Below are 57,207 nucleotides of genomic sequence, written 5' to 3' on the forward strand. Positions count from 1 at the left end.
CAATGCTTAGAAACACAAGCTGGAATGAAGGGAAAGCTTATGGCAATCTTTCATATGCTCTGTGTCATGTGGGGAAAAAGCAGTTTATAGAAAAGATGAGTTGAACTGTAAGCATTGCATCCTTACAATTCTTCCGTACAGTCATATAATTATGATTTCTTTTACTTTCTTCAGATTTTCATTGAAGTCCAGCTAAGAATGCAACCAACAATATAAAGTGAAAAAGCTGGGCATCTGAAGAAGCATCCTTCTACTTGGTGAAAATGTGTCTTATTTTTTGACAACGATTAAAAGACAATGGGGTCAAACACTCTTGGAAAGGCTGCAACATTAGATGAGCTTTTGAACACTTGTATTGAAATGTTTGGTATGCTCTTTCAATATTTTATTTTGTTGTTATTGAAATTAATCTTTTAATATAAGTCCTGCTGTTCTCTGGTTTAGCCAGTCTTTCTCTTGTCTAAGGACATTCCTGTTCTGTAAAATTTTCCATGTTTCAATTTGGCCCAGAATCATGCAAGCCAGAATTTTAATTATATGCTTACTGTATTAAATTTTCTTAACACAGATAATGCACAATTGTGGGCATGGCAGTTTTTAAAATGCTGGCCTTTACCAAGAGAAATGTTTAGATGAATTATTCAAGGAGTTATTTCTGGCATTGATCTTTGTCTTGAGTGGTTACACAGCTGTGGTTTTGACCAGTCATTTTTTTAAAGGTTTTCCAAATCATCATGCAATAATTGGCAAGTATATGACCTAATGCTCATGCAATCTTTTTACTCTTATTAAAATGAGATGTACCAGGTCTGAGGGAAAGAAGTGATAAAAAAAACCTTGATCCATAACACCATTAATCATGACATATATCACATTGCAGTCAAATGAGTTCATGGGCAGGCTTAAATGTTTTCAAATGGGGCTTTGATTCACAAGGCTACATTTAGATTCTCTTGAGATGCAGGACAGCTTTTGATTGGAACGAAGTACTAAATTTTTTTTTGCCATGTGGGGAGAAACAAGTGTCTAAAGGTGAGAGAGACTGAACAATTGATGGATGGACAGACCTTGCTACCAGCTGCAGTGAATCCCACACATCTGTTTCTGTAGACCACCATCAAACGTTTTGTTCTACAACTTCATTAAAGTATTAGCAGAGCCCTCACACTTGTTGTCTGTTGGAAATAGTGTCTCCTCTTGTATACACACTCTCTTACCAAGCACAGTCCGCGTGTGGCTCCTGTTTTGTACATCATATCATCTACTGTCTTCTGAAAAAGTGACAGACAGAATAATCTAACATTGCAGATGTTGGGGAAGACTGATTGTCAGCCAGCCTGCCAGGGAATGACTCTTTGCGTAGTTTCAGTGGCTACACTGCAAAGACACAAGGGTCTCTGTTAGGCAGCTGGAGATGCGACCTTGGCCACAAATAGGGGATGTTCTTTTAACATTGAATTCCTTGAAGCAGATCATTTATTATTAACTTAACTGCTAACTTAAAGCTATAAAGCTGCAACAAAATAAATACTGGAAGTAGTTGTACATAAATCATCTTCCCACCCTCTTGATGTGCAAAGTTTAGCACAGTGGTGCCCATGCCCTGGTATTTTAGCTATGGCCTGTTATCTGCACTGGTTTGGGTTTTTTCCTCAGTTTTAATAACTGTCACTGCATTCTACCAATAGTTACTCTTCAAGGGGCATTTTTGTGCTCCGGTGCTCTTTCCTACCTCGTTGGTAGATAACGAACCAACATTTCCACTTTTGATCTTTTCTATCTGACTCTGCTTGAAGAATAAAAGCTCCCCTCTGTTATGATGGGGTTAACTCAGTGTTTCTCCTTTGCAGATCACAAAGGAAACCAGTGCTCCAGCCATTTGCCAAGAACCTTCCTTTTAATGCACCGGTGGTATCTGCCTTCAACAGAGCTGGCTGGCAAGCTTCTGTCCACATATCCTTTCACAAAGTGCTGCAAAGTGGCATTACAGTGTCAAAACCAGGTTGTTTTCCTGACTGCTTGTAAAAATGTGCCAATTAATTAGTGACAAACAAGGTTTAGAGGTAAATTTTTCTTCAGCCTAAAAAGTGGAAGTTTGTGAGCTTCTTTATTCTCACATTAAGTCTTTGTGGGCTTTTTCGATATGTACAAGAATACTGACTTTACATCAACCTTGAATAAGCGCAAATATGAGTCAAAGATAACTTTTCAAGTGTATCACAGCAGGTTGGCCTTTGAGTACTACAAATTTTCAGTGATATCCAAACACCTATATGTCATTTTTATCTCTTAATTCAGTAATCGTAAGTATTATCACATTTGGTTAGCCAGAGCTGGCAAGAGACCTTTCAGCAGAATATTCAGAATTGGAGAATAGTGGCATTTTTGATGGGGGGAAAAAAGTGCAAACCAGGAAATAGTCTCTGTCCCCTATGGTGTTGTGAAAGTGAATGAAATATCGGAAGCATAATGTGGTTATCTCTAGAAGAAAAGTTTGATACTTTTTTAAATTCAGCTGGTCTAGTATCCATCTCCAGTGAATAAAAACATCATTGCTGAATCAAGGCACACAAAGCTTTCTTTAGCTGACCTACTTATAGAGATGCCGATGGGGAGAACTGCAATGAATTCAGATTGAAAATCTGCTACTTCATGAGGTAAATGCACTTCTGGTCCTCTAGCGTTTTGGTTTTATGGTTCTGTTAATGCTATCAATGTAATTTTGTTTGTTTGGGTTTTTTTACTTGGTCTCCATTCTACAGTGAAGAGTGAATTTCTGTGTGTTGAAAACAATTAAGTTGAGCCATCCAGCTTTTAAGACACTTAGCTGCATTGAGCTAAAAGGGTGACTGAAAACTTGGGTTACAATTTATCTGGGTCATGACTGTTATGATTTATCAGCCTCTCAGAGGGAGACTACTTGAGTACCAGACAGAGGAGAGACATTTTACTTCCAGGTGTAACTTAGTGTAGGAGAGGAAGATTGACTCCGGGCTGTAGACTTCAGTTCATGCAATCCCTACATAATTTAGGGTGACAGGAGTGTGTTAGTGATGCCAAAGTTGCTACAGGTCGGGAGTGTTCCAAATCTTGCACCAACTGCTCTGACCTTGTTTCCATGGGAAAGCTTTCATGTGTTGGGCTGTTCTTATGTAGGAACATTTCCCTGTAAAAGAGAAAGCATGAATTTTTGGGTAATTATGATGTAACCTGCTTCACTCAAACAAATGTTTTTTCCTCCTTCCTCTGGATGAAGTTATATCACTGAGAAGAAAGGTGAGGGGGGTTACTGAAGGCCGGACTGATAAAGCCTTTTCCACTCCCCCTTACATAGAGGAGGAGGCTTATATGGTTTACATGTAACCTTATGTGGCTTACATCTGCTTTACACTGTTATCGTGGTAGAACTGCCGCTCAAATTCACATTTGCATTTTCATTGAGAAGTCTTTTCTGAGCAGACAAAGTTGTCTCACTTGGACAGGGACCAAGTGCAAGTGTTATTTGGGTGTCCTGGCAGCCTGAGTCAGGACACCATGTGTGTGCCTTCTGTGAGTGTTGCCTGAGACATCACTTTAATTTTGCATTTCAATAGAATACTGCTTTGTTGTGCTGTTGTGGGTTAAGCAAAGAAAATTAAAAGATAAAGTGGCTTTTGCCACTTCAGTGTCACAAATAATTACAGAAGTAACGGGCTGAAGTAGTTCACTCTCTCTGTCTAAAGAACAGTGGATCTGAAAAAAGTCCTATTAAAAAGATATATGTAAAATATATGCAGGCACTGAATGTTATACCTGAGTCTCTGGGCATTTCTTAACTGCTGTCTGTGGATTTCAGATACTGGATTTTGGAATTTCCTGCAGAGTTTAACTTGGATCTTGGGCTGATTCGTTTGACTGAAGAGTTTCAAGAAGTAGCCAGCCAGCTCGGATACGAGGATCACATCCATCTTATTGATATCTCCAGCATGTAAGAATGTCATGAGCTGCAACATCTTTGTGTCCGCAACAGCAGAATTCTAGTTCTGTACGAAGTATAAAAATATTAAGGGCTGTCTTGATCTTGACAGAGCAAAAAAAGCACTTGCAAATCATCTTTAAATTTGAAGCTACTAAAAATTTGAAGTTACAGTTACACAATAAAGAGAAGATTCCTATCTCTAAGTTTTTCATATAAACAGGAAATAAATTATTTTTCTGGCAAAGCAAGTGCCAATTAAGTGATTAGTATTACTTTTTTTTCCTATACGTTTTCGTACAGAATAACAAGCAATGTAGTGACTGGAATGCTGTGTAAATCTTAGATCTTCTTGGAGAAGCTTTCTTGTCCTCTCACCAGTAATATCTTAGTTTTTTGTAATATTTTCTATTATTTAACTGGAGAATTTTTAGCATTCACATTTGTAGTTGCATCGCATCAAAATTATTACAGCTACTATATCCTTGACAAGCTGAAATGAAAGTTACCTTTTAAACATCACCAGACATGCTTTTGCATCTCATTTGATATTGTAGATTTTCTTTTAAAATATGGCACATGCACGGTATTCAGCTGCTTCTGTTGGTCCATTACTCCAGGGACCTGTGAACTTACAGAGGAAGAATTAATCCTTGATGTTATTCAAGTGTGTTTTTATTCTGTATCAGAATTTGTTGTGAACTGGATTTCTTGTATTTCCAAAGCATCTTTAATTATGGCTTCCTGTATCATGGGGAAGAATATGTTGTCCTTTTGTTGTGATAGAAACCTGCTATTATTTATTACTTGTTGTAGTGCATCCAAAACTCCTCTCTTCTGTTCTGCTCTTGAACATGTCGTATTCTAAGTGTTTGTTATGCGCTGGATGTCACAGACCAGAAGGCTTCTGGTCCTTCTGTGGTCAATTTTACATGATACATTCCGGCTGTGACATATACTGACATAGACCCAAACAGAATTGACACTTATACCTATTCTGTTGCAGTCCTTCCTATGACTGGATGAGAAGAGTTACACAGAGGAAGAAGATTTCCAAGAAAGGAAAAGCCTGCCTGCTGTTTGACCATCTGGAGCCCATTGAGCTAGCTGAGCATCTCACTTTTTTGGAGCATAAATCATTTAGGAGAATTTCTGTAAGAAGCCCACAACTTTGTTGCTTGCATTAGGAGCCTGTCTTTAAAGAGTGTTCACATGGTTTCACATTTATGAATTTTTTTCTCAATATTTCAGTGTAGTAAATCTTTATACTCTCTCGTGTGATATACATAGCCATGCACTTCCTTGACCTTTTTCATGTCTGATGATTTTTGGCACTGAGGGAAATTCAGTTGCTTCTTTTCGCAGAGGATTGTACAAGGACTAGAGGCAAAAGTGGTTGAAAACTCAAGCTGAAGCTAAAACAAAGCAAATGAGTAAGACAAATGCCAAAAGAAATGCTGATTTCTGCTGGCAAATATCCACATGAAAGGGTCACATGCCATTACTGTATCAGGTGGCAAATGGAAGCAGTAAGTTATTAAGATGAAAAATGAGACCTTTTTTTCAAGTGTTTAGGAGCATGAGAGAAATCAAACTCCCAAACTAAGAAAAATATCTGAGTTTTTTTGTTTGTTTCAAGAGAGGAAGGAAAAAGAGATCAATGAGGAGCAGAGACCAGTCTAAATAGAATCACTTTTGATGTCACTTAATAATGTTCAAAGGTTAATTACTCTAAACTTCAAATCATGGGAAAACACCCTACTGTGATCTGTGCAATGCTAACCTCAAAGTAGGAGAGAAGGACAAGAAAAAAGGCATGGATTTCTAATTAGACTTAAGATGCATTTGAATTCCTTTGGGGGTTCCAGGAAGAAAACTCAAACCTGCAATGAATTTTCTTTTTTTTTTTCCTTGCTGTTTCTGACTGAATTTTCCTATCACAAATGATTCTCTGCAACCAGTGAGCGTTAACCAATCTTGTACTACTTGTTCTCTCAAAGATACGTAATTGTAGAATATGATTAGTCTGAATTCTGTCTTTGGTTTTACCTGTTTAAAGAAAAATGGGGAAGAAGGAAGGGCAGTGTTAACTATAACAAAAAAAATTAAAATTATCTGAACACTGAAATACTGTTTATCTGCAGGTAGGAGACAAGAATCTGTTGTGTTAGAGTATATGCCCTCATATGTTTTTCTAGCAGGCTGGTTTTGATCAGCTAAGATCCAGAAACCCATCTTGCCTGGCATTGCTAGCAGCTCTATACACAAGCTAAAGTTATGCCATTAGTTACTGAAAACCTTCCTTCAAGGGACAGCTTAAGAATGTTTTTCAAACATTTAGGGAAGTTTAATTTTTGGGATCCTACAGAGTACTATGGCTTGAGGGTGTCAAATGAAACTACACAGAATAAAATTTGTTGAGTAAATTACGGGAAAGATGGAAGTAGCAATCACACTTATCGTGCAGGCTTCTATATTTCCTGACACACAAACAAGCTGTAAGTTGACATTTAAGGGAAAGCCAAACCAAAACAACAGCAAAAAACTTTTAACGAAGAGCTGTTGTGCAGACCCTGAATCATGGTCACTTTCTAAACAAGAGGAGCTTTAAAAAGAAAAAAAAGCACTGGCGTTTCAATTTGATTCTTCAGTTGTCCACTGTTTTACTGAAAGTGCCTTTTCTCTGTTAGTTCACAGACTACCAAAGCTATGTGATCCATGGCTGCTTGGAGAACAATCCTACTTTGGAGAGATCTATTGCTTTATTTAATGGCATCTCTAAATGGGTCCAACTCATGGTTCTCAGCAAACCGACACCCCAGCAAAGAGCAGAAGTAATCACAAAGTTTATCAATGTTGCACAGGTAAGTCTCATGGATAACTTTTTTTCTTTCCATACTAAGCAGGAATATAGATGGAGATTGCAGTAAACAAATCAGGTGATGCTATTTGTGTTATTTCCTCAGTGAAGAGCCTGTTCAACATCACTGGCAGTTATTTGTTCAGATGTGGTGTGCCTGCATTTTTTAACTAGCAGACATAACTATATAATAATTTTTCTTTGTTGTATTCCAGTTGGCAACTGTCATTATTGTGTGTTTCTTCTGGAGCTAAGCTAATTAAAAAATGAAATGCTGAACCATTCTGTTATGTGCCCTGGTTTAGTGATTTCTGCTTTAGCCATGATGGTTTGTCTCCCTTAACTTGCTGTGTGTGTGACATTGAAGAGCTGCTAGTTGTATTTCATTAATTTTTAATTATACATGGTTAATCTCTCCTGCAGAAGCTCCTTCACCTCCAGAACTTCAACACACTGATGGCAGTTGTGGGAGGTCTAAGCCACAGCTCTATTTCTCGCCTGAAAGAGACTCATTCTCATCTGTCTTCAGAAGTCACAAAGGTATGGTGGACTCCAGAACATAGACATATTGAGCTGAACATCACCTCTTTGAGGTCTGATGGGTTCTGCAGTGCAGGTGTCTCACCAGCACAATACTTGGATCATGGCAGGGCATCCTGAAAGGCATTCCTCTCAGTGGAGCAGGATGAGCTCACAGAGATCCTCTGGCTGATTGCCTGTGCCAGAGAGGAAATTAACAGTGTCGACACCCTGACAAGAGTTGTGCTCAGATTAAGGAAATGCTATGAATGCTTTCACAGAGACTTGCTTCTCTGGCTATTTGTAGGACTGGAACGAAATGACAGAGCTGGTCTCTTCCAATGGAAACTACTGCAACTACCGCAAGGCTTTTGCTGACTGTGTTGGCTTCAAAATTCCTATTTTAGGAGTCCATTTGAAAGACTTGATTGCTGTCCATGTCATTTTTCCTGATTGGATAGATGAGAACAAAGTTAACATAGTGAAAATGCAGCAGCTTTCCATCACCTTGAGTGAGCTGGTTTCCCTGCAAACTGCTTCTCATCATTTAGAGCCTAATTTGGATTTAATTAACCTGCTAACCGTAAGTATTGAGCATGTTTCAGTTCACTGCTGTGGTTCAAATGTTGAGTGTCAGTAGGAATACTCATATCTATAAAGTTAAGTGTATACTATCTCAGTTTAGAAAAAGAAAAGGGAAAAAGTACAAAACAGAAACAAGTTCACGTGAGGTGTTAAGAAAGTCAAAGAGAGTTTTGCTACAGTGGTTTGTGACGGCTGGAAGCAGCAACTGGACTGTTATAAATCACCTATTTTAAGAATGACAGATGGAGGGCTGTATTTATGTTAGGAGAAGTAAAAACTCAGTTCTGACTACTTAGAATGGAGGCTTATGTCTCCTGTGGACCGATTGGGTGACATGCTGGCATGGACACATGAGAAATTCCAGCTTGAGCACCATTACACTCTTGCTCCCCTGTGCTTTCCATGTGACACAGTACCCTTCCTATCCAGTAAATAAAAATGTGATGGATTTATACTAGGACTGATCAGGTACAGAGCTTTACATTAAGGAAGCTGACAAATACGACCCTGAGCTTGGAGCTACCAAGCTGGTGTGGATATACCTACGGCTTCATTGTAATGAGGACTGGGGACGTTTGGGGGAATAGGAACACCTTCAATTGTGCCTTGTGTGGAACAACTTGGGAACAAGTCTTAATCCTGGTTAGTGGGACAGGAAAGAGAAGGCACCAGATGTTGACCACGCAACAATCCTTTAACTTATATTTTGAACTATGAAGGTAGATATTTATTATCTTGTTTTGTTTTTGTAGGGACTGAGAGTTGCTTTCTCATGATGCTCTTTCCCTTCCTGGTCATTTCTTACAAGCTTGGCTTTGAATAGGGGGAAGTGGAACCTCAGGCTTTAGGGAACTGAGCAATAAAAAAGTGAGTCCAAAAGGGTAGAAATTAGACAATGTGAAGTGAGAGATGGAAGCTGAACTGCTGCTACCCCTTTCATTAGCTGCTCTCTCTTCTTGGTGAGAACCTGTTTTCCAAAAGGAGGAGAATGCTAAAGATTTTTTGAAGACCTTTCAGGTCTTCATGTATTCATCATTGTATCAGCCTGATCTCACACAGTGTATCTGGTTTTCCTTTTTTAGAAAATATTTTCCTTGTTTTCTTTGTTTTCAGCAAAACGACAGGGATTTTATTTGTATTTTTGTATTTATTTCAGTGTGTTTCATTTACAAGGAGAAGTAATTGAGTACATGATGGGTACTTTCTCACCTATGATACTATGATGTATTCATTCATAATAAAACTCTGCTGATTTTGATGCAGTTGAACCAATCTGCTTGTAAAAAATGAAGTTGTATTCTGCAATGTTGATTCCAGACCTGATCAAGGGTTACAAATAACTTCTGCTTTTTTTTACCTGTTAGCATGATTCTATGGTAGTACCTTTATGTGATGATGGAGACAGCCCATCTAGGCTGTTTATCTAGGTAGACAGGTGTAGGTATCCTAAAACCTTTTCAGGGCAATTGTGTCTTCACACTAGTCACTGGAAGTGTAGTTGTGGATCAAGTACATTTGGTAGTGTGGGAGTATCAATTTAAAATGGTGACTTCTGAAAAGGGAAAAACCAACAAATTTCTACAAAATGTTCCTGGACCAGAATTTTGGTACATACTATAATATGAATATTCTCATTTTTCTTCCCATGTGTAGATTGTGTCCTCATCTGTGTATATGAATACAATACTTGTTTGTTTGCTTGTTTTACACTAGTCTCTTAAATAGTAATGACTTGCATTGTATATTAATTGTTTCTTTCTATCTTTTTGTTAATAAGAAAGTTTTAAATTATTGGTTGGGTTCAGAGAAATAGGAGAAGAAAAGGATTGAAACCCAAAACTGACAAGAGCTGATGACTAAAAATAGTTGACCTTGCTATGTGCAAATGGTCTTTTAGCAGATTTAGCCTCCCTTGCTGCCTATGTCATCTTCAGTTTTCAGAGCGTGAAAAATTAACCATTCCTTTTATTGCTAGGTCTTATCTCTCTGATGTCAACTGTAAAAATTTTCCCCATCTTTGCCTTATTTAGAGAAACTCCCTTTCAAATCTAGTAAATGTACCTGAATGTGTAGAATGCTTTTCAATTGTGTGTGAATTGGCTGACCCAACTGTTTCTCCACTTCTGCTGTTTTCCCATTGAGCACCTTCTATCTGGGCATGCTTTTAGTAGGTGTCTTGTCCTGATAAGCAATGTGTAAATCTCTTGCCTGGCCTCTCTCCCTTTCAGTGTTGCCTTTTACCCCACACTTAGCAAGTGCTAACAGCCTGGCCTGTGCTTGTTTGACAAGTAAATCACTGGGTACTGGTTTGCTAGTCCAACAACTTGCACAAAAAAGATAATATTAGCATTTCGTGGGCATGTGGGAATATGGCCTGGTTTTTCTCTTCCTCAGTGGTAGAGTCCTATTTGCTCTAAGGGAGCTGATACCTTTCAAGTGGCTTAGAAATGGTGATGTCTGGGGAGACTTTGACCGGAGCTATAAAGTGAGAGCTTGGGTTAAAATCTTGGGTGAGAGGTGGGTAGTAAACTTCAGGTCACCTGCTCGAGGGGCTTACAGGCATTTTTAAGATGCTATTGTGAGTATAGAACAAAAGACCCTTGATTTCAGTGGTAGCTGCTGAATGATCAACAGTTTGGCAAGTTCTTCTCTTGCCTTAAATGTCTGCACGCAAACTTGGAATTCTGCCTTCCCCCTCATCTCCACACCCCTCCACCCCACCTCATCTTGTTGTAAGCATAAAAAATCAGCTTCTAGCTCACAGAATTTTAGCTTTGAACAAGCAGCTGAAAGAAGCCAGCATTTTGCATGGAAGTTAGCCTGCCACAAATAAGGGAAAGGTCTGCTGTATGGACAGCAAGGACACATGCCAGGTTTACTGGCATAGGAGACTGCAAAAGCTGAGCGGGATGCAAGTCCTGCCTCGTGTTGTGTAAATGAGTCTGAGTTACATGGGCAAGCGAAGTAAATGTATTACAGTTCAGCTGCCAGTGAGCCAGAGTACGTTACATGAAGATGGACTCACTTCTTAGTGCATGATTGCTCTTAGTTTGTGATTATTCCTCTTTTCCTGACTTACTGGCCACACTTGCTCCACCCTCACTGACTTTGTACCCAGTGCTGTACCGCTCCCTGGAATCCAAAACTTGGAGCTAAGTAGTGAAAGAGGACCTAAACACAAGCTTGGCAGTGCAGCAGAGAGGAAAAACAGCTCTAAAGACAGTTTTGCCATTAGAAAACTTACATTTGGTAAGGATGCTTAAGGGATTTCCTTACCTGCTGTGCAGTATTTCCACACTGGTTTGTTTTTTTTACACAATGTGAATAAAAACCTGTAGGTAAATATTTCATCACTTTCTGTGGATTGGAAGTGGATCTCAGTTTCTCAACTAGACCACAGTGTATTTATATGAACCGTGTTAGAACTTATTTGGTGCCACCATTTTACCCTCGTTATTTTTATGTCTCAACATCTATTTATCTAACCTGTTCTGAGACTATATGCAAATGACTGGAAAGTCCCAGTCTAGAGAAGAGAATGAGAATTACCTAAACAATCAAACTGAAAGTCACCCCCCACCTTGTGTTCAGTAAGTTCCACTTAGAGAAAAAAAAGTAAGTCATGCATTTCTGATCACTCCCCTACCCTTCTCAATCCCCCTCCAAATTGCTCAGAAAAAAAATAGGACAGCAATGATAGTAAAATTAGAATAGAAAATGCCACTCACTATAAAGGTTATTCTAGGAAAACTCTTATTACACTTAATTTGTCAGAGCAAAACTGTAAATAAAATATAAAACGAATGCTTATATAGCTGCATGGTCATCATGCTTGTAATTTTTGTGCTAATGCATGAAACTTCTGAACTAGACAACACCTTCTTCCTTGTGTGCTTACACACTGTGCCTAATGAAGTTATAACCACTGCTTAAGACAAGGTCATATAATTCAGGGAGGGAGAGATACAATCTTGCTCAATAAATACTAGTACATGTCCACTCCCAAATCCACACCCTCTTCATCTGGCCTGCTGAGAAAACTGTGCTCTTTCATAGGAACCAGACAACACCTTTTGAACTACCAATTCTGCTCTCACTCCCTGTCTGACCTGATAATATCATGCGCTCCAACTGAGTGCTTTTTATTTTATGCCACCAAGGAACCTCAGAGTACAGTCACTGAATATCTCACCATATGAATAATATTTATTACAGCACCTACTGCTTCCATGTTGTCTTTAGGACAGGCCCTTACCTAACACTCTGACAGCATCATGCTGGCTGGTAAAGGAACCTGCAGGATGCACATCCTTTCACTGTGCCCTTACCCAAATTACAAAGTGCAAAAATCAGCAGTGTTTCAGCTAGACAAAATGAATAATGTCATCTCCAGTCTTCTCTAAAGCCATGTGTTTGCTTTGGGAGCCTGTTTTGGGAAAGGACACAACTTCTGTCTTATTTATTGCACAAAATTCTGCCTAAGAGAGGGTGGTTCCCAGAGGTGGTTCTGCAGTAGGTGTTACCGATCCTGCTTGTTACTTACTTGGCATTTCAAATTCCCTAAAAATAACCTTCTGTCACAGTAGTTTAGTCAGTAGTAATTCTATCTGGCTGCTCGGGAACATCCTTTTAACTCAATCTTAGCTTAACTGGGGATTTACAAGGTGGAGGATAACTTCAAATCATGTCAATTCTCCAAAGCAAATTAATGTAGAAACATGACCACAGGAAACATGCTGTGTTTGTTTCCTCTCATTGCAAAACATTAGCTATAGTGTTGATTACTTTTCTCCTTCATCACTCCAAAAGAGGAGGAATTTACTGCAGACACGGATCAGTGCGAGACCCCAGCTGCCAAAGTAAAAACAGATTCATCCTACTTTACACATATTTATGTACCTTCTCTTTTCCTCAATAAATACTCTAGGAAAAAGAATGAGAACATGAAAGAAAAATCTTTCACTTATCTAGAAACAAAGCTGAAAGGCAATTTGCCTTACTTGCTAAGAGGTGATCAGGAGCAAGCCAAGCTGGGCTAAACTGAGATAGCTCTTGATGGAGCACTTTGCTGCAACAGTGGTGGCAAAGCCAGCCTGCCTCTCCCAGGCCTCTGTCTGCCCAGGGCTTTCCAGAGAGGTGTTTGCTGCATGGGCTGATCTCTGTAGAAGAGCTGTGCTACTATGGCCATTCTTGAGGAACAAAATTTGACCAGAATAAAATCTGAAGTCCTTCCAGCCTAGCCCCACTATGACTTCTTTCCTGAAGCTTTTGTATTTACCAGATTGTTTTGCTGAGGTCTCTCACAAACATTGAGCTGCTAGAAGAAAGTGTGTTTGTGTAAGGGTGGTCTTTGGAGCCAATGTCCCTCTTTGCATGAGGTCAGCATGCAGCGCCGCTCACCCCTGGGCTCAGGATGAGGGTTGTGCCAGCCCCCAAGTGCAGTGTCTGACGTGAGCAGCAGCGTGCGCTCACCAGCCTGGCTTGTGTTTGCTCTGTGGAAGTCTGCTTTTCCAGAAGCTGCACACAGCTTTGGCATGTCTCCTGAACTCAGAGTAGCAAAATGTTGTATTTACCTTCAGTGGGGAGGTATATCTCTGCTTACAAGCCTGTCATATCCAATCCAGTCTAATAAATATTACTGTTTTCCGTTCTTTCTTATATGTAGCTGTCCTTGGACCTTTACCATACTGAGGATGATATCTACAAGCTCTCACTGGTGCTGGAACCAAGGAACTCCAAATCTGTATGTCATCTTTTACTGTGTTTTGACATATTGCTTATTTTGTCTTCATTCAGTTGATTAAATTTTTAAATGACAGTTAATGTGTTTCCTTATTCATACGTACATAAAGCTTTTTAGTGTTACATTTGTGTAGAAGACACAGTCACTATTTATAGGTTTTAGTGTGTATTGGGAGATATAAATAGTGGAACACACTTCACTGCTCCTTATTTTTCAACAAAACCTCTGCAAGTCCTGGAAAACAAAGTTCTGCTTTAGATATATATCCTTTGTAAGTTTATATCAATTATTTATTGCATGACCCTTAGTTGATTTTCTGGATGCTGGTGTCGTTATATAAAGCAACACAGAATTAAAAGATTTGTTTAAGGCAAGGTAAATAATTACTGTAGTATTTTAAAACTGTTTGCTTAGGTATAATTGGCTGTATCTTGGGCTCTCAAGCAATGTTTAAACAGATGAGAATAGATATTACTCTTTATTTGGTTATGTGCAACTAAAGATAATGCTGCGTTCATGCATTTTTCTTTATTTTTTGGAAGTCAGAGGATACAGATAAATCTCATAATTAATAGTTGAATTTCACTTAAAGCATTACTCTTTCCTCTGCTGCCAAAGGCCGGGGACTCCACTTTCCCCTGAGCATTTCTTCAGTGTATTAACATACTCATTACCTTTAATACCCAATCTGTGATGCTCTCAGGCTGAGCCCTCTCAAGTCTGACAGCAGCAGAAGATGAGGGTGGCTGGAAGTGTTTTGCAGGGTGTGAGAGCAGAGTCCAGGAGTCTGAGATTATGCATTCCAGTGCTTTTTAAGATTTTGAAACATTCTTAAAAGCAAGCAAGGAAGCAGAACCCTTTAATTTCCAAGTATAAGGCTTCTCTGGGGTTTAAAATAGTTAATCACTCTTGGAGACCAGTTTGAGGACCATGTGTGTGTGTTCCCAATGATGTATTATGAACATTGATAAGGAAACTAATGAATATTTTTACAGTCAACACTAGCTCAGCTTGCACATTTGAAATTTCATTACTGAGTCTCCAGTGCTTGTTGGATACAATTTGACCACAACAGTTGCTGTTTATTTCAGTCATTCTGGGTCCCTCATGCTCTCATTACTGCCAGCAAAGTTGAAATGCTACAGCCCTATGCTGTGGAAGGACTAATGGACCGCTACTGTAAATGAAGAAAATTATCACACTGCTGCTTTGATCCCCAGCCCGAGCTTTAAGCAGGACAAAAGCAATATAAACAGTGCTGTGAAGTTTAACAGCACCCAGCAATTGTGGGACACTTTTGCATAAGGATCGATGGATAGCCAGTGACATTGAGCTATTGCTGCACCCTGATGGGTAAAAAGCTGCAGCTGAATCGACAGAAGCTGGATTATTTGAAGCTTACTTCTCTTTGATGGAGTGCCAAAACACACAGGCTGTATTAGAGGGGAAAGAATCTGTAGAGTTTTCGTATGTGGAAAAATTTGTCAAAGGCAACATGACAGCATAGTTATATCATTCCAACTGCTCCTCGATTTGTTGTTATATGGGTACCACTCCCATGCAGGTGCACTACGGAGGAAGTGCCTCATGCTGCTGCAATCATTTTCTAGGCAAAAGTGGAGCTGATCTGTTAGCATATGAGTCTGCTGTCAACAGGGACTTGAGCAAGACTTTCCTTCTGCTAAAACTGGGAGGAGACTCTTCAGTCAGTATAGCAGCCTAAGAAAACACTGAGGAATGACCACCAGCTGTAGTATAGCACCTCCTTGTCACTGCTTTTCCCCATTCATTAGTGATCTTCTTGCTGGGAGTTTTTGCTAATACAGCTATTGTCTAGATCTGCCTGGTGCAGTTATGCCACTGATGATGCACTTAGGTAATTTTTTTTGCTTTTCAGTAGAATTCATTTCAATGCCAAAATACATAGATGTTCACAAACATCTGAAAATGCTTTCTCAGTCTACAATACCATGGTCCCTGTGCTGGTAAAATAACTGGGAGATACCATCTGAATCACAAACTGCATGACCAGAAACGGTGTTTTGGAATGTTTAATAAATTCAACTTGGTAGTCTCTGGACAACTTTTCCTCACAGGATGCATTTCAAATACATAAATAAAATCATGGTTTTTCCTTTGAGTCTATGAGTGAAATAGAAGGAACAAATATTTCCCTTTGGCTAGTAGTCAGTAACATGAATTTTCATTGCAACTTGCCAAAAAAGCCATTGAAATTGAATGAGGCTTCAAATGAAATAGCCCAGAAGAAAGAGGAAGGCTCCAGTGGATTCAGTCTCTTTCTGTCACTGTGTCCTCAGACCAGCAGGTGTTAAAAGCTCTCCGTGAGGTCTTGTTAGTCTAACACCACACTGAAACTTTTAATACAGATGCTTTGAGCCAGTGCTTTTGGGAGATAGAGCTGGACGTCCAGGTTCACCGTACTTCTAATTGGAATTTAATTTTGTTGATATAGGGATGTTTTCCTCCCAAACTTACTTGTGAACATTTGTACGGGTCAAAATCTATGGAGGCATTGATAAAAGCTGTTCTAACAGTTGAAAAAGGAAAAGCCAGTTTAATTAAGCAACCCACTAACAAATCCATTTTTTCTTTTCCAACCAAACACAAAATATGATCCTGTGCCCATTTCTTATCTCAATGTCAAAGTCCTCAACATCACTGTTTTATGCAATGATACGTGTAACATCTTTACATGTCTTAATTGTCTCCCTTTCAAGTCACACCAACTTAGAGTGGGACAGATGAGACCCAGATTCTTTGCTCATCAGCTAACACAGGGGCTTTCTGACACTGTGGACCCTTTCCCTTCTGATCCAAAACACACTGGATTTTTTCTGCTTGACACTGCTTCACCTGCTAGATGTCCAGCGGCAGATGCAGGGAAAGGCCAGTATGTCTTACAGCATTTTTCATGCTAACTGGTTATTTTTGAATCCTTACCTGAAAATGTATTCAGGTTTGTCCTATGTTTTCTACCTGAAGAATCTGAGCTGCATTCCAGAGCTACTCCCACTGTGTAGTGGTGTGGAGGGAGTCAGGCTGTAAGCTCCATGCATCCAGTGAGCTGTCAGCTGTTGTTTTGTCAAGACCAAGATGTTTTCAGGATAAAATAGTCTGGCTGGTGTTATCTGCAGAGCAAGTCAAAGATTAGCCCCTATCTACTCAAGCTGCCTAGAGGAATCAAGCTGTACATCCTGGCACATCTCAGCTGGAAACCAGTGGGGTTGCTGAGCACAATTCTTCCCCTGCTTCTGCATCCTGCTGTCTTGCTGGTGCTGCACAGAGCAGGAGTATGAACTTACTCAGGTTGTGGCAGTCCCTCACGTGGCTCCTGAGCACGGTCCCTCCAGCAGGGATCTGGGGCAGACTGTGTTGTGCTGGAGAGTTCCTCAGAGGTTTTACTGAGGAGCAAAGCAGGTTTCTGGGCTTACCCATTTCTGATGCCTGCTGTGTTCACAGACCCTCCTTCCTTCCCTCTCCCTTCAAGTCTCATAGCTGTTGAACCCTCTGGAGTTGTCAGTGAGGACAGACTGCTCGGGCTTGCTTCTGAGCTCCCTGGGTGGTGGCAGTGCAGCTGCAAGGTGCCACAGAGAGCCCAACTGATTCTGTTAGTGAAGGCAAGCAGCCCTTTAAAGCCCTGCCTGATGTTTTACTAAGCACGTCTTTACGGGTACTCCAGTAGTTTGCGGTTGTAGCTGTGACATTTCGAGCCACTTCTAATGGGAAATTCAACTTCTTAATTCAGATTTGAAAATCCTTGTGTTCTGATCCATCTCTCAGCAGCCCACCTCCCCGACCACCCCCAACAAGCCAGTAGTGCCACTGGAGTGGGCATCTGGAGTGGTACCTAAACCTGACCCTACCGTCATTAACAAGCACATACGGAAACTGGTGGACGTAAGTATTTGGAATATTACACTGGTCTAAGAGGATGATAGCTTTGATATTTTCATCGTTATAATGAATTTCAAGGTTATCATGAGATTGTTATGGTTGGGTTGAATTTCAGACATATGATAACAAATTTGAGCCGTTACTGATACCTTCAGAAATATTTATTTTATTCCTGCAATCAGCAATGGGATTAGTAAATAGGTTTTTGGGTACAAAGGAGGAGACTTTCAGGAGCATCCAAAACCTGCCTCCTGTTTAATAGGTTTGTCTAGCAAATATAAATTCAGCAGGCGAAGTTGAGGTTTTGCAGCTCTAGCCACAAAATTCATGTCTGGTAACAGAGAGCTGAAAAGAAAGCTACTCAGAAACAAGGTCTCACACATTAATAGGTCCAATGAACTTTTCTGGAAACAGCCTCTGGTTTTCAGCTTGCTGTTATTTTACTGTCCAGAGCATGTTATGTTATGGTAAAGACAGCACTGTCTTGGTGTCACTTTTAAAATGTGGACATGAGGTCATGCAGAATTGTAGCTGGGATCTTCTAGCTTCCGTTTGGAAGGTGAAGTGTTGTGCTAGGTAATGTAAAAAAACTAAACACCTCCAGATTCCTTTGGAGACAGAACATTTCCTTCTGCTTTCTACAAATTAATAAGTAAGTCTGGGAGGAGCTATTAAATTCTGGCCTTGTCTGTGCTACAGATTGTTAATTGGGTTATGTCATTAAGATAACCTAAACAAAGTCTTCAGTTCTCTCACTCAGACTTCAAGTATATCTTGTAGTTTACTTTTTGTACATGACCTTTTTTTAAAAAAAATTCACTCTTCTTCTAATGTGGGATGCCAGAAATGCACACAATGTTCCTGATTTGCTTTTGTCAGTGCCGTATGTGTTGATAAAAATAACTCCACATCCAAACCTCTCTTTGATAGCTTGTTTAAATAGGAAGTCTGTCACAATTCCTTAATCTTTCCAGAATGTGCTCAGTGGGAGTTTATGTTTGTTTCTATGGTTGAGGGAATTGCAGCCCCCATTCCACAATTTTGGCCTGCTTCAGGACGTATGCTTGAGGATTAAAACATGGTTTAGGGCTTTTATGAATACAGCTTACTAGGAGGCTCACACCACTCTGCACAGCTGTTTTCACTTTGCCAATATTTGTTATTTACTAGTTGCTTTGAGTTGTGCTTATAGGCACTGTATTTATTACAAAAAGTGTTGAATACTATTTGGTTTTGTGTTTTGGTTCCTTCTTTATGATATTTTTTGAGGTCTGCCAGTCATCGGTTACAGCCATTTGATAGAAATGGGTTTCATCAGGTTCTTGTTAAAACAAGAGCAATACCAACATCTTTCAGGGGTCTCGGTATACTAATTTAATGTCTTTATCAACAACATTTTAATCTAATGAAGGGGTCTGTACTACACCATGTGCATCTCAGATAGTTATGTTGACTTTGACACTCGTGTTTTCCCATCAGCATCATACGTAGCTTTAACACCCCTTGCACTTCTCTGCAAACAGCTGCACAAAATATAGTAACTCCTTAGCAGCTGAGGATGGCACCCACCACCTTTTAAATTTTAAATTTGATCCCATGTCTGTTTTTGCTTAGCAGTGGATTGGGGTGGGCTGATGGATGGGAATGGTTGTTAGACACAAAGAGCTCATGATCGGGGTGTCAAAATATTAGTAAACAAATGAGATTGAAGCAGTACTGTAGCAGAGTAGAGGTGACCAGCTAAATGAGAAATTAAGCCAAAACCATCTGAAACAGTCGTGGGAAAGCTGCTGTTGGTTTTATTTCTTCCCCTTTTTCATGTTTAAAAAGTGTACTTAATGAAGCAAAGAGAATATGTCATCACATGGGACAGAATTTTAGTGACATTTCCAACAAAGAAGAAAAGTAAAGCAAGAATAATTATGTGTGAAGAGGTGTGGAGGATCATCACTAGATAAGTGCTGATGTTTTCTTTAAAAATTAGCCATTTTTCCCATAGAGTCCAATAATATGCATATTGAAATACCAAGTAAAAATAAAAAGGAATAAACCAGATGCAACAGAGCATCTGAATAGCTGAATAGAAAATTAAGTTACATGTCATTATAATGTTGAAGAGGCCTCTATAGATTCAGGATAGTCTAGATAATAGTACAATAATCTCTTTTTTTTTCCCCAGTCTGTCTTTAGGAACTATGATCACGACCATGATGGTTATATTTCTCAGGAAGACTTCGAAAGTATAGCTGCCAACTTCCCCTTTTTGGACTCTTTCTGTGTGCTGGACAAAGACCAGTAAGCTTGGAGATTTTTTTGTGGTGGTTTTTTTCTTTTCCTATATTTAAAAATTCAGAAAATACAAATATTGAAGGAACAGTGTCTCCCAAGTTTCTTGTGTCTGACAAGATTACCAACAGCTGAATCTGTTATCATTTAAATTCTTATACTGTAGTCAGTATAAGAAGTCTACCCAGGTTGGAGTCCTGCTTTACCTGACACTTTGAAAATAATTTTTGTAATAGCTTAATGAGGAATTCCTGTTGGGACTGAGTCAAAACCCTGAAGTACTGTCAAATTACAGGGGAGGTGCTCTATCCAGACCAAGCATCAGACTGGTGGAACAAATAAGTTGTGTACAGCACTGGGGAAATGAGTGCATGTAGCAGAGAGGGGGTAACAAATATTCTAGAAGGTATATAAAACATATATTTCCTAGCCAGCTGGGCTTGATGATTCTTCTTGTCCAGAATCTCTTTGGCCGTGAAGGCTGGTGGTCAGCCAGAGGAATGTTTTGTGTGAGCAGTAAGTCAAGTTCCTTCATTTAATGGCCTGGCCTGTGTTCTGATACCACTAACCTTGTGAGATAACAAGGTTCATGCTGCAAGTTCAGTGTTATTGTTTAAAGGAAGATTAGAATCACAACTTCTGTAAGGGTTTTTTCCTTCCAGGACTTCTGCAGTTCTTTCAAAGGATGTGCTTTGTGTGCTGCATGCTTTCTGCAATGAGAAAACCCCAAATTTTTCAGTGCCATGAGCAGTGACAGATCTACTCTACTTTTTATTTCCCTTACAGAGATGGTCTTATAAGCAAAGAAGAAATGATGGCTTACTTTCTAAGAGCTAAGTCACAGTTTCAGTGTAAAATGGGACCAGGGTTTATCCATAACTTTCAGGAAATGACCTATCTTAAACCAACTTTCTGCGAGCACTGTGCAGGATTTGTAAGTATGATTTTAATACCAGCATACCTTAAAAACAACTTTTACCCTTTAATGGATATGGGGTGAAACTGGCTCCATACATTGCTAAAGTCTCTTGGCCAAATAATATCTCATGGCATTCAGAAGCACAAAACATTTACTCACATTGTGCAATCCAGTTTTGATTTAGTGGTTTCTGAAAATAGGCATTTGTGAGAATTTCTCTGGGGGGGGGGCAAAATTACATTAGCTAAAGGATATTAGAGACTATATGAATGGTTCTACTTGGTTTATCTTAAGTTCTTTAATTTGGCTTGATTTCCCATGAAAACAAGCTTGGAGGAAAATAGATGTCTGGAACAGAGGATGTAGATGAGGCAAAAGTTGTTCTTTCTCAGGAAGTTGCACATGGCAACATAGATATGTTCATAATTCTCTGAATGGCTATTACAGCCCTAATTTTTTCTCTATTAAATTAATAGATCTTCTAATTTGGTAAACAAACCAAAAGTGCTTCCAGCAGTTCTGTACAATAAGAATTTTTTGAATTTATTAGATGGGAGTTTTATAATTTGCTTTTTCTCTCAGCTGCAACTTACCAGATGTCACTTATTAGCGTGCTCTCTACATATCTGGGAAAGGATTGGTTTTGTGGACATTTGAGTTGCTTGTGAACCTCTAAGTTTTCCACTTCAACCCAAATATAGTAAAGAATAAAGAATTACTATGATATAAAAGTTGCTTTAATGGACACACTTGGCTGAAATCAAATGTCCACATTTGGACAGCTGAAGCAGTAAGGGCAGAGGCCCATGTCCTCTGCTTGCATGTGGCCCACATAACCAGCTGTAAACCCAGCCCCTGTCCCTGCTCACCAGAGCAGATACACCTCTGCACTCTGGGGTGACTTTATTCCAGGATCTTTTCCACTAAAATGGTTGAAAGTAGCAATAACAGCACTGCTAAGCACAAAAACGTGCCTCCATTCAGACGCACTCTGGTGTTCCTACCCTAGTCCATGCTCCATCTTCCACTCAGTTCTTTTGCGACGTGTCAGTTTTGTTCAGATGCTTGAAGTCCCTATGGCAACCACTGCCACTGACTAACGCCGTGGGGGAGAAGGAATTCCACCTATTTCCGCTAGAAGTGCAAAAGCTTTGGAGGTGACATGGTTAGTGCTGACGTAGGAGCGTGCTGGTGGGCTCCCGAGCTGACAGCTCCAGCAGACCCACGGGGCAGGGACAGCCACTGGCCAGAGCGTGTTGTTCCAGGCTGCCTTGGGAAGATGTCATTGCGTTTGTGACACTCAGCGCATGTTTGGAAGGCTTCCACAGCAAAGCAAGGCCCGAGGACTGCCCCGAAACGTCCTCTCCAGCAGATATTTTTCTCCTGCATCAATTTTCTAATTGGCCATTGTTAGGTTTTTCACGTCTCCCTGATTACATCCAGTGCAGGAATACAAATGAGTAAAAGGTTGTACAGGAAATGGAAATAAGGTCATTTTTCCTGTCAGCTCACTGAAGTCATTGGCATTGTTCTGTGGATGAGTTGGACTGATAGGACAGGAACCAACTACAGAATCTGCTGCATATTTGTTCTGCATTTCAGTGCTACTCATCCACGGGTGGAAACCTAATTTCAAACTGATGCACTGATTCACAGTCAAAATAATGTGCATTGACCATGCAGCAGGATGAATTGACATGACAGTACAATGCACACAGTTATTAAAATGATACAAACTTTGAAGGTCAAGCTTAGACTTAATGCCATTAGCAGCACAAAGTTGATATGCCCATGGCCAGTCACAGTTCCGTCCCACAGCTTGAGCTGCACCACGTGGCAGGGTAGGTGACAGGCCATCCTGTTAAGCTTTATAATCTGAATTTGCACAGATCCTCTTACCTTGGAGCTGGCTCAAGACAGCTTTGCAGCACAGCTGTGTCAGACACATTCAAAGCTTTAGGTCAGAATTCATGACATGACACTTCAGCTAAGCTTTCCCTGCGGTGTGTAACCACAACAGTGGTGCCAAATTTGAGTGGGAGGAAGGTACAGAGATAAGGTGAGGAGTGAGGAGAAAGGACTTCAGTGGGAATAGATTAGAGCTTAAAAGAAATAAGTAACAATCCATGTCTCTTACAGTGATCCTGTAAAAGAGATCTGGGAAAATAGGTCTTTGCTGCTCTTTTAAGAGGGACTGGGGTGCTCCACTGTTGCTTCCTGAGCACAGCAACTGCATTCACTGTGCACATATGCAGGATTAGCAAAAGAATAAGCAGCAGGCAGGCCTTCTATGGACCCAGGTTCCACTGTTGTCCTTTCTGTTCTTTTTTTCACCATTCTTCTACCTTGGCTAATCTATTTTTGCTCTCTCCAGACCCCTGTTTTTCCTTGCTATTTCTTTCGTGCAGTGAGTGGGATGTTTTTCTCACCCAGAATCTTTCCATTCTGTTTACTTTACTCTTTCCTTTGGATTCTGAATGTTCATCATCTCTTCTCTTTAAACTGTTCCTTAATGACCATATTCACCCCCCACTCTCTTGTGCATGGATACTTACAAATCTGGTGAGGAGCCACATGCAGTTTCAGCTGCCTGGATGTGTTCATCCTCCCTTCATGAGGTGAATGAGTTCAGGAAAAATAAACACCAGAGTCCCCAGTTTTTTTCCTTTTATGCTATGGAGTTAGAAAAATTGCCCCTTCCTCTCACTGCTTCTCAGAGTGGAAATGCTTGTTTTTATAAAGCCATGGCTGTAGATACAGTGCTTCTGCACATATAGAAAACAATTTGCTAGGGAGTTTCCCTGTTTCCAAGCAATCCTGCTCACGTGGCAGTGAAAGCTTCCCAAAAGTGGGACCACACACACTGGCCCTCTGAAGTTTAGCCTTTGGTAGTTTTAAGTGTATGTCAACAAGAACAGCTTCTGAGGAAAGGCTAAGGTGGAATCTAGTGGCTTTTCTTCCTGTTTCATTCTTCAACTATTTGGATTTTTTTGGGTTTTTTTAAGGTGGGAAAAGGCAGGTGCACAGATCAGATTGCTATGGCTAGGTGTGCTGGAAACCAGTACAGGAACGAAGAACCTAGTTTTTGTCTCGAGTGGTGTTTTCTTCTGCTGTGTTTGAACGTTATGGATCAGTGATGTATTTGGAAAATGGATGTACACAGGAAATCCTCCTGCAGATAACACTAAGGGAGCCCAGAAGCAGAATGTGCTCTGCTGCTTTCACAAAGCTTGATACGATGGCAATTTTTCACCCGTTCCTGGAAGCAAATGTTGTCTGTCTCTCTCCTTCTCTGGTAGACCCATTACTGCTAGTAAGTAGCAGAAGTAAGGGAGAAGGTACACAAGTCTTATCACAATTAGAGGGGGAGGTCTGCCTGACAGGAAGGGTGTTAAGAGCAGTTGTATCCTGTTTGTGCTTTTGTAGCCATTGGTACTTCCTCATTGTGACCTTGTTTTCCTTCCAGCTTTCTTTTCTGATTCCTTGACGTTCTTTTGTCTTTCTTTGCAGCTCTGGGGTATAATCAAACAAGGCTACAAATGCAAAGGTAAATAAATATTACAAGGATTTTTTTTTCAAGCTATGGGTGGTGGGTTTTAGTACAAGTCAGTCAACCATACCTTTAACTAAAATGGCATATGTTCAAACACATCTTGCATCTACATTTGGTATTGTCCATGAGCACTGACTACTGGTACACTCTGAAGTCTCCCTGCATTAGAGAAAATACCACCCAGGAGGAACACACAGATTCTGTGAGATAAAGGTCCAAAGCAGCCCCCGACTCCATGAGCTGTCACTTTCTACCAGTAAAGACCTTGTAAATTGGAAAACCAAGTGTTCTTATCCTAACACTGAGACACATCCTGAAATATATCCCCTGAGACTCAGGCCAGGAAAAAGTCTGCTGGCAACACTGTTTGTCATGTACATCCATGTGCCTGTAGTCAAGCCTATTTGCAATTTAATAGTGGCTGAGATAGAAATACAGAAATATTTAATTCCTAGACTGCCCAGCAGATCTCCTTGCAAGATCTTCTTCAGACATTCAACTTATAAAAAATCCTAGAGTTCTTACATCCCTCCCCTTTGCCTTCATAAAATACTTAATTTCTTATGCAGTGCTTGCACCATATTAACCAGGTCAGAGGAAAAGGGACATTGTAGTGGTCCTTATTGGCTTTAAAATCCTGGACCTATTTATTTCTCAAACAGCCCAACTCTGGCTGAAGTGCACTGTTGATTTTCACAGCTGTAGCTGCATCTCAGTTATTCACAGGGGAACATTCACATTTGTACTCTTTTTCCCCTAGTCTTACACTGACTTCAAGGAGAAGGACAAAGAATTCACAGTATTTTTGTTTAGGATACACCATATTCCTGTCTCTCCCCAGCCACAAACCTCTCTTCCTCAGAGAGGGATGGGGGAAATGTCCATGGCTAAATCAACATATGTAATTCAGATATTCTTGATTACTGTCATCTTAGAAGCTTTGAAAGGGCTGGTTGCAGTTTATAGTTTTACTGGTAGGATGAGGGAAGGAAGGTAGGGTTTTGTCACACCAACCTGTAAACTCAATTTGAGATCTGAAAGTTGAGCTCCTGTCCTGCATCGCTGCCTGTAGCAGTGGCCCAGTGGGGACTGAGCGCAAGTGTTTCTGTAAAATCAAAGTTACAGGCAATGAGGCATGAAAGCAAGAGAGCAGAGCTGCTCTCTCAGATCCTACAGTGATCAAGAAGTGTGAGGGTGCCTGCCTTTTGTTGCAGCAGCTACTGGCTGCTCTGTGTTCCAGCTTCACTGGATTGTGACACCCACTAGGGATGAATTCTGCCTTTGAGCACAGAGCTGTCATCCTCTGAACCTCTGACACAGCAGGGGGAGGGAGGGAGGGAGGGAAGGAGTTCCTCCTTTCAGGCCTGCTGCCTACCCCAACACTGTGGGAAATGAGCTAAAAGCTAGACTGCCTGGTCTGCAAGTGATAGGAGTTCTCCACTTCAAGAGAGATCTTCAGTGTATCTGAGGGAGAGTGCTACCTTTGAGGCAGAGAAAACCAGAGCTGGGTGTATACTGCTGTATTTGTCATATGATCAAGGTGGTGGCAGAAACCAGAACCTCACCCATCATGCCAGAGCTGCTGCCCTGAGCAGAGTGGTTCTTATAGCAGAGTTAAAAATGCAGCACCCTGGCAATGCTTGCCTAGAACAAAATGCTGGGCTATGGAACAGCAACAGAGAAGCAAGGGAGATGGGAATTTTCAAACAATGGAAAGGTACACAGAGGAGAGAGAGATTGTGTTTGGGGCACATCCTCCACTCTTCAGCCCTTTCTTACAGATAAGATCCATACTCCAGCCACACTTCAGATAAATGCACCTAGCAATGATGTATCCACAGTGATGCAGATCCTAGCAGAGGCTTGGAGTGCAAGTACTCAGCAAGTCTCATCTGGGTGGATGATACACTTCCACAGAGTTCATTCATGTGCTCATGTTGCTCACTGAGCTACTTAGACTAGTTTTAACCTACAGTAGTCTGCACTGACATCCAGCAGTCCTTCCAGAGGCTTAGGATATGGGTGCTCTGGTGTCTTCTAACCAAATGTGTTTACTATAATGGGCCCTGCTGGGTGAAATAAAAGCCAGCCAAATAAATAATGCCCCCTCTCAGGGCAGAAGTTTTATGCATGGCATACACAGGCTCATATCAGTAATTCCACATCTCTTCCTTGAGACCATTTTATTATTAAAATACATCTTACTTCTTCTCTTCTCCTGCCATTTTTCTATTAATGGCTGTCATGGAAATTATCCTTTTTTTTTTTTTTGTAATGCCCTTCACACCAAATGATCCATTTCTGTGACTCCCTTCACACCTTCTGTCAAACTGTTTGTTCCTTCAAAGTCCTTCCTTGGTATCTGCCTGCTAATAGCCCTGAGGGATTACCAGATAGTTGTGGCTTTCCTTTTGATGACTTGACAATTTCTCTCTTTACAGATTGTGGTGCCAACTGTCACAAGCAATGCAGAGACCTGCTTGTGCTGGCATGCAGGAAATTTTCCAGAGGAACCTCAGTAGGCAGCAACCACGGGTCTCTGCCTAGCAGTCCATCTCTGCCTCCAGGTGGGGGCAGTTTTCCTCCTATTTTAAACCATTTCTGGAATCCTCTCTAATGGCCAGTGTCCTTGCCGCCATTTTTAATTTTTCCTTTGTATCAACACACAGAGCAGCACCTCTACTTTTCACTGCTCTATGGCATGTGTTCAGTCCTCAGATTACAACATCCTTTTCTCCAGTGATGGCCTTTGTGTCCCGTCTAAGGCTCACTATCCTCCTTACTGGCACCCCTCTCCCAGCTGAAAAGAAATGAAATTGTACTTCTCCTTTTTTGTCACTTAGGGGGAAGAAGACATAGGGCGCAATTCTAGCACTGCCTTACTCCCTGAGCATGGTGAGAGAATAAAATCTGTGCACACAGCATCAGAAACAGTTTCTGAGCAGCATAAAGATACTGATACCACTGCTGCATACAAGGGGTTACCTCCCCACCCTCCCCCAGGCTTGTTACCTTCTTGTAAAGACCTTGAAATAGAATACTTAAATGAAACAATTCCACCTTCTCTTTCAGTCCAAGATGAAGTATTTGAATTTCCCAGTGTTGCTGCAGAACACCAGGACCTTGATGGCAGAGCTATCACCCTCGTCACTGGCTCTTCACGAAAAATTTCCGTGCGGCTGCAGCGGGTGACCACCAGCCAAGCAACGCAGACAGAACCACTCTGGCATGAGCCAGGCTGGAACGATTCAGGTTCCCATACTTTCCCCAAAATGAAGTCGAAATTCCACGGAAAAGCTGGGAAGAACAAAGGCTTTGCAAAGTGGGAGAATGAAAAGCCCAGCATGCAGGCTGATGTAGAGCTAGAAGCTGAGGCCCCACAAGTTATACAGGATCACAACAGGATAGAAACCCTCCCAGAAAGACAAGAATCTGAGGTGAGTTCCAAAAGAAGCCAAGACAGTTTAAAATCTGCTCCAGTCTGAAGTCTCATAAGGTTATTTTATTCATTTCAGGATGCTTTTTCATTCAAATTTGTCATTGCTTCTTGCACAAGAGTTACTTTCAGAAGAATGTTAAATCATCCACAGATCCCTGTTTTCTACACTGCAGTACACATTTACTGTGATGCTGTAACTGGCATTTTGGGTTTTGGTGTCAGTATGGGCTTTTTAGCAGTTGGGTACTTCTCATTTTGAAAATTATTAAAATAACCTGGTGGATATCTGGCCACTTTCTGTGCTGTTGTACCCTTGCACTGCACAGTTCAGGGCTCTGTGTTAGACTCACAACAATTAGCATTCTGACAAATACAGGAGTCCAGGCTGGGGCAGGATATTGGTCTGTTACTGTCACCCATAAAGTTTATACTTCCAAAGCCTCATGCTTTTATTGACCATCTCTGCCAGCATGTAAATGCCTATTTTCTTCTGCTTACAGGATAGCTGATTGCTCACCCTGAGGCACAGAAAACTGAAGATGACAACTACAGCAAGTGTTGATGGACTGTCACAGACCACATCTGGCCATAACAACTGTACCCATACCTCATCCTTTTAAACCCAACCAGTGCCCTGTTTCCTTAGCTGAAAGGTGTTGTAAGGCACTATTTATTTTCTCACGAGTAAGCCATTTGGATGAACATTGCACAGACACAGCAGAACGGATCTCTGTGCTCAGTGTTTTCTTTTGTATGACTTCTGTGGAAACTTCCTCTACATGCCAGTGAGGATATATTTGGCCTTCTCTAAAGGCACTGCATCATTTTGGTATGTCTGCCAGCAACAACAATGGTGAGGACAGAAGCCAAGCATCTAAGTTTGTTCAATAACACTCCTTTCCCAAGGCTTGTAATGATCATTTAAGGAAAGAAGTAGGTATGTGTGTTGATTAAATCTCAAACAAAAATCTCTCACGAAGTCCTCTATACTGAAATTCTTTGCACAGATGGGGTTTTGAATTTTGGCTGTGTTTACATTGCTACGGTGAACGTATTGGTGTTCAGCACAGTGATACCAGTTCCCAGACTGGTGATCCTTCAAACAGGCAGCAGCTGGCTGAGACTGAAGGAATTCCAAGACACTATGTGTTTGTCTGGTTACAGCACAATGGAGAAGGGTCATCTTTGCCAGGACTGATTATGGTAACAGTAGCATGCAATAAACACTTCAGTTTATGTGCGTGTGTGTGTGTGTGTGCTGTGTATATATGTGGATGTGATACTTTTCTCTGGTTAGCAAGCTGTACACGTTAAGACTAAATGTTCTGAAGAGCAATCTCCAGCTTAGCAGTTTGCTAATGTAGGACATAGCACCTGAATCTACAATGGTCCAGATTGAAGTTGCATTTTGCAGAAGCTTTAAGTTATTGAAAGAGCACAGCCCTCATCTGAAAAAAGAGAGAAAAACAAAACACCACAAAACTCAAAGCTGAAAGACTGGCACACCTGTTAGTCTTTTTACCCCGTCTCCCCACTAAAACAGGGGCATGTGTGTGTAGCACACACTCTGACTTAAAGCCACCCAGTTATAAGATGTCCTACAAAATTCAAGTTATTGCACCCTTCAACATGTTATAAGCCTTCAAGATGAGAGTAATTTCATGGACTTCCCTACACAAAACTGACAGCTGCACTCCTCTGTGGTAATTTGACTGTAAACTGCACTGGGACTACATGGTGCCTGCCCAGGTTTGCATCTTGCATCCTGCAGGTTTATTTTCCAACACAGCCGGTAGCAATAGTAAATCTGTGGAGATAAAAAACATTTTAAAAAAAATAACATTCTCTTTATCGTTGTAAGCTCAAGAGAAATAAGCACTGCATGAGCAGAGGTTTCCAAACTAGGATGAGGGCCAGAAGCACACTTCACTCTTACTGCTGTGGGCAGAGAACAAGCATTAGCAAAAACACGGTCTTTATTTCCTGTGGTGGGTCAGGTGACGGGTCACAGCCGGCTGGCCGCACAGCTACCGTTACAGCACACGGCTTGCACACAATGAAAATGATGTGGTGGGGAATTTGAATAGAGAAATTTGGTTATGATCCAGGCTGTTGATGGATCTGTTGAGATAAGCCTCAACGCTTTATAAATGAAATGTTCATGAGCAACTTCATTCTTAACATCACATAGTTTTGACCAGCATCTAGTCTGTAGACCTCAGCTGATTTCTTGCAGGCTTTTAAAAGTTATTTGTAGCTCTTGACTTACTCATCTCATCAATAAACCTCTTGCAAGTCAGGTAGCTTCAGTCAGTTTTACACATACCTCAGCAGCAGTTGCAGATCAAGTATAGTCTGCAGGCTCACACAGATGATCCTGCTAAGCAAAATATTGCAGCCTCCAAGGAGAATCATAAAACCATTAAGGTTGGAAAAGACCTCTGTTGTCATCAAGTCCAACCTTTGACCAATCACCTTGTCAACTAAACCATGGCACTAAATGCCACAAACCAGTTGGTTCTTGAACACCTCCAAGGATGGTGACTCCACCACCTCCCTGGGCAGTCCATTCCAATGCTTAACCCTCCTATCCATGAAGAAATTTCTCCTGAAATTCTTCCTGAAATTGAGATGGAATAGGTGAAATTTCACCTGCTGCAGCTGGAAACCCTTTGCTTCAGGCATTTAAGGAAGGGGAACACAGAGTGCGTTGTTGGCAGTAAGCATTCATGGCCATTGAAAAACAAGAAAGATGCTGGGTAGAAATGCAGCTGCTTTTTTTCTCACACACACACCCCTCACTGCCCAAAAAGGAATAGATTTATAATAATTTATTAAAAAAGCATTCACCAGCTGTTTACAGAATGTGGATCTCCTAGTTCCACAACAAGGATCTGAGCAGGGAGAGCTGACAGGGCTTGAACAAACATTTGAAGAAGTCCCATGGGGAGGCCTGAATATACAGAATGTTAAAAATCTTTTTCTCTTCTTATTTCAAGTGGACATCTTTTTCTGAACAGGGGAAAGACTTTTCTTCACAAAAACAATTTTAGTTCCCCAATCTAGGCAAAGGAACAAAGAGTTTCTTGTTCACCCTAACTTAACAAAATGCAGAAAGCATCAGCCATCAGAGCTCCTGCCTGAGCTATGTGTCTTTGCTGGTCTTGGTGAAATCCTGCCTGCTAGAAGCACAGCAATTCCAGGAGAGTGTCCAGGAGAAAGTGCGTCATAATGACAAGAACGCTGGATTAATGAAGTAGCTAAAGTCAGATACGATCCCAAATGATGTTGGATACTTCCACCCCATCCGTTCTCTCCTGTCTCGGGATCTTTTAAAAAACATGGGGGGAGACTGAGGGATTGTTTAAAACACAAACTCCCCAAAACACCACACAGTGAAAAGGGAAGATTATGTCAAACCTTATTTACAGCTTGCTCTGCAAATGCCAAAGAATACAAGCAATAAGAGTAGGTGAAAAATGCAAGTGCTTGGATAGACCCTCTAAGAGATTATTTAGCTGTTTGAGCCAAACCCACTAGGACTTTCTGTGCTTGTGTAAAACCTCTGCAAAGCCTCATGTTGCACATAAGGGAGCTTCAGCTTTGCTTCCAACTTTATGGAGTAGCCCTGAGTGCTTCTCAAGGAGTCAGGGGGACATCTGGCTCCCTCAGAGTGAAATGCAAAGTCAGGTTTGAACTACAGCTCTCTCCTCTGCTCTAAATGTCCCCAGAGTCTCATCCTCCTCTGCCCCCCACCCCCAGTCTTACCCAGCTTTTAGGCTTTAAAAGAATAAACCCAGCTTTACAAAGAAACATCTTCCTAGGCAGAAGCTATCTTCTCAGAGGCACCTTCCTCAGGCAGGTGAAGTCTTGGGCAGGGGCAGGGAGAATATGCTTGCTGACCAGAACTAGTCTGAAGCATGGATTTTCCCCAGCTGGGAAAGGTGAGCCATTTTCTTTTCAGTACAGCAGATGAGCTGAGATGCAGAGCAAGTTTAGGGGCAGCCATTGCCTAAAATTTTACTTTTCAAAAATGAAACAGCCTGTCACCTCTGTGGACTGTTGCTCAAGGACTCCTCTATGAAGTCAAAATGAAAGCATGCCCTATGCAGCCCCCCAAGGTCTTCCTCATGGGAAGTCTGGAAGCCTTTGGCTGAGATAGCCTGAGCTGCCACAGGAGGATCCTTGCAGCCTTGGACACCAGTTCTGGAAGCTTTAGGCATCTGTATGGGAAATAGCTGCATATGAAAGATCCTGGACACAGGCTAGAAAAAAATTAATAAAACAAAACAAAAAAAAAAACAAACCACAAGAAACAACCAACCCAAAAAACCCCAAATCAAAACAAACCCCACCAAAACCAGAGAACAAATAACAAGACAGACAAAAAATAAATGCAGGAAGAAGCACACTAAGAGACCTCTTTCTCTATGTGACACCAAAAATGGAAGAGGATCCCAATGGACACCAAAAGGGGGGAGGTGGGGAAGGAAGGACTGAATGCAAATTTTGTGGACACAGTAGGCAGGAGAAACAAGGGTTTGTTTGTTTCATGACCATTATAGCTCAAAAAAAATCTGATCAAGGTTTGCTTCATTCAGCATCCACCTGCTAACTGATGAACGTCCATACAGCACAAGAAATAGCTCCAAGTACTTCTCAAGAGAGCCTTGACAAAAGAGGCAGCTCACCCAGGGTCATTGCAGAAATGGATGCAACTTTGGAAAAATGTGTTATTAGCACTGATCTGAACTGGATTTTCAAAAAAAGCATTACAGCCAACAGGCTAAACTCGTTGGAAAATCTGTGTGCTGAACTTTTAAAGTGCTGTTTACAGCTGCTGAAAATCTGGTCCTAGGAGACAGAAAAGCCATCAGCAAAAGGCTACTGCTGGGGCAGTATGAAATTTAGCCAAAAAGTCTGTTTTTTCCATGAACAGAGCTAATGCCGGAAAGTTTGAAGAGTCCTTATCACCTTCATCTCTGCTTCATGTGTGAAAACGAGTTACGACCTTCCACCTGCCCACAGCATAGGCAGACTCCCTCTTTCTTTGGTCTTACAATAGTGTTTTCCTACTTTTTGTACTTGTTTTTCTCTCCTCTGTTGTGGGAAAGACCCACGTGGACAAGAGGGGAAATTACTGGACAATAAAGGGGAAACAATGACACTGACAGCAGTCAGAGCTGTAAAAAGCACAAAGTAAACACAATGGAAAAATATTTTTTCCCTTCTACCCTTGTTTGTTAAGCCATTAGAGGTGCAACTTATTTTCGGCCAAAGAGGGGAGAAGGCAATGTTTACAGCTGGTAATAGCACTTGCTTTTTCAGATTGTGTCCCTTTGAAAAGTCTTAATCTGAAACAAGCAAGCACATGAGTACTTTGAGAGCCTACACAGGGGAAACACCCTGGTGTACTGCTCTTCAATCTCAACACTGCTGTGCCTCTAACCTAAGGGTTTGCTAGGAGGCTGATAAAGCAAACCTGGAGTTCAGCATGAGCTGGCTTGTTTGGGACTGCTAAATCACACTCAACACCTTGAAAATGCACTGATACATCTGTACCATTCCTGTTATCCAGGGAAATCAGAAGTTCCAAGAGAGCAGCATCACAAGCCTGATAGTCAACAACAGCTGGACTCTCTACTGCAGTCTAAATATGGCAGAACTAAGACTAAATCATGTGCAATAAACAGGTATTTGAGGGCTTTTGTTTGCATGTGTTCATTAACCTAACAGGGAGCTGAATTAACTTCTAGTACCGTACGAATTGACACAAGCCTTTTGGACACCCAAAAGTCATCAGATCCTAGTGAGAATCCTTATTCACTGCATTCTTCCCACTTCAGCAGTTTAATTTTCATTTCCTAGGTGCATAACCTGTTACAGGGAATACTCCTACACCACAGGACTTTTCAAGCTCCAACCACTTCTCGTAACTACCTACTGTCATGTATCTTGCTTCCCTTCTCCCCAGTCCTATCTTAGATACTTAACTGGTAAGCCTCTAGGTTCTAAGTGAGCCTGAGGTTGGTTGAGGCACTCGCCATTTTCTTCAATTCAGATGCAAATAAGAGTTTCATGGAAACACACAGCCAAAGCCTTAAAGTAGGCTACCTACCTGCTCTGGCTGAGAAGCCTAATCCATAGCTTGAGGAGCCCCTCTGGGGCCACCAGCCATCACGGTACATCACCATGGAACTGCACACTTCAGGATTTTGGCTGCTGAAGTAAGGGAATCTCATCAAGCAAGAGACTACCAGCCAACTAAAGAGAAAACTACTCAGGGAACAGCTGCAAGCCAAAAGGCTTTCTGGGGTGAATGATGCATGGTGCAAGCTCAGCTTGATCCACTTTCCCTTGCTGTGGTACTCCTTTACACACAGTAAGAAACAAACTTTATCTCTTCCTTAGACCTGCAAGGAAAACCCATCTGTGACTACAGTGCATATGGATCATGGTATTCCAAGTCACGTAGAAATGCACCCAATGCGGGAAGCAAGTGTGTCCCCCGCTCCACACAGTTGTTACTGCACAGTGACAATGCTTGAGAGACAGTGCTCCTAACAGAAGGAATGGAAGGGCAATGCAAGTGAAGCCTTTAGGAAACGAAAGCTGCTAGAGAAAAAAGGCAGAGGGGAAAAAACAGAACAAGATGCCTACAGCTTGTGGGAGAAGAGTGGCAAGAACAGGAAGGTCAAGAGGAAGAACACTGTTCCCCTTGCTTGCTTACTTAATTGCCTTCTTAAATCTGCTGGAGTTCTGCTTTTGATCACGATGCACAATGAAATCAAGCACGTGTATCCAATCCACCACAGTCTACTAACATCCACAAGCCATCCCTCCTCCCCCAGCTTCTCTTTAAGAGATTCCTCCCAGTGCAGCAGTGCAGGAATCATGTTTGGAAAACAGTAAATATCAGAGCATCATACAGAGAATAACAAAGCAGTGGCTGTTTGCTTTCATTTATCAAAGCTGCTCTCTCCACATATACAAAGATTGTTTTCTCTGGGGAACAAAGAAGTCACAGCACACTAGGAGGAAACAATAGAGTAAGGAAAAACAACAACAGCTGGCAAAAGCAAAGTGTTTTCTTTCCTGTTGGAAGAGTAAAGCCTCCTGTTTTTGCCTTCTGATTTTTTTTCAGCTTTCCCCCTCAAACAGCAATAAATTGGGACTTGGCATACCGTAAGTCCTGGAAGAGGGAGAAGAAGCAACATATTTCAATGAGAAAAAGCTATCTGGGAGGAGGAAGGGGAAGCTCCTACCCCACCCCAGCATCAATTCACCATGTCACAGTGTGCAAAGGTGAGACTATGAACTGCAGCAACAGCTATAGCCTTGCAGAGGAACTGGCAGCTCTAGCCCAGAAAGCAACCTCTAAAGGCTCTGATGTAACTCAAGTAAGGGCTCTCTGAAGAGCCTCCTGAGTTCCTTCTGGCTAGGAACAAGTTTACAGCACTCTAATGCACTGACAGAAAACACCAGCCTCTTTGCAGTGAGGAGTGTGAAGAAAAGCAGACGCTGTCAACTTGAAGATACTACACTCCCAGCAAAAGGCTCTTAAAACTTGTCAATCTCTTTACATTTGCTAATCCAGGACTGACCCCACTGTAGGAACCTTAATTCTTAAAAAAACCCCCACAAATTATTTTTGCATGAATACAGGTAGTCACCAGCTAATGCTCACGACACAGTATTACCCTCCCACAAGGGAGATACCTTCTCTGGAGAATGCTGCTGTAAGAAACCATCAATACACCTTCGTGAAGCAGCAACATTCTGTTTTAGAGATCAGTAATTTGAATGGTATTAGGCAGAGATAGATCTGTATCAGTGATCCTCAAAGATCTGGATTCAATACAGAAAGTTTTTCCCTCGTCAGGCTTGTTAAATTTGTCTGAAACACTAAAGGAGAAAAGCCATTAAGTCAGATTCCCAAGCGCCTTTCACAGGGACCTTTGCTTCCAAACCCATGAATCACTAGCAGCATCTAGTGGCCACAATAAATGAAACAGATTTTCAGGTCGACTGTGGAATGAAATACAGGGGAATCAGTTCTAACGAGGTTTATCAGCCTATTTACATGACTACCTCGAATTAGAGCAACACTGGCATTACAGAGATTCTCTCAGATACTCGTGCTATTACTGTAACCCAAGGAACTCCTCCTGCCTGCATCAATCTGGATTCAGCCCCAAGGACAAAACAAGTAGACTGCCATCAGCACAGCCTCCTACAGTGATCTGAGCACAGTAGCAGGAACCTACATTTCCACAAGGCTGGAGAGCATCAGGAAAGTACCCAGAAGCAGCATACCTAGTTCACATGGCATGCAGGAGCATAACCTGGGAGACAGGTACTCACACAGCCTAAGAATCACTTTACACAGGAAGAGAGTACTACGAGCTGCTGCATCAGGTCAGAGGGAGGAACAGAACAAAACTCAGAGCAACTGAAGGTCAGTTCTTCCCACCTCCTCCTGTTGTGACAGCTCCTCAAAGAGCAGAATGCATGGTACACCTGGGGCAATTACAAAATATAAAATAGATTAAAATATTAAAAAGATGAAGCAGACAGAAATCCCCATGGATTCCCAGCTACTTTAGCAACTGCTTTTTACTGTCAAGAAAAAGAAACAAAAGCGAACAGAACATACAGATACTTTTATTGCTCACCTTTTATACAACAGCACACCTTCAGCCATTTTCTTTCACAGCTTTTTGACAATGTTTATGTACACAAAAAACCCAGCAAGAAGCATTATGCGGCTTTCAGTAAAGAAAAAAAACCCAAACATTAGAACACCAAACTCAGCCAGGTTTTGTTTTCTGCAGCAATAATAAAAGGGCTTCCTCCAGGCAGGAACTAATATTCCCAGGCCGTAGTGCATTTCTTTAAAAAGACAACCCCCAAAACAAATTGCCCTAGATTTGCTGAGCCAGTGGTATTAACTTGCAAATAAAATAAATGTCAGTTTGTCATTTTTTCTAGCTGATTTCAAGTAAAAATTAGGTTTGGAGGAGGAGCAACTTGTTTTGGATGGATGCAGGTCAGTTTGAATTGCTACACCTAACTACAGGCCTACACACACTATCAGTTCACAATTTAGCTTAGTTTGAAATGATCTTTGCAGATTTTGGCGGCACTCAGTCTTCAGAGTTGAGCAGGTGGGAAAACGTTGTTTAGCAGGAGATAAGGCTACTGAACATGGCATCCACAGCAGAGCTCAAGATAACACAAATCCCATTTGTCAGAGGAGCTCCCTGTGCACACGCACGTGCTGTAACGTCATGGAGACTGAAACAAGAGGTCAGCAAGCCAAAAAGCAACACTCTGAACTGGTTTAGAACGTGTAACTCAACAATGGTTACGGGGGGGAGGAATGCAGAAGTTCTACTGTGTATTATAACAGACAAATTTGACAGGTCTTGGTATTTATCCAAATCAAAACAGAAGGCAAACACAGCAGGCACATTCAAAACAGAAATGTTTTGAGCAGAGGGAACCAGTCCAACATCAAAAAAGCATGGCTATTAGTTGATGTTTAGGGTGCAGGGTGTAGTGACAACACCTTTCATTCAGACAGGTTGGAGGTGCATGGGGAGGAGAGGTCTACACAAAGTTGTACTTTGCTCAATGCAAAACATCCCACCCAAAGAGATTCTACCTGCTGTGTACAAACCTGTACTAATTCAAAGCAGCATTTAAGTCAGGCCTCTGAAACCAGGTTTTTATTATGTGAGCTCTGCTGAAGTGTAAATTTTTAGCAGCCTCAGCTGGTGAAATGTCTTCCTTGTCCAAAGCCAGACTGATTATACTGATAACCTCCATGCTGGAAGTGCTGCTCAAACTGTCCTCCTTGATTAAAGTTCTGTCCACCTCTGCCCCCCCAGCCACCTCCTTGACCTCCACGGCCACCACGACCACCACGGCCACCCCTCCCTCCTCCACGTCCACCCCCTCGGTCACTGTGGGACCCACCATCTTGGTATCTGTTGTCTTGCTGGTAGCTACCGCCACCACCCCCCTGGTAGCCACTTACAGAATAAGATGATGACTGGTAGCCACCATAGCCACCTCCTTGGTAGCCACCACCACCACCATGGTAACCACCTGTTTGAAAACCTGCATCTCTGTAGTTGCTCTCCCTGTAGCTGCCATCCTGGTAGCCACCACTTCCGCCATCTGTCCAGCCTCCTTGAAGCTTGTTTCCTCTTCCTCCTCCTCTGCCGCCATGATCATAACTACCACGTCCTCCTCGTCCCCCTCTATCATGGCTTCCTTGTTCATGACCTCCTCGCCCTCCATATGATGAGTCATAGCCTCCTCTTCCTCCTCGGTCATGACCCCCATGGTCATAACCTCCCCGCCCTCCATAGGAAGAGTCGTAGCCACCTCTTCCTCCTCTGCCACCGCCTTGTTGTGAGCCACCCTCGGGTCTTTTCTGCCATGGTGGCATCTCAGGAGGTGGAGGTTCGATTTCATTGGGCCTTCCTCCTCTGTCAGGCACTCTGCCCATTAGCACCTGCAAAGGGAAAGGGAAAACTGCCATAGGAGTTGTGACACCTCACAGAGAAACCACATTTACTGAGACACACTACGGACAGCACCCACTCCAAGGTTTTTTACATCCAGAGGCAAATTTTGTCTGTTTGAATGTGACAGACCTCTGTCTCCAGTTAACAAAAATTAAACAGGGATTATTTAGTACTTGAAGCACTGCTAACAAGACAAGTCAGGAGACCTGTGCTTTTTGTTCAAACAGCAGGCACACCAGCATGGGCAGCACCAACACAGTCTTTCACTTAACTCTTTATCAGTCCAGAGTGCTAAACTCAAATAAGCACAAGTACAGTGCAACACAGTCTCTCTCCTAACTAGTGCTCTGAATTGCTGTAGAAGACATTGACTTGATAAATAAACGGAAAAAAATTCTATTTTTCAGTAAAGATACACAGAAACTTAACAACAGACAGGTGTGAGACAGCACTGATCAGAGTGGAGCAAGACTCTAGAAGCCTTCAACTATCTAAGGATGGTGCGATGTTAAAAATTTAGCAAGATAAAATAGGACAGGACATTTGTACTGCTTTAAGATTTAAAACAATATAACAAAGGAACTTCAACAGAAGTAGGCTACTTTGCTATTTCATGCTACTGCCTTGGAAAACATTTAATATTGATAATGGAGATAAGGTAACAGATTATGCATCAGCAGCAGAGCAATACTGCATTCCTACTAAAACATACATACATTCCGATGATATAATCAACTGGTCTTACCACTTAATTTCTTACACTCCAACAACACTAAAAAGGTGCAGAAATTATCTGGGGTGGATGGGCTGTGGTCAAATCAGCACACCACTATTCCCTCCTAAATCAATCAGAGCTTTACCTGAGGTGCAGTTGGCACCCAGAAGGTAGAAAAGCATGCACCTATCCCCACAGTTTTAAAGCACCAAGTATGCTGCTGTACATAGCTACTGAGCTGCAAATTCAGCATGTATACTTTTGTGAGCCTATTACTCTTGTGAAATCATAATTTTTGAAACAAGGCAAATTGTTTAGTGTAAGTCATGTTTCTACTGTGTCGTTATTGGAACCACACACTTGACTATAATCTATTTGTGTACCCAGGGCAATCTCATTTGTGGGATCCTTGCCTTGTGATCTTAGTACATTCTATTTACATAGACCAGAAATACAGTTACTATGTAGGTGTTATTTTAGACATGGTGACAGAATTAGGTAGCAGTAGTGTAATGACTACAGTAATTATGATAAGACAGAGCAGGCCTACTCCCACTGAAAGTAATCCAAGGTACTTCAGCAATTTTTTACTGCCCCAAAGAAGAGACACTGTGAACCTCAGTAGCTGAACTTGCACTATCCATAATGCACTAATGCATTATCTGGAATGTATAAACACCAAGTTTCTTATCCTGTATTTCCAAATTCCACTTACAATCCTGAAAAAAAGTAGGATTTGTTACTACATTCAAGTTACTTAAATATTCCTAAAAGAACAAAAGCCATTAGTCACCAAAGGTACCTTATTAATGGCACATGCAGTCTTCTCTCGGATGGACCCGCTGCTTGTTCTCATAATCTTTGACAGATCTTGCCGAGCCGCCAAGAGGTTTGCAATTGATATAGTGCACTTAGTAGATAAGAGGGCACGCTTTGGCTGGTAGACTTTAGCCAGTTTTTCTGTTTGACTCTGTTGGAGTAAAGAAAAATAAAACCCAGTCAGTTAAAGCAATGGGACACCTCAACAGAAGAATCAAATCAGCAATGAATAACAAGCCACTACTGCAAATAGAACAAAAAGTTAATATAAAATCAGTGAGAAGTACTTTATAACTAAGGATTACTTCAACAAAACTAGCATTTGTCACATTCATTTCTTAAGTAAATAGGAAACACAATTCTGACTGAACTGCCAAGACACCAATGAGCTGACAATTTTAACAATGTATATATATGCAGACTGTATTACTTCCAGGCAGTCAAACACGTAATAGAAGTGTGTCATATAGTTATGTGAATTTCTGCTAGTGTCCAGAAGACACTGAAAGCTAAACACATTTGTGTTTAGGCTCCAGGCCTCCTTCTGTGCTTTCACCCTGACCCGCACCCATTCCAGTTAGGCCAGAATCACCCCATCTCCAACACTTCTCAGCAGAAAAAGGTCCTGTTAACTCTTTCCTCTTCATTCCAGTCAGCTTCTTCACAAAGACAAGGCATCAAGAGCGACTGGCAGAACTAGAAATGAGATCCTACACTCAACTTCACCTTGCATGCAATGTCTCTTCCTCTACTAACCATTCTGGCTTTTTTGAACACCTCCAAAATTTTCCAGCTGAGACACATGAGGAATCTGTGCTACCAGACAGGAGTTACCACACAACTTACATCTCTCTTCAGTTATCAACAGAGTATAGTGTGCGATGCAGTTGGGATAAACCAGATTGCTATCTGAATGCAGATGAAGGCAGTGAGGATAGGCAAACCAGGTTTTCCAACATATCTTAACAGCACAAAAACTTAGGAGCACATTTTAAAATCCTAAAATCTTATTTTCCATCAAAAGGCAGAAAACTAGAATATGACACTGGCTAAAGGTAGGAGAAGCAAATGTATTCACCAGAGTACTAGTGTGTTTTTCCCTGGTAAGTCTGACTGAGCTCTGAACACAATGTTTTGGTGCTATGATACTGTTATAGGTGAAACTTGAAATTTTAACTTTAAAAAATCCCTATTAATAGACTGCAAGGTTTTTTTTCCCCCTGGCATTTCCACTACCTGGAGAAATGGCTATTTAGTCATACTACTGTATTCTGATACTTTTCAAATAAAAAATAAAATTACCATCTAGCTAAAAGTTACTGTCAAAACAAACTGGAATACTACAGCAACATTCTCCAATTTTGTATTGTTATGCTTCTAAAAAAAATTGCATTTTAATAGATATAAATGCATATATACAACTTGTGGGTTTTGTGAAAATATTTTGTGTAGCTAGTCAAGTTCAAAAATATCTGAGAATTCCTAGGAAAAAAAACAAAAACACATGGATAAAGATGGCAAAGCTGTAACACAATTAGAAATCTCTGCTTTTTAAACATAATTCACATTTTTGCTCATTTTTATTTACTATTAAAATATTTAAACAGTCAGCTAGCTCTTCAGTCATCTGCTAAAAAGCCTGAAGAATACAAGGTTTAAGAGAGAGTACACCAGTAGAAGTCCTACTCAGATGATGAAACAGAAAATGGGACAGGTCACAGTTTATTATTAAAGTACAGTTGCTTTTTGAAAAACACATTTATTAAAAAAACCCACTTGATTCTATGTGCCACAGTTTAGCACTAATAACTCAAACACTGTCAGCAGCATTCTTAAACACCATGTTAGCAGATCCAGTTTAGTCCTAGAAACTAAATTACATTTACTTTTTAAATCTTGTAATTTCCTTCTGAGACATAGGAAATAGGGAAACCATGTAATTATTTCTAAAAGCAGATTATGCATCACATACTCAAAGGAGAACAGATCTCATGCCACAGCCACTTGCACAGTTCAAAGACAAAAGAAGCACATAAAGTACTACCCTGTCTATGAGGTAAGAACAAGTAGTGCCTTAGCAGCTTTTCTCATGTGCATCTGGGAAGCTGTGCTTGCACACACACTTTGAGTTAAGGAAATCTGACTGCTGTGGACAGCACAAAGTAAGATACCGGATGGTCAACAGGAAGATGTTTTTCTACCATCACACGAGACACAGCACCTAATGGTTCACATTATGGTACTCTGAACATGGTTGGATCAGTAATCTCTATTTTTTCTAGTGGCTTTGGTGTGTAGTTACACATGGTCTGTCTTCTCATTTTACAAACTGATTAAAAACCCAACAAATCAGTTTTAAGGAAAATATTTTTAATCCTCTTACACTGTCATAAACTTCTTCAGATACTCAAAACAAAACCAGACAACTCCTGTGATTATTTCTGACTCATGAAGGACAAAACAATGATGCAGTTTTGCAGAGATACTTATTATAAAGGGTTACCATTAACCACTACTTCACAGCAAGTTATTTGTACCTTAGCTCTATCTGACCAGCCAAAGGATTGCACAGTAACATCCAAACGTTTGACTAACAGTTTTCTTCGGACTTCGTATTCATTGACTATGGCTTGATTAATTGCTTCAATTTTTTCCTGAAACAAAAATTTGCAAACATTATTTATAGATCATAGAACATTTCTACTTAATCAACTATGTGGACGGAAGAGAGTATGACACACAGAGATACTATGCAGAGCTTAAGATTGCTTAAGATTATCTACCTTGTCAAATGGACTCACAGCCAAGCTGTGCCTGCAGATGTTATCTTCCCGAAGCTCATGTTCAGCCTTCTACCATTTCTAACAGCACAAAAACTGCACACACTGCTTTCTCAACGTCCACCAGGACAGAGAAGCAAAGGTGACAATATACTACAGGCAACAAGCTGAAGCAAGGGCATATGTAAGTCCTAGGAAACAGGACAGGACATCCTTGCCTTCTTAAAAAGTAGTAAGCTTAAGGACAAAGAGCAAAGATAAAGGACTAAAAGTAAGTACAGTACTATAAGAGGATCTTGATTAAAGTACAATCTGCATATAGGAAAAACAACAAAGTGCCCTAAAGGAAAAAGTCACCATGAGAAACACACCTGGTAGCAGAAAGTGGTTTATTTAGAGCAGCAGGTGAGATACGCACCATTAGGGAAATAATTTATGTATCGACAGAGGCCTGGCTGGAGGGGGGGCAGTGGGGCCCACTTTAGTCTCAACAGTACAAACAGTGAAGGAAGCAGACTACTGGGAGAAGATGTGCTTCAGCCTTAAGCAAGAGAGACCTGAAGTCTTGCAGCAGCAGCCATAGCTTTGTGCTTGGTGCAGCAGAAGTGATTAACCCAGGCACCATCCTCCTAGAACAGCAGGTGACAAATCCCGGCTGGAGAAGATCCCGGCTCTGCAGCCTGGGTGTACAACATTTCTCCCAGCTCCTACCTGCATACTCACTGCCTCTTGGAGAGGCTGGGAAGGAAGCAGACTACTCCAAATGAGAGAAAGAGGAGGGCATTATGAAAAGGCCCATAGCTTAGCTAAAAAAAAGCCCCAGGAGCAGACATGACACCATCTCAGCTGGGCTAGATCACACAGACAGTGCTGGCAAAGGCCAGGAGAGGAAGGTTTAAGCTACTGCACAAGCATGCTGGTCAATACCACCACTGTAGATCTCTTATTTTAGAAAAGTTTAACCTGCACCTGGACCCAGAGATTCATGAGTCTAAGATCTTATCAGTTGCTGCACATTTTTTGCACCAACATATACATTATACTGCAAGAAATTATCATCTTGTCCTCAGAAAGAAGAATCATTTTGCAACACACAGAATCAAGATCAATACTTTATATACTTGAAAAAGGCAAACGGGCTCTAATACCTGCAACTACTCACCCAGTGAGCTGGTCCCAGTTGCTTCTTCAGTAAAGGTTTTCCAACATGATTAGGTGGAACCTTTGCTAGAGTCTCCTTCAGCTGTTAGGAGACACAAAATTATAAGCTTTGGCTAACAAAATTAGCTTTTCAAGATTCAAGTTAAAGGAGAGGACTGTTGGATAGTCAGAGGTATGACAGAGCAACCTCCAATATCAAGTTATTTTCTCTGGAACAGAGAACCATGCACACTTCTTTTGGAAGGCAACTGTTTTTAGATTTCTGGTAGTCTCAGCTATAATTACTTAGAAATTAAGAGAAGGAACTACAGACTAGATCCACAGTTAAAACAAAGATACCATGAGGTGCAGCTCCTCTTGAAGCCAGAGGGATTATTCTACACATCATCTCTTTCATTCAGAAAAAAACCCACATTTGTATCAAAAAGCTTATATTAAGACCACGTGAAATATAACATGACCCAAAGAAGGACCCCTCTTTACAATCAAAAGGAGAAAAATCTTTAATATGAAATTTTAAATCTAACTTGCATTTTAGGAGTTTGGGCACAACTTATTTCAAAAAAATCACAACAGCCCAGAGAACACACACATGTAAGGAATACAAATAAATGGAATCACACAAATTGATGAAGTCTTAGGGAAAAGGTGTTAAGTTTTACTTTAGTTACACCACCTTTTAATTGAAACATTTTTAAAACACTAAAAAAATAAAAACATCATCCCATACAAATTTGTTTAGGTGTATTTCTTGAAAAACATTTCTCTTTAACATTCTTCCTGAGGCCTAAACTCAGCATTTTCTATGTCTCCTGCAGCAAGGGATGGCATTAAAACCTAGAGCAGTCACCCTGAAAGGCAATGATAGCAGTAGTCCCTGACCTCATGCCTTGGCATGGAAAAAGCATTTAAAATAATTTTCAAAATTCTCTTTGCATATGCAGTAAAACACATTAACTCTCCTTCACAATTCAAACACTGGAGTTTCACAAGAGACAAATGTCGCCCAGGTAGCAGAACTATTCTCCATCAAAACAGTAACATCATAAGTATTCCAACTTTTCTTCCTTTGGATCTTACTTTTTTTTCAATTCCACTGAAGAACTGGAACATCGTTATGTTGGCGGGAGGCTTGGACATGCCTAAAGCAATACATATGCCTTTCAGCTCCTGAAAGACTTCACTGCCACCTCCTTCCTGGGCTTTTTTAGGAGGGGCATTCACACACAGCATTCTGGCAGCTTCCAGTTCTGAGATGAGGTATGCTGGGGTAAGAAAAATTAGATTTGACCATCAGATCCAGCAGAGTTAAGTTATTTTAGAGCCAGTGAAAACTCAAGTGCTTACAAACAACAGCTGTGCAAATGGACTGTTTTAGATAGAGTGAGGGATAGAAATTTTGTATCCACAGAACACTTGTATTTATAATAATTACAGAGTTCAGTGCTAGAAACACAACAAACAGAGGACAGGTTTAGTACAACCAATCAAAGCCTGGAAAAAATCCTCATGATTCCAGCAGGTATTAATCCCAGAGTTCAACAGAGCACAGCTCTTTTCCTTCATGCTTCACCCAGCAAAGACAGGAAACTAGGAACATGGAAACAAGCAGGATGAGGGACTGGGATGTGCATTAAGGGTAGTCAAGCAAGCACTTCTTGAGGCTCTAGGAAAAAAGCAAGGAAACGAGTAAAGAGAAGTGAAATGTTGGGTGAATCTCCTCTACTTTCCCATGCAAAATGCAGAGTGGAAAAATAATCCCACTTAGAAGTACTATTGAGAATTCATGTTTACAATAACTTCGGAAAGGAAGGCTGTAACTGATGAAATAGAAGCTAGAATGGCTGAAGTTCTCTTCAATATCAGAACTGTAAGAGCCTACCACTACATTGTAAGTCCTTTATCAAACAGAGAAAAATCAAAATCACAATTTCTGAACACAGTATATGCCCAGAATTTCAGCATCAGGTGTCATTTACAGTGATACAAATTTATAATGATACAAAGAGCCTCTGTTGGCAGGTGTCACAACTTTAAGGTTTGACTTTTAAAAAATGCACAGGTTTAGCAATACTCTTCTCATTAGTCATACTGAGTGACCATAGCAATAATGTACATAAACATTTCTAAAAATAAGAAAAATTGATACTGCAGACACACTTGTGAGCAGAGAAGTAGACCCATGGCTGTACAAAAGAAGCTTATTATTCATAAAATTGGGCAGATAAAAAGATTAATAAAAGACAGCATTTTAATGATCTCTAGAATTTCTTCTAGATCTCTAGAATGTCTTCTGCTAAAGATACAGAACACCTTATAAATAAGAAAGTTCTTAGAATATGTAAAGCAGTGATGCATCCTCTCTCAGTTCTTTCAGCAATACTTTATACAGGGTTTTCTTACACTGAACTTCCAATTATTTACACTCTTTTCAGGCCTACTGGAAAAGAAACTACCAGAATAATTTTGTTTTAAAAACTTAGAGATCCCATTTAAGCTACCTTCAACCTCCTCTGATAATGACAAAAATTTTTAAGTCTGTCACTAAGACAAATGTTCTTCAGATAGTGATTCTTTTTTGCAGACCTCTTCTGAACCAGCCTGCAACTCTTGTACTTGTTGTTTTTGCAGATGCCAGTACCTAACATTGTATTCTAGTGATGCTGCACGCTCAGGGCAATCAATCCTAACTACTTAGGTTTATTTGGTGCATTCCTCTCCCAGCAATACTGCTACATCTTCCAAATGACATAAACTGTGCTGCATTTCATTAAAGTGTAAAATACCCTGGCATTTCATTACAGAGGTTTATCCTGTTTCTCCCAAAAAAATCCTAGTTTTACGGCTCACAACAGGATACCTAATAAGTTCACTTGATGCAGCTTAAGAAAGCTATGCAACTATCGTGGTGCACAAAAAAGGAGTTTGGCACTATTGCAATTTCACATTTGACAGTAAACACAGTATTCCTGCCAGATGGGATACCAAAGTTCAGCTCCTGAACACGGCCTTATATTACCAAAACGTACATCCCAAAGGACCTCTGGGATAAACTGTGTGTCACAGACAAGCCAAATTTATTGAATGGCTTGGCTGAGAGAAAATAAGCTGAACAGGAGATTGGTTGAGCTACAAATTATTTTAAATGCAACGACTACCTCACTTCATCTTACATTTTTGAACATACTACAAAAAATATTCAGATTAAGTCTTCTCATCTTTCTCCTACTGTTGAAATACAGGAACCTACTCTGTAATTAACTTTTGTATCTCAGATGAAGGCAGAACTAAATTTCTTTTTGAAAAGTTAAAGAATCAGCAGCAACTGAGGAAGCAAATAAAACATTAACTCACATTTAATTTGAGATCAGATTAAAACTAGTACTGCAATTTCTAACTCCGAGACTTGTATTTTTTTATTTTAATGTGAGTCAATATCACACACTTTTTACAAATTCAAGTACTATTTCTTCTCCTCTGACATTTCATAAGCAGAAATAAAACCAATTTAGCTGTAGAGATTTGATGGGCAGAAAAGACATCACCATTGCTAACATTAATTTCCCTTCAGTCAGCAGAAGGCAACAGCTATTTGCTAAGGATGATGATCAAAAGAACTGGAAGTTGGGATAAAACATGCTCTCTTTCATAACAATTCCGACTGTTGTCAGTGTAGGAAAATGCAAGTTTTGTGGCACCTTGCAAGTCATCACACTGGGAGGGGGCTCCAAAACTATGATGCATCTGATGTTAGTGATCATTTTTACAACCATGCTAAGTAGAGTTCAGTAGCTAAATTCTGGCAGAATTCTTCAAATAATTCCCTTTTTGTTGTGCCTTTTCAGAAGTAATAGGACAGGCTTTTTGCTCGTGAATGCAAAAAAGGTTAATACTCATAATATCTTCCGTCATATACTGGCTACACATTGACTGGTAAACCCAGAAGTGTCATACTCTGACACTGTAAATTACAGAAAAAATAATGCGTATTTTTAGGTAACTACACTGTGGTACATTGTGCTAGACAAACCAGTATCTCATTAAGTGGAAGAAACAATACTATGAATCTTGCAGAAAACCAGATTTGCTTGCAAGCACCCTTTTAACTTACTAAGCAGCAAGAGACAGTTCTTTTGATTATGAAGGCGTTTTGTCACATCTCCTGATGTTAATGACGCATATGGACAGTTCATTTCAGACAGCAACCCACTCATTTCAAGCTGAAATTCTTCTGCTTCATTTGGACCTTAGAAAAAAAAGAATAATCATTCATTCACTGCTAATATATATGGGGCTATGATTAGAATGAATTAGTTATTTAAAAAAATACATCTTTTGCTTGAGTTGCTATTTAATACTAAGACCTGTTTTTAATGGAGGCCAAGTGCATTTCTTGGGTTCCTCAAAGACACAGCATAACTTATTTGGAACCATGATATGCTTCACTAATGTAAAATTTTGTTTCACTGATAGCTTTTCCAAGCTACAACAGACAGGCACTGGCAACTTCTATAATGAAAGGGGACATTAAAAACATCACAAATTTTACAGGTGTATTTTAAATATCAATTATCTCTTCCCATTACAAATGTCTCAGATAGTTATGACAAAGTCATGAATAATAAACATGGCTTATGAATGCTCTTTTTTTTTTCTATTTCTTCTCCCTGTAAGCTCACATTTGTCAACTGATTTTATTTCATATCAATATCCTTTAAAAATAATTAAGTCATGTAAACAAAACCTTTGACTGTTATTTCTGTCAAAAATTACTGAAACTAATCAGAATTTTTTAGGTAAAAAAAAACAGTGATGAGAAGCAACTATTTATCATCTTTTGGAAAGAGACTTCATCCCCAAATGTCTGTTATTCCCAAACTCAAGACATAGAAAATGAAGGTAGGACTTGAAGGTACTCCAGCTAGCATGTTTCTATCACTGTGTTTAAAGAACTTGAAATTGGTGTTTGAAAACTTCTGGATTGTATTTTTACACAAAGCATAGAATAGGAACCTTATACTACTAGAAGGGGTGAGATACTGTATTGCTACAGAGAAAGAATGTGAAATACACTCAAAGAAGAAAGAATGAACATGTCAAAAACAGAGAGAAAGGAAGCAACAGATGTTGAGGTAAAAGGCAACAACCTTTGGCCACTGAGTAAATACAAAGCTCAGCTCATAAAGACATTATGAGTTAATATATTAGATATTCAGCAATATGGGTTATTATACCAATTTAACAATTTAATCTGTAGAATGTCATGACTAGCTGACCAAAACCAACTTTTTTTTTTGAAAGCTAAGGTTTGCTTCCTCCACCAAAATGAAAAACAAACAATCATTTTCAGGCTCCTTCTCAGAGTGTTTCATGAAGAGGGAAAAATTCATAGAAAGCACAGAGTTAAGGTAACCAACACTAAAAACAAAATATGGTTACCGTAGCCAGAAGAATGTTACCCTGAATAGTAGTACTACTGACATCAAAATTACAAAAGGAAGCATTTAAATAAAATATTCTCACAATCTAATAAAAACTCCACTAGCATTAATGTTTCCCTAAATCCACCTAAGAACGTTAAAAAACAATATGGCTGAAAAATTGAAAGAAAAAGCTAATTTCAGAAGAAAGACAGTTTGATCGCCACTATTATTTCAACCTATACTGGCTGTTCATTAGGCAAGCTTGAGGTGGAACATACCCAAAATCTGGCAGTGTGCAGACAACACTCCCTGGTACAACAGATATCGTCAGCCCTAATCTTTGTGGCATGCAAGAACACCCTTTAAGTGCATGTTTGTGCTGGAGTTATGACTACTTACTGTTGGTTGCCTGCACATTTTCCTCTAGTTTACAGAAGAGCCGTAACTCAGACACCAACCAAGCACAGAGTTTGGTGAATTCAGGGGAGCTGGCTCCATGAGAGACTGCCTGAGCCAGCGCTCCGTCGTCTAACAACGGGCCTTTGTAACTGCGAAGTAAAACAAAATTAATATTCATATTTGCTGTGACTAATGTCCTTTGATAGATTTATTTTATCCTCTAAACATATTGAGAGCTACAACCACAACACATCTGCAGTGCTGATCTCCAGGAGCGGTGATTCCTGGACTGAACTGTAGCAAGAAGCACACTGAAAACATCTGAGTAACCTCAGCATTTCTGTGCACATTAATTTACCATCCAAGAGACTGTCACAAAATATCACCATCAAAGGTTTCCTCCTCCAGAATCTTACCATGTACAGTGGCAACTTCTCTGCCTCCATCTCTTGAAGATGTTACTGACAACGGATCTATCCAGGGCAACTGCAGTCTCAGAGAATCCTTCCTGAGCTCTACATACTGCTTTACAGTTGAATAATTACTGCTGAACAAGTGCATCTTTTCTGTCATTTCCTATCACATATAAAAGGGTTGCCATACAAAACAAAGCCTTTGATAGAAATATTACAAAAGTGATCTGCATGACAATATCCTCTCCTGAAAACCCAACCTCCCTAAATAAGCACAAGAAAAATCAATGGAATTAGTTCTTTGCATAAGCAAAATAAGCCAAATATCAGACCTAGTGTAAGAAAGCATGAGTTTACAATCAGATCTTAGAAAACATAGTTTTCAGGACATCTGTTTACTGATAATCTCTCAGGGGGGAGACTGAAGAATAGGGAGAAGGCTGCCTTATTAACCAGGTACAAACACAAGTTAGAGTTCACCCAAGTATTTTAGAAAAAAAATGTACAATATTTTGGTATACTGTCCCCAAAAGAGAACATCCAAGAGTGCATATAACCAACTGAAATCTCTTGGAAACTTCCAGGTAAAGTCACCCACTACATCACAACAATCCAATGAGTTCAGGCAAACATCAGGAATAAAAAAAAAAAATCTCAAATTGAAATGTAATTCTCTTCACTCTGCTCCTGTGCTTAGTATCACATACAAAGGATTTGGCCTTTACTGTAGTGGCCTGTTACTTCAGCCAAGTAAAATGAAGAAGCCACACTCAAAAATAACTTTTACCTCACAGAGCAGCTTGATTTGTGACAGAGTTAATCTACTGGCAGCTGGTGGGAGGCTGTAATCTCATGCATTACAACCCTACTCCATGACCACAGTAGGCTGGACACTTCAAGAGGCTAATTAGAGCAAGTTTAAGTCCCATCCCACAGACGTTTCAGACATACACATGTAGGTCTGGGAACATCTGGGACTCAGAATAGAAGCATCCAGTTATAGATTAAAGTAGAAAGGAAGCAGTGGCAAGCCTTTTGCTTTGGCAGGATCAGGATTTAAGGCCCTGGTCACATTTTCTAGAGGCACCTTTTCTAGATTTTTTCTTTAACAGAGGTAACATCTTGAGTGTGTTATTTCTGATAACTATGACTTCACCTACACATCGATCTGGCCAATAATCCAACTTGCAGATTCCTTGCAAGCAGCTTTTTCCTTCTGTTTCTGCCAATGGCACATGTTCTAGAGCTACACACTCTTTTGGTAACATTGTGCTATCCTGTCTGTTTGCTTTCTCAACAGTTCAGCAAACTGATTTACAAGACAAGAGGCCACCATCTGAACACCTTAAGCACAATTACAAAAAAGAAACAGCTCTTTAACATGCAATGCTATTAAAAAAAAAAAAAAAAAAACAACAAGCAATATATTAGAAATGGCTTCGTATCTGGTGAGAAAAAGTAAGTTGAACCATGAAGACCGTGCAGCTTTTGCCAAAACCTCAAACACCCCAGTCTTTTCAGACACCAAGAAACAGAAGTCCTTTAGACACATGCGGTAGTTTTCCCAGTTACCAATACTGCTGAGGTCTCATGTCTTTCATCCTCCAAATTTTCTTTTCAACCACTTGTCAATTTTGCTTCACGTGACTTATTTGTTCATCTACTTTCACTGTTTGCTTCATTTCTTTATGTCAAAAATCCACAACACTTTCTGTCTCTAATTGCACAAATCAGGAGCACAAATCCACTAGTACCCTTTTAAACATATGACAGAAAAAAGAAGCCAATCACAGTATTTTCATTGTGGCACAGTGGCCATTTCACATTTCAGTCGGAGAAATACCTGCCAAAACAGAAGCCTATTTGTCAAGCTTTGCAACTATCATCATTAACTTAGCCTGGAAATATAATCTTTGTTGGAGCATAATGACTCTAGCCATAAAGTGATTTATGGGAATGGGGCCAATGTGAGTAAATACAGCTGTTTGCATAGAACCAGCAGAAATTATAGCTGCCTGTCCTCTGAACTCCCAATAGTTTACAGCTATGGGAGCTTACAGCAGGACGTGCTCTCCATGCTCTCCCTTTCATAATTATGGAACCTTTACCTGTTACTCTGACAAAGTAACAGGTTTAAACAGCAAAAGTTTCCTGTGCTTTTCCTATTACACTTTAAAAAATGTAAAGAGAACAAACACTCACTAATTTGCGATTCTTTTTACTATTTTTCCCCCCACTAAATATGAAGCCTGAAAGTTTTCTTCCTGTCTGACTCATCTTTAAAGGTCTCTTTATCCCTTCCCACCCTCAGCTAGGACCGCTAGGCAGAACAGAGCAGCAACCGACGCGATGGCACCCAAGAATCAAAGAGATCAGAGAAGTGCAACGCTCGCCAAGGCCGTGCAGCTAAAAACCTGCCCGTCTGGCTTGGGGCATCATCACCAGCCCCGCTCTGGGGGCAGCTCTGACAAAAAGGAACCATTCCAGGCGCTGCCGTGCGCTGTGGCCCTCAGGAGCGACAGCGGCGCTGTGTCCCCTGCCGGGGCCGCCCTCTGCTCCCGGCCCACACCGGGAGCGCCCCGCACCCCCACCCCCGGACACGTACCCCAGGTCCTCCAGCGACTCCAGCACGTCGTTCTCCAGGAGCTCGAACTCCATCCTGCGGCGGGGCACGGGGGGCAGACCTGCGCGACAGCGGGACTCAGCGGCACCAGTACTCGAACCCCCACCGCCCGCCATTCCCCCCCTTCTCCAGCCCACCCCGGCCCCGTGGGGAAGGCTCAACTCTCAACCCCCGCCCTGCGGTGAGGGAGAGCCCCCGAGGCCGCAGCCCCTCTCCCCATGCTCGCCCTCTTCCCGAGCCCCCGCGGCCCCACGCACAGCGTTCGCAGCTGCGCCGCCGACTGCCGGGTTGGCATCTCAGGGCGGGGAGCGCGGCTCCGAGGCCCCCGGCCTCACTCTTCACCCGGCTTTTCTAGGGCCGCCCAACCCCATGCCTGACCGGCGCCGCCTCCGTCCGCGGCGGTCTCCGCCTATCCGCCGAGCGGAGCAGCATTGCTAAACAGGGACGCGGGTCCGAGCCCGGAAAACGGGTTGTTTTTGTGGGAGAGAAGCCCGGGACGAGCCAAAGATCTCACTTTTCTGTTCAGGCGCCAGCACCGGCAGACCCGGAAGAAGAACGCCCCCCTCCCCGCCGCGGAGCCCGCGCAGGAATGTGCTGCGGCGAGCGGCGTCGCGGCAACGGGCGGGGGGAGGGGGGAGGACGGGGCGCCGGAAGGGTCAAACACCGCCAGGCAGCGGGTGCGCGTCCCCACCCTGAGAAGACCCCGCGGCACGGCCGGGACCACAAATCCCGGCATGCCTTGCGCGCAGCAGGGCCCCTCGCGGGGGGCGCCCGGCAGCGAGTACAATTAATAAAATTAATAAATCGAAATAGTTTCAGTTCAATTACTATATGGAATCCGCGGGTCTCGTTTCACCTCTGCTCCGTGCCCCGGCGGCGCGGGCTGCAGCGGTGTCGCGGTCGGGACGTGGCGTTTGGGGATGCCGAAGGCTGCGCTGAGCGTACCAGAGCCTGCCCGACTCTGTGCCGTGAAACTCCGCACAGACGCTCTGGCAGCTTTTTTAAAAAATACTTTAAATTCGGGGGGCAGGGGAGGGGTGTAGCAGCGTTCATTTTTTCCAGCTGCTCAGTTGCCAGCATCTTAAGAGGGAAAGCCGTGCACGTAGGTACAGATCCATGACCAGGAACACAAAGCCCAGTTACGGGGCTAAAGGGGCTCATTCTGCTTGCTCTCTGCAGCTCTGTTAGCCAGCACTGCCCAGCTGCCCGGGACAGCAGTCCCACAGAACGTCAGTACTGGAAAGGAGGCACGGATAAGAGCATATGTTGGGATGGCTACACCATTCTAGGGAAAGCCAAAACCATTTGTGCCAAAAATAATCCCAGTCTGTCACCAGCAGCGAGCTGATGCTGCAAGGAGGGGAGTCCTGTACTTCATGAAACTGCCCTTGGCAGGCACAAAGAAGAAAAGCTGCAGTCGAAATATGAAGGATCTTGTATCCTCAAGCTAGGTAGGAGGATAAAGAAACAGTACCTTGAAGGGCTAGAAAAAACAAATACTTCACTAGCAGACAGCTCAGTCACCAGTTCTGCTACTAAAGACGTATCAAACTACACATTTAGGGGGAAATTACCTCCTAAGGACTAAAATCTTAATGTCAAAGGAATAATACAGGCATTCTACTTTGTGGATTTACTTCTAGTTGTACAGTGGTTAGTACAGTGTAGCCATAGACCACTCCAATTTTTTAAAAACGAAAGAGATAAAGCTGGCAAGCTGCCTTGTCACTGCTGGGCTGTGAGAATTACCTGATTTTCCTTTAGTCAACCCATTTTTGGTTTAAAGCATCTCAGGTGTTCTGCTTGGGAGCCTTGCCTGGGTGGATAGTCTAAACTGGAGATCTGGGGGATTAGGCTTGTAGCGGGTTGGGTTTGTAACCGAGCAGAAACACCAATTTAGAGTAGTGGTTTGGTCCAAAATACTCATTACTGTTTATCTGCTGTGAGATAAGAATTAGGAGAAACACAAAGCAAGCACCAAACTTGAAAGAATATAAAGAAGTTTATTAACAGACCTAAAAGAAGGGGGAAAAAATTATACCACCTTCAGAACTCTCCTCCTCCCCCTACCTTCCTCCCTTCTCCCACTGGCAATGTAAAAAGACAACCCTTAAGATGTTCAGTCTGTTTACCACTTCCATAATAACCTTGTTCAGTCCATTTAGAAAGAGAAGTCTCTTCTTGCTCGTGCTATGAAAACATTATCACAACGAGACAGCCGCCCACTTCCAAATATCGTTCAGTCCATTTAGGAAGAGGAGTCTCTCTGCCTGCGTGTGAGTCCTTTCCCCCGACTTGCAGCTTTTCCCGCAACTGCTTTCGAGGGTCCACTCTTGAAGTTTTTGGGGTACAATTTTAAGGTTGAGCCATTCAGAAACAAAACCAGAGGCCCTTCTCCTTCCCTGGGAGCAAAGGGTCTTCATCATCTTCCTCGTTAGGACTATCTCTGGGAGCATCTCTAGGAACTGAGGTTTTCTCCTTTCCCATTTGGAGCAAAAGTCCTCATCGCTTCCATCTCTCCCTGTCCAAACTTCTCATGAAATTACAGCTGCGTCAGCATCTGCCTATCTCAGCGCAGGTGCTTTTGCTCACAAGTTGAACACTCCACCCCCCATATCTTCATGAAATGACAATGGGATACTCTGATATATCATAGCTTCACAATAGAATTTCAGCTTTAAGCATCTCCTCTCTCTCTTCCCTCAGGCTTTCAGCTCTTCACAGCACTAAAAGGGTTAATCTCACCTCGGCCTGGCAGCTTTGCAGCTGGAATGTTGAATGTTTCTTATCGCAGTGGAGAGGGGGGAGAGCCGAGCCACTCCAGCTGCCCACGGCAAGGCAGTGGGGGGGGTTCCATGGCTGGAACAGGTCCATGGCTCCAGGATGGCCGTGGCCCGGCCCAGCCTGGCCCAAGCAGGGCCTGGCCGGGCCCGCTGGCCCCCACACGGGGCCCGCAGCCACCTGTGCCAGCGCCGGAAACGAGAGAGAGCTTGGAGGGGGAGTTTGCCTATTCTTAAATGTGGATCACAGAGGTGTTCACAACTTTAAGTGGCTCAAAGAATTGTCCATATTCAGACTGGCCAGCTGATAGGTTCTGTTAGGTCACAGAGGAAACTGTAAGCACCCCTTAGCAAGGACATCCCTTCCAGGACTATGCTTGCTAACCTATGACAGGCTTTTCCTCACTAATTCAACACTGCTGCTGAAAGCTTGTGACCTTTTGCTTGTTTGGTTGACTTGAGGGGTTCTGTTTGGTTTTTGTTTCGTTGTTTGGGGTTTTTTTTAATGTAATGGTTGGGTTGAGCTTGCTTGCACAGGTGGAAGTGTACAAAGCTGGGAAGTATGTCCACAGTCTGACCCTGCTCAGTTGCTGCTGCTGCTTGTGCTCATGACAATGTTTAGCCCTTATTTCTGAACCTTCTTTTCTCTTGCCCTAAATTTAGGGTTTAAAAGCATTCCTAGGAGCAAGCAGTACATGAAACTATTCATTTTGTCACATGGACACTGTTCCTGTGTCCAATCCTGAACCTGCACATGTTGTGAAGTGAGGATTTTGTGCTAATTTCATGGAGACATTTGCTGTCATCTGCATTTACTGCTCAGATAAGCATCGGCACAGAAGGGTTGTATTCATCTTGGCACTTCGCTAACAACATCTGCCTTCTGAAACAAATAAGTGTATTTCTCTCTTGGGTTCAGTTGTGCCAATACTGCAGGGTAGAGACAATTTGGAAGGCATCTTCTCCAGTCTGTGTCACTCAGTTCCATAACTGCTTTAATGTCCCTTCTGTGCTGTGGAAATCAGTAGTTTCTTGAAAGACATATGCATCTTGTGGCTGGGAAGAAGAACAGTTGGAGAGATGTGATGCTAACCTGGAGAATGCAGCCACAATTTTGTCCTGGGGACAGGGATGAGGATTTTGCTTTGTCATTGTGTCTTAGCAGTTGTGATTTTTTCTTTTCCTACCAACATAGGGGTTTTCACCACACAAATTTTGGAGACATGGGAGGTGTGAATGGCCACTGCACAGCATCCTGGCCCCTCTAGAAGAAATTAGTTTTGATGCTGGACAGTTTTTGTTTTGCATACAAGTGCCTCTTGAACAAAATAATATTGTCCTGAGCATTTTGCTGTTGCACAATGAGATACAGAGCTCTACAGACAGGTTACTTCTGGGAGCAGCAGCCACTTGGGCTTTTGGCTCATGGAAGGTTGGTAACTGGGGTAGATTTCCCTGGGCTACACAAGGTGCTGTGGACTTGTCAGCCTGCAGAACTGAGCTCAGCTCTCCTCGTGTTTGTTCTCTCCCTGGGGTAGGTTTGTTACGCCTGCTTCCCTTCCCGCCCTCACTCACAGAGAGCTGTAGGACTGGGAGTCCAGTGTGTCCCTCAGGCAGCTTGACTGCAATGTCCTGGCTGGAGCCATACATGACTCCCTACACTGTGCCACCGCTAGAAAAGTCATGTAATACTGATTTCTCCTATGGCAAGAAGCAAACCAGCCCAGGCTGCTGCTGTCCTCTTCAAGGGACCCCTGTAAACCCCTCCTGACCCCCTAAGCC

General features: G+C 41.6%; 2 protein-coding genes across 2 annotated transcripts; one reads left to right on the top strand and one right to left on the bottom strand.

The window, feature by feature from the left end:
- Positions 1–297: 297 nt before the first annotated feature.
- RASGRP3 (RAS guanyl releasing protein 3) lies at positions 298–28,495 on the top strand (the record flags this gene model as incomplete). The annotated part of the gene is made up of 16 exons (XM_082302428.1): positions 298–367; positions 1,851–1,968; positions 2,601–2,657; positions 3,836–3,967; positions 4,962–5,109; positions 6,646–6,819; positions 7,239–7,355; positions 7,642–7,917; positions 13,585–13,662; positions 17,464–17,580; positions 19,757–19,872; positions 20,650–20,797; positions 24,293–24,329; positions 26,777–26,902; positions 27,408–27,772; positions 28,275–28,495. The coding sequence occupies 16 exons, from the start codon at positions 298–300 to the stop codon at positions 28,281–28,283; spliced, it is 2,088 nt and encodes a 695-aa protein (XP_082158554.1). The 3' UTR covers positions 28,284–28,495.
- A 7,927-nt stretch (positions 28,496–36,422) lies between these two features.
- FAM98A (family with sequence similarity 98 member A) lies at positions 36,423–52,945 on the bottom strand. The gene is made up of 9 exons (XM_082276877.1): positions 52,903–52,945; positions 52,628–52,706; positions 49,610–49,758; positions 47,899–48,033; positions 44,868–45,052; positions 43,789–43,869; positions 42,384–42,500; positions 39,830–39,997; positions 36,423–38,299 (listed from the first exon to the last, which is right to left on the bottom strand). Exons 2-9 carry the CDS (start codon positions 52,678–52,680, stop codon positions 37,547–37,549), a joined length of 1,641 nt encoding a protein of 546 aa, XP_082133003.1. The 5' UTR covers positions 52,681–52,706; positions 52,903–52,945; the 3' UTR covers positions 36,423–37,546.
- Between the last annotated feature and the right edge of the window lie 4,262 nt (positions 52,946–57,207).

This window comes from Coloeus monedula, assembly GCF_965178545.1.
Source record: "Coloeus monedula genome assembly, chromosome: 2".
Taxonomy (NCBI): Eukaryota; Metazoa; Chordata; class Aves; order Passeriformes; family Corvidae; genus Coloeus; species Coloeus monedula.

Bases quoted from the DNA above. Each gene is read 5' to 3' on its own strand.
- FAM98A (XM_082276877.1), bottom strand. From the start codon at position 52,680: ATGGAGTTCGAGCTCCTGGAGAACGACGTGCTGGAGTCGCTGGAGGAC. The intron at 42,501-43,788 runs GTGAGTAGTTGC...TTTTTGTTTCAG, and splicing joins AACTGGGACCAGCTCACTGG to GAAAAAATTGAAGCAATTAA. The intron at 38,300-39,829 runs GTACCTTTGGTG...TTCCCTTTGCAG, and splicing joins CTGCATGTGCCATTAATAAG to GTGCTAATGGGCAGAGTGCC.